At 47.0% G+C, this 57,510-nt stretch overlaps 2 protein-coding genes and 2 pseudogenes across 2 annotated transcripts; 1 reads left to right on the top strand and 3 right to left on the bottom strand.

Annotated features, from left to right (window-relative positions):
- Window positions 1-26,241: 26,241 nt before the first annotated feature.
- On the bottom strand, window positions 26,242-30,416 carry LOC8053450 (sulfotransferase ssu-1). Its single transcript, XM_002436153.5, has 2 exons — window positions 30,151-30,416; window positions 26,242-27,399 (listed from the first exon to the last, which is right to left on the bottom strand). Exon 2 carries the CDS (start codon window positions 27,386-27,388, stop codon window positions 26,462-26,464), a length of 927 nt encoding a protein of 308 aa, XP_002436198.3. The 5' UTR covers window positions 27,389-27,399; window positions 30,151-30,416; the 3' UTR covers window positions 26,242-26,461.
- Window positions 30,417-39,245: 8,829 nt separating this feature from the next.
- On the top strand, window positions 39,246-40,204 carry LOC115315090 (annotated as a pseudogene).
- A 7,815-nt stretch (window positions 40,205-48,019) lies between these two features.
- Window positions 48,020-53,867, bottom strand: LOC8027247 (sulfotransferase ssu-1). The gene is made up of 3 exons (XM_029974326.3): window positions 53,746-53,867; window positions 50,957-51,147; window positions 48,020-48,950 (listed from the first exon to the last, which is right to left on the bottom strand). Exons 2-3 carry the CDS (start codon window positions 51,139-51,141, stop codon window positions 48,161-48,163), a joined length of 975 nt encoding a protein of 324 aa, XP_029830186.2. The 5' UTR covers window positions 51,142-51,147; window positions 53,746-53,867; the 3' UTR covers window positions 48,020-48,160.
- Window positions 53,868-55,650: 1,783 nt separating this feature from the next.
- The window catches only part of LOC121833787, a 2,637-nt pseudogene continuing 777 nt past the window's right edge, over window positions 55,651-57,510 (bottom strand).

Here is a 57,510-nt window from a genome sequence, read left to right as displayed (position 1 = left end):
CAAAGTATAGGATCAGTGGCCGAGTCTGGTTTACTCGGGGATGACTTTTCTTGGCAATGCAGTCAAAGGTACGGGCACGCGTGCCCTCTCCCATTCTGAGCGCTGATTAAAGCTTTGTGCACGCTCTCTTCCTCTCCCCGGAAAGGCCAAGAAAAGTTGTCCCCGAGTAGCGACTCCAGCGAACTATAGGAAGCGCGCTGGGGTGCTATTCTGGTCGCAAACGGGTACCTTTCGAGTTGTGACGTATCGAGAAAGAAGGGGCGGAGCCTCAAACTAGAATGATTCTTGTTTGAGGCTCCGCCCCAACGTTCGGGTTCACGCACGCGGTCAGCTAGAATCTGACGATGCCCTACGTCGCAGTGACGTGTCTACCCAGTTGGGGCGAAGAAATCCCTGCATTTCCCCCTGTTCTTTTTGATATCTTCTTCCTTTCCTCCGGGACTTAGAACGAGCGAATAACGGAGAAAAGGCTACCTTCCGGAAAATGGAAGGAAACAGAGAAAAATAATATTATCCTTTTATAAAATACGAATGATTATTTCAATAATTATGACGTAAAGTAAATTTAGCTAAGATATCTCAGCTTTTTTTTCTCGAAGTCTTTCGCTACGGTCTTTGAAAACAAACATGGCGAAAACCGCGGTAACGACCTTGTGGTGTTTGTGTCTCGCTGGCGTGGTTGCTTTCCCTGTTTCTGCACGATACGGATGGCATTACGATAAGAAAATATTATGTGAAGGTACGCTGCGACACCGACCATCCTTTGTGAAGCCGTCGTGAACATAAGCTGCAAATGAAATTTCCTGTTCGCCTGTGAAGGAGACTCCAAATGGATACAGAGCTGACGACGACTCTATGGTAGTATATGACAAGTCATGAGATCGACGCAGAGTGCAACGGTTGTGAGCATTCTCTGGATGATGCAGGAAAGTTTCTTCGGGCAGTTTTAATAATGCTTTGCTCCTTTGCTCACTGCAGTGATTATGCCGGTGTAGTCTCCATAAGCCATGCTCTTCTCTTTCGGCGCTGAAGAAATGCACGCGACGGCATAATCTCGGGCAGTCTTTTTTACTTATTTTTATTTGCAGAAGAGCTCGTGCAAAAAAATAAAAGGCTTTTACGTTTTTACACGTCCCTACATAGGTACCTCTAGAAGCCACCCTAGGTACCTCGCTTTCCCATTGGCTTCATTGCGCGTGACGATTCAACGTCATTTGCCATGGAAACGTTCGTGAAACTAGAAAGCCTCTGTTTGCCGCTAACAGTCATTTTTCGAGTTCGGGTTGTGACGACAAAATGACGTAAGAACAAGAATGCACGGGACTATTTGCATTGTTTTAACTCGACAACCGTACCCTTGGCGAGTTAAACTCGAAAGAACATGGTCGCGATGCTCGTCGGATCGACCGCGGCTGGGGTTTGACATGCGATCGGTCACTTGATCAACGCGCACACAAATACTTTCGTGCTGTTGGATGAGCCCATTCGGCGACAGGACCGGGTCGAAGAGCACAGTGAGCTGGCGTTTAACGTCTCCGATGTAACGCTTGAAGTGATGCAAGACTTGGCTTCTACTTGTGCCGGTGTTATGAAGCTTGAAAGTGGTGGTGTTGTTGTGGCTCGTACGGTACCGTTGCTGAGATTATGAATACGGTAATAGACCTTTATTCAGCGTTGCCGTGCATTAAAATTCAAAACCTCACCTTGGCACAAAGGGAACGACGTTTCCGCGAGCACGGAGGCAGCAGCCAACGGTCTGAGAAAGAATTGTGCCGCCGCCACGACCGCCAGCGATCGCCCCAACGGCAAGAAAACAAACGACAAGCTCATTGAGGTTTGTGTAGTGCTGACTACTGATTCATCGGACGACAAAGGTGAATGATGTAAAACGCAACGTAAGTTTGCCAGCGTTTTGCAAAACGAATTCGTTTCGTTGAAAATTTAATTTGTGCAATTCGTTAACGCTTTGAAAGTTTGACGGGGACCGCATAGTGAACGCAGGCTTCACACAAGTGTTTTCTACAGTGTGTGCTTTGGCTGCATGCATATAAAGACAAAAACACTGCCTATATGGCGCATAAAATAAAAGAAATTTCGTTTATCTTGATAATGTTGACTATCTATTGAGTGCTGTTGATAGTAGTGGCGTAGCCAGGAACTTCTAAGGGGGTGAGGATGGAGGGGGGGCTGAGGTGGCTGGGATGTTCATGACTTGGGGTGCGAGGGGGATGGTTTTGGAATTTGTGTGTATATTCTAGGGCCCGCCGATTTGGGGAGGGAAGGAGCGAAGACCTATAAACCCCCCCCCCCCCCCCCATCCCCGGCTTTGCCACATAAGGGGAGCATACTACATTCACAGGCTGCTATAAGCATGTGCATAGCCACTGAGCTCGTACCACAATGGCAAGATAGTTGCTGACATTCTTCACGTTACGTAGCAGTTCTTTCTTTTTTTGTACATATGCTCGCTTTTCCTTCACACATGTACTCTGCCTCCGCTTGTCGTTTATGCTTGATGGTGATAGGCCAACAGTGCGTATTTGCTCTGCATCACAGGCAAATTTCAAAAATCCAGCTCACACTACTCTTTAATTTCAATGAGTTACTGTCACTTTTGATACGACAATCTATTGAATTGCTATCATAACACGTATGTTGACTGTAGGACAATTCTATTTTTATTGTTTTTCTTGGTCACGAAGATGACAACCATCCACAAGACACTGGCTAAATGTCTCGTCTACAGTGGGTAACAATGTTACCATACTCTGTCAGACTAAACTGCTGCTGTATAGACAAGTAACGATTAATTTTAGGACAGACCTGTTCGTAGTTCATTGCAGGACATTGAAAAGTGTTCTTATAACTTTCCGATGACTGACTTGCAATTCCAGCAGCTTGGCGTGAAAAGGTAAAACATCTAATTGATACAACGAAATGCCATCAGCAACCCGTCCAGATTTTATTGCGTAATTGACAGTAGCTACAGACCGCAACAAATTGTCAACTAAAGACATAGGTACTAAGCGTGCACTAACTTCGAAGCGGTAGAAACCCTGAAGTTTAAACGTCAACTTACCACCATGTTGTTAATGGCAAAATGGTGATTGCGGCAAACTGTTGGAGTCCTTCAGAATGGTGACGTTCTCCTTCAGACCGATGATGACGGTGACAAAGGTTTAGTTAGAGTCTAAGTTTAGTCAACGCACCCGACGACGTCGGTGTGCTTGTCATGGTGGCGACGAAAGCCTTCTTTCGCACATGCCTCAGCTGCCTCGGTCCGGGGTTTTGTCGACCCAACCATCTCTTCCCAGCCGGTTGACAGCGACACTCACGACGGCCGTCAAGGCTCTGATCACCATCCACTGGGCATTAGCTATGTGATCATCGGGGGCAACCGCGCCCTTGTAGTTCCCCGTTGCGAAAAATCTCAGTGCGATTCAATTAGTAGCTGCTGCTCGACGGTCATCATCTCTCATCGTCGCCGTCTCTCGTTGTCACACTGCGATCACACGGTGCTTTTCGACAAGCGGTATTGTCGTCAGAAACAGTCGTCGTGCATCGCGAAGGCAACCGGGTGCTCGCGGAAAACCGGTCATTGTACGCGTAGCCATCGTTGAGCAGCAAGCATCGCCGCCATTTTCTACGCTCTAGAATCCTGCCCAAAGCTTGTTCCGCTTCGTGCAATAGAAAGAGAGGTTAAAAGCACGAGCGCATCACCCCGAACGATCTTGCACGAACGTTGGCTTGCACTGCGCAAGCGCGCCTGCTCGACAGGGACGTTGAAAGCCCGGAGCACGTTCTTGTAGCTTCTACACCCGCACTAGCTCGCACTCATAGTGAAACAGAGAGTAGGGTGTGTTGAGTAATACCGCAGTTAATCTAGTGACGCGACTTCCGCTATGTGCTACGTAGGTCGGACGTGGTTATACGTCACTTTGTCGTCACGGTCCGAACTCGAAGAGCGACAGTGAAGCCTAGTTCACATGCAGCGATTTTGGCCCTAAAGGGCCGCCCACACTAGCGAGAAAACGCGCGTGGCACGCCGATCGCGGCAAGTAACAAAATGTCGCCGAAGCACAGTCAGCGCCATGAGCGCGTGCAGAGACACGCTCTTTATCTTCCCGCTTAACCGATTTATCGGCGCGCCGGGCGCGTTTTCTCGCTAGTGTGGGCGGCCCTTAAAGGGCCACCCACACTAGCGAGAAAACGCGCCCGGCGCGCCGATAAATCGGTTAAGCGGCAAGATAAAGGGCGTGTCTCTGCACGTGCTCGTGGCGCTGACTGTGCTTCGGCGACATTTTGTTACTTGCCGCGATCGGCGTGCCACGCGCGTTTTCTCGCTAGTGTGGGCGGCCCTTAAGCCTAGTTCACATGCAGCGGTTTTGGCCCTAGAGCGGCGCGATTTCTGCCGTCGCGGCGCTCTGGCCAGCACCAGCAATTCAGCGGCACGAGCGCCGCGACGGCAGAAATCGCGCCGCTCTAGGCCCAAAACCGCTGCATGTGAACTATAGGCTTCAAAGCGGCGCGATTTCTGCCGTCGCGGCGCTCGAGCCGCAGAATTGCTGGTGCTGGCCAGAGCGCCGCGACGGCAGAAATCGCGCCGCTCTAGGGCCAAAACCGCTGCATGTGAACTAGGCTTTACGGCAAACGGTTGCTTTCGTGTTTCGCGAACGTTCCCATGGGAACCGCGTGGAATTATCACGCGGGCTGTGGCCAATAGGAACGCGCGGTTCGTAGGGGGGAGGAGTTTTCGAGAAACACGAACGTGACCGTTTGTGACCAGGATAGCACCCCTGGTCACGCAAAGTGGCGGACGAAAGGTGGTCGTTTTCGTCGTTCAGCACGCGGACCACATACATTTCTTTGCACTGCAGCGTAAAATCGGTGTTGCATATGAAAGCAAAGCGATTTTTCGACGGTAGAAACATTCTTTTAGTCAGTGCGTAGGAATGACACGGCGGAAGCGTAAAAATAATTACTGGAAACCATGTTTGTCTCTGTGCTGCCTGCGAGAACCAAGCAGCGACAGCAGACAGAGTCGAAACGGCCTCTTGTCTTGAGCTTCTCGGCGTTGCCGCTGCGCGGCGTCGATTTCGCTGGAGTCGCCAATAGACCTTTCTAAAAAAGGGCTCCTGGCCGGTTCCATTGTCTGGCGCGTTAATTGCTTTTCGAAGCGACGAACATGCGCCTGCTGGGTTGAGGACTCGAAAATATTGGAATGGTGTATTAGCGGCGAGATGTTTTGGTGGCGCCCTCCTATGGTTCCCCCTTGTTACGTCATTACCTTGCGAACAACAAGTTCGATGGTGTTTGTAAATAGCATGGTGGAAGCTTGAAATCATTGAGGTCTCAAAGCAACGCTGCCAACACCGTCAAAATTAAAGTTCTTTCATTCCTCTTATTTCCATCGATGATAAATCCCCTTTCCTACGTCATAGTCAGCGTTCGGCCAATCGTGGAAGGCCGACCACAGCGACGCTTTCGGTCGCGCACGGGGCTAATGGGGAGTATTCACTGGCGGGCCATATCTGTGTGCGCGGATGCTGAGCGCGTGCTGAAGGCGAGCTTCCGCAGTTCTTTTGCAACGTGCATGCCGCACCATCAAAGATTGCCGGTCCTAGCAGGCTATTAATGTGAGCTCGTTCTGAGCATGCGCTCTAAACATCGCCCTCAAATATGGCGTCCAGTGAATACCCCCTATACTGGGGGACAACCTTTTCTGGCATTTCCGAAGCAGTGAAGACCGCGCGAGCACATCTGTGATCGTCGCTCAATGTGCGCGAGCGCACGGATACCCACAGCTTTGGCCGTCATTGCCAAGGAAAATAGACTCCTTTCAAAAGTTCACCGAGCAACGGTGGCGGTCACCATTGATTGCTCACGAATAAGCGCGTGATTGGATCCGAGTCCTCGCCGAACGCTGACGCAACACTCGTGTCCAATACGAGCTGAACCGAGTTCAGGACGAGCGCTGACGCAGCCCTCGTGTCCAATACAAACTGAGAGTATGTGAACAAGCAATGGGGGAGAAGCGTTGGCACGGACTTTTGGAAAAGGTCAATGGCCCCTAAGTATTCGTGACTTCAGCAAAAAGGGACGGCACCTGGCGGGAAAACACTAAACTGGTCGTAACAGGTTCTTTTGCAATTTATGCTCGCTTCTTGTGGTTTCCGTGATTACATGTTGTCGGTGGGTTGCACGATGGAACAGTTGTTCCGGTGACTCTGTTGTTGCTCTGCACGCAACTTACGCAGCCGCGTGAACCATACATGTCGCGTTTATCGACGTTCATCAGCACCGTGGGAGGACAGCAATCCTTTGATCGCTTCCTCAGAAAAAAGTCAAGTCTTTGGAAGCTTGCTTTCGCCTACACATCGCCGCGGGTTCGAAACGTTGGGGAAATAAAGCGGGGTTGCCCATTTTGAGTCCACTGCTTGCTTGCTGATGCCCCAGCGTTCTGCGTGAGCTGGCACATGGCACGGCACGACCTGTATTCATATTTGTCCGATAGTGGCGTCTCCTATAGGTCGTTGGAGTCGCGAATAGTAAAGTACTTGGTGTTGCAGCTCGACTCCTTAACGCGCATTACAATTTCAAGGGGTGGCGTAATGAAAAGACTGAGAATTCCAGAACAGTGTTATAACAAGGAAATATAATAGAGAGTTGTAGTAGACCGTTTTCGGTTTCCCGCTCCGCTCTATGGAAAGCGGAGTCGCCATCGCGCATGCGCGACCCGCTCTGGGATTTGAGCGTGGAGCGTCAGCTCCGCTATCGTCGCCATTTTAAGAAGTACTTTCCACTCTCAGTAAAGGTTCAGTAGATGGTGCTTTTCTGGAAAGGTGGGTGCTCGCTATTTGAAATCATGCTTAGGAGCGCGCTTGACCCTTATGAACCTCGCTGCACTAAGAAGCTCCGCAGTCTTTCTTTGAAAAGGCGTCCCCAGAAAACGTTTCACGGTGGTCAAGAACCTCTGGCTGCTTCGAGAAATCGCTGGCCGCAATCCTTTCACGGCCCCTGAACGGTGAGAACAGGTGCTGCCTTGTCTAAGCCAGCGGGCTCGATTTTTTTATGCGAGATGACGACGACGACGTTGAGAGGATGACACACCGGGCGACGGCGGTGTCTCAATCTGAGCCCTGGGCCTCGGTTCCTCGGAGGCGGCAGCTTCTACTTCGGCTGGACTACCTCCTTGGAGCATGATTCTTTGACCCCAGTGGACCCCAGTGAGCAATAGCGCCATTATGTTCCTGGTGCTCCTTCATACACTGATCGAACGACGTGCAAGATCCTCATAGCTCGCTGCTCACCCGCCCAACCCGCCTCCACGAAGTCTGGACTTCTGCGAATCGGACTGCCACCCTCCCCAATACCAACAACCCATGTCGTCGTCATCTTGCACGTATATGCTCATCACATTACCATGTTCCCTAGACGCGGCACCGCGGGCCTCGGTGGTACGGGCTGCTGCTTTCCGCGGTGCCGCGGCTCTCCAGAGCCAAAAATTAAAGGTTAAAGACCAAAGACTAAAGCAGTCGGCAAACGGACAGATATTTTGTTTGGTTACTTCAGGCAGCAAGACAGTGAAAATTAGCGAAAGCGAGTGCTCCATTTATATCTCTACTTTTTTTCCCCAATGAAATGAGTCTTTTCTTCTTCGTATGCTTCGGTTTGTGATATGGTGCCTTGGTGTTTATGTACACTGCGCGACACTGTTAGCGGGAGCATTCAATATCCTGTTTTCATTTTTCACCTTAAATTCGAGGGGCTGACATTTGCCTATTGGTGTGGAATAAAGCGCTTGTTTGTGGCACTAATCTGAGCGACAAATTTTCAGCTTTTTCAATAGCTGTCAAAGAAATAAACTGCAAATAAAAACGATTTTTTTCGTGTTCGTATTAGCAGTGGAGCGCAGTATATCTATCTGCCTTGGGGGGTGACATGAAACCATTTTGCTTGACTATATACACTTCTTTTTATTTCTTTTGTGTGTTTATGAAAGTGCGTTTTTCAGCTTAAGCTCCTGCCCAGTTTCTGCCTCACTTGTGCTACGGTCTTTTCTTGCAATAGAAGGCCACGCAACATAGTCTACTTTTACAATGCTGAATTCAACAGTAACACAGTGATTTGGTTAGATGCAATATTCACACGCACATCTGAGAAGTAAAATGGGAGTCGTTAGTAAACGTTTTTTATTAAAATATATCTAGATGCCTTTCAGCCCAGTTGGACAGGTATTTCGCTCAGTACAAAAGCTTGAACATGATTTACTGTGATAATTTTATGCATTCTAATATTAAACAAACAAAAAAATGCCCATGGTCTTTGTAGGCTTCGTCCAGCCGTCAAATTATGCCGTCTGCGCACATCACTGCCTGGTGCTTCACGACGAGCACCCCTCTTGTGGTCTTCTTCTAATTTTTTTGATGGACGGCATAGGGGCATGCTGTGCGGTCAACAAAACCCCAACAGTTGTTCAGGGGTGTTCCCTTGTCCTTGACGGCCTAATAAAAAAGACAAAGAAAAACACTCTTACAACACGGCAGTATTTAAACACTACCAAAACATGTGATATGGGACTTGTTACTCCTCTAAGATAAAGCGTACTTCCATTGTAGGGTTGTAAAAAACTGGGTATCGTAAATTAAAATATATATATATATATAGTTGTTCCTTAATTCTGCTAAGGTTTGAGGCCGTCAAACTGTGCATGCGAGGCCCGCTACGCCGGAATTCAAAACGAAACTTCTGAAAACTGTTCTAATCTACCACTATTGCTTTGAAGTCCAGTGTTGTGTTTGCTAAATTTTGCATTGTTTATGCCTGTCTGGTTTTCACCAGACAAAAAATTGACGTGGAATATTCTTTCGAGCGTTATTGGTAACTCTTTTCAAAATACCACCGGGTAACATATTCGGCCGCCATATTTTGGGCATCGCTTTTAGTGCGAGACCTGTGACTAGAACCCATTTCATATTCAGTATTGACGCAGCATTCGTGTCTAATACATTTAGACTCGCATCCGCGACAAACAATGACGTAGCTCTCTTGCTCCCTAGACACTTGGCCAAAATAAGGCGGCCTCGAAGACTAGCGGCACTATGGGTTGCACTTTTATAAAGGCTGCATTCAAGTTTCTATTATTTTCTAAATCTGCCAAGGAAATCCAATGCAAGCATTTCTTGAGGAAAGTTAAACAATTCAAAAGTTGCGAGCGAGTGTGAATAAATAATGTTGAGAGGGACTGGTTTCTTTGGTGCAGCTTGCGAGCGCTATGCTCGTGGTCAGCTTTCAGTGGCATTTTCGACAGGAGGGCGCATGCACAGATATAATCGGCGTTCAAGCACGCGCACCCGTACATCTGACTGCATAGCCATAGGACGTCCACGAAACGCGACGACTTTACCGACGCCGTGCTGGTTGCAAAGTGATACTCGTTCACTTCCTTTGATTATGCTGTTTTGTGCTACATAGAACTCAAATCGAATGGTTTACTTTTTACGCGCGGGGCGTTCGCTTTACTTCTTGATTCGACCTCTTTCAAGCTGAGGTCACGGTCAAAAACATCGACGCGTATTGAGTAAGTGCAGCCATTTTGAGATCTAAGCGATCACGCTAAGGACGCTGAGGGCAGACCGCTCTACAACTTGTGAAGCGGAGCGCACGCTCACTCCGCTAACTATACGCTCCAACTCAGAGCGGGCCACGCATGCGCGGTGGGGACGATGCTTCTCGCAGAGCGTAAAGTAGAGCAAAGAGGGCTCATCAAAGCGGCCTACTAATACTCATTGATTACGAACGCGCTCGTCGTGACTTGTCCTGACACTGCCCATGTACACCTTTGGCGTATAGAAAAAAGTAACTTTTCACCAGACAGAGCAGCTGTGCTAGAAACAATGGAAACGCGAAATTTACACAAACCATGCAGGGTCTCACCTGTGAGCACAGCTCTAGTTTCGCCAGGGTCAACCACCTATGTTTGTTCATGTCAGCAAGCAGGTGGCCGAACCTCTCGTTGATGTGACCCACGATGAGGTTCACAGAACTGAAGAACACCGACAAGTTCCGTCCAAACGCTCATTCAAGTACGAACAGGCGGTTGGGATAGGCCAGTCGAGGAAGAACCATGCAAAGCGTCTCGCCAGATTGGCAACACCCTGCGCCGATCTGTCGGGTGCTGGTATTTGGAGGCCCGCATGCAGAGCAGCCTTCTTTAAGCAGGATAGCTTCCTAAAGGGTTTCTTTTCTACGTTGGAAATATCCAGCAAACCGCGTTCGGAAAGGAAGCTTCGGCGCTTGATGGCACGAGGGATACGAATCATAGATTCGATGTCTCGCCAGCTTAATCTCGCTAGTAGAAGCCTCCTTCCTTGAGAACAGCGGGGATTCATCGTGCAGATGCCTTGCTAGCCTTGAGCAACACTGTACTCGTACTACGCAAAAGGATGTACCCGCAATGCGCAAACTTCGTCCTTTTCTCTTATTTTTCTACTTCGAATACGTAAATCTGTTTCAGTTTTAATTCGAGTGGAGCAGAAGCTACAAGAGCGAGTGCCGGCCTTTCAGCGTCTTTGATAAGCACGCGCGCTCGTGCAGTGCAACTACCGTTTAGAGCAACATGCTGATGCTTATACCTTCGGCTTCACTCGCACACAAGGTGGAACGATTATATTTATATTTTATTGCTTAATATTTCTTCAGGTGTGTGCCTACTTTTTTGTGTTCATTATTGTCGCCTTCGTTTTTACTACCTCTACAATCACGCTCCCTTTTACTCTCTTGGTGTTAACGCTTAGGTTTTTTTGTCTTACTATAGTACTATAAACGTCCACTTGTGGGGCTACGCAAGCAAATTTTTCGAACCCGCTCAAAACGCTCTTACGCTGAAGAAAAACGCTCTACTAAAACGCGTTTTTGGACCTCCGCTTGCCATTCCGGCGAAGCGGGCCGCGCATGCGCAGTTTGGCACCCTCAGAGCGGAGCGGAAGATGAAAACGGTCTACTAAAACTCTCTAATATGAACAGCGACGCTGGTAAGCCTTCTTGGGAGCCTTGTAAAATGGCAACAGTTCTTCGGAAATCACCACAAAATATATCATAATTTGACCCGTGTGCGGGCAGCACCCCACAAATTTGTTCATCTCCTCCCATTAAGTTTCTAATTTCAGATCCTGTAAAGGGGTGTCCAAACAGGACACTACAAAACTCACGACTCCGACATATCGTGAAAATTGAAGCGGGCTTGAAGCGGGCGCGTCCGCTTCAATTTTCACGATTTGTCGGAGTCGTGCGTTTTGTAGTGTCCTGTTTGGACACCCCTTAAGCTGTGCGGACTGTGGTAATGTCAATATTTCGAAAAAAATATTGTGAAGTTACTTGTGTTTACACACATAGTAGAGTCTTAATTTATGTTGTAGATAGACACAGCGTGTTTATTGTACCATAAAATAATCGAGCTCACGCGCGACCCAGGCAGACGAAAATACCAGTGGTCGGCCCTTTGGGTTCTGGTACGGTTCGGTTGGAGAGGGTCACGTGATGCGCCGCTGGCGCGTTTTTTGTTGCCGATGCCGCCGGCAAGGGCTCGCCGGCGATTGACCACCTGAATTCGCCATTAGAGAAATGTCTCAGCCCCATCGGGCCGCTGCGAGACTCTGCCTCACTCACTTCGCCCCGCGTTGGCGTTACGGTGTCCCCCCGAATTCGAGGGAGCTCGAGCTCAAGCTCTAGTGTTTTTCGCAGTACTTCCTGTTTTTCGTTGCTCTTCCTCCGTTTTTCGTCACCTCCTCTGTTTTTCGTCGCTCTTCCGCTAGCCTAAGAGTGTATTCCACCCCTTTCCCTGAGAGACGCGAGTCCGACCCATTAGACTACCGTTCCCACCGTCCTTTCTGCTCTCGTCCTCCATAGTTTTGGGGCTTTTTATCGGGATTTAGGTGAGGGAATCTAGCTTGCATGGAAGTGGGCCAGCTCTAGCAACACAGGCGCATCGAAGGATGTGCACAAGGGGACTCACTTGGACGCTGCGGTGAGTCGATCGGGTAGCTCGTTGCTCGAAGCCGATGCTCGTGCTGTGACGTCTGATGATGATGGGCCTGCAGTCGGTGTTTTCTTTGGTGCTGCGCTGACGCTCAGTTTGTTTGGTGTCACGCAGTGCAGTCTGCCGGTCGGTTCTGGACGTTTCTTGTTCCGTTGTCGATGGTGCTCTGCCGTTCCCGGGGACGGTCGTCCTAAAAAGGATATCCGCGTTACCTCGCCCGGTGCTCGAGCGCTGCCTTTGGTGTCCTGCGAGCGCTTTCCCTGTCTTCTTGGACCCGCTTGCTGTTTATGCCGATCCCTCCGCGGTGCCTCATCGTCGTATCGACTGCGCCAGTAAATGTTAATGGTATTCCTTTTCTTGGTGAGGCGCCGCGGACTCCCGGTGACTTCGCTGATGATAGTGAGGTCGAGTCGGTTGATGACGGGGAGTAAATATCTTTGTACAAGGAACGGAAATATACAGCAAGTTTGTCGAGTCAGGATGGGAACTTTCTAAAAGCTCCACGGACCCTCTCCGCGGCTACTCAAGGTGAGGCCTGCGCACCTAGCTCCAGACAAGAACACTGCCCTGGGGGCGTTCGCCCGCCCCCAGCTCTCTCTTTAGAAAATAAAACGCCTAGAGAGCAACGCTTGAAGCTGGCATCATCTTTCTCTAACGCTACTCGTTAAATCTGACATCACCATCACCAAAAAGTTTTATATATAAAAGGCTAGTGACGTCACTCCCCACGTCGCAAGCTGCCGTCGCCTCGGGAGCTTGCGCAACAGTTATCTTTACCGAGAAACGTATGCGGTCAGCGCTGCGTGATTCGCATTGTTATCAGGATCGCCTTATCATCAATGGTCTGGCTTGGGTGCTTGTTTTGTGCTTGTTCTTTATTGAAACGAATGCTGTGCTCTATGTTGTATGCGTGATATGCATTTTTCGCCTCATCACTAAAGGTTCTTTTTTTTTTTTTTCTCCATGAGGACGCCGACACATGAATAAATCTGACCAACGAATCATATACAGCTTCGCTGTAGAACACTTTGTTCTAAGAAACACGCAGTGCAGTATACTGAATGTGTCACAAATGTCGTATACGAGATGCCGCTTGTTGCGGGAAAGTTTATATAGGGCAGCACGAGAACAAACGTTTTGTGGGTGGAAAAATGCTGGCGGCATCTTAGCGATTACCGTAAGCGATGTGGCCGTAATCCTGGCTTGGAATTAAAGAAGTTAAAAAAAGGCCAAAATATAAAACCCAGAAAGAGATTATTGAGGCGTTTTGTATTAAAAAGACAGATGACAATTACGTTAGCGCACCATTTAGTTATTTAATTCCAAAACAAGGGCCGTTTCTGGTTGGCTCTTTGTAGGAGTGGTGTTTGGTTGTGATTCGGGTCAGGCAGAGTAGTGTGAGGCGACACCGCCTTTTCCGTGGTCTTCGTGCCTTCTTTGTCCTCGTTTGGTTCGCTCTTTTTGAAGTATGGACCAACAGCCCGAACCCAAGTTTTAATGCATTCATTAATTGCAATCTGGTAATGCTGCAATTACGGGTTTGATGGTAGTCATTACTAAAGGCTAAACCAATTTTCAGAATTAAAAAGAAGAAAAGCAACGTGCTTTGCTATATTCAGCGATCGTGTTTCGCGTTTTTGTCGCCCGATTTCGAAACCTGGCACAGGAGAAAAGCCACTGCATGCAGCGCCAGTGACGCGCTGCCGATGGAACGACGAGATGTTCGTTACGAGTACGGCGAACATTTACGTATACTTTTGGACATGGCTCCCGGAGCTTCCGGCCGTACCCAGCTTCACGATCGGGGGAAATAAAACGTTAAACACGATCAATGGGTACCTTAAAACCCTACGAGCTTTTTTTTTTTTTTTTTTTTTTTTTACAGATTTTGTAAATTGTACATTCTGCAGTGGGCAGCTGCCACTGCAGAATGGCCCAGCTGACCTCATAAAAATTGCGAGCGTGTGAATATGGCCATCTATAAATCATTCTACGCACTTGTGCGGGATGAATTTCTTCGTGCCTTCTGCCGTTTCTGGCTCGGCGTTACAGACATCACATCCGGTCATCAGTTTGTAGTGAGGCCTGACCCTTCGAGTCGCCCACCACTCGGATGCCCAAGTTGTGGCTGCCCTTTGTTCGTGGGGGGAGTGGATCAGCGAGATGACAGAAGCTGCATTTCTGTAGCTCTTCTTTTGCCGCCATTGGGTGACGTTCAATAAGTGCAAGAAAGGTTTTTTAACGAGGTGTATTTTCCTGTGCTCGAGCTCTATCTGTGGATGCATATGTCTGTTTGGTGGAGACAAAGTCAATAACGATTATAGATCTGACACATTACCTCGTGTACTCCGACTCGAGTCAGTTTTAATTCTATGTCCTGTTGCTATTTTTTCTCTTCATAGATTGATTTGTAATAGTGCGCTGCTTTCGAAGCAGCCAACATTCTTGTGATTTCGTTCATCAATAAAAAAATACATATTCTCTCTCCCTCCAAATGTCTCTCTCTCTCTCTGTCTATTTTCTAGACATTTCTTTTTAACCGCAAAAACAAGTCAGATCTGAAACTAAAACGCAGGAACGGGGAAGGAGTTTTATAAGCAGTCCATCATCGACGACTCCGGGCATGCAAATGTACAGTAGTTGCTATATTCTTCCATTCCATTCGTTATACCGAATGTTTGTTGAAGAGGACATGATTGAATGCGTCATTATGCATTCGGCACTAATGGCACGTCGCTCACAATACATTTTGTGCGCGGTAACCTTCTATTTGCTGCCATTTCACATCGAGCCATCAATCGTGTGACGCACTCGTCTGATATGCATGAACGCATTTCAAATGCCGAGAACTCTTTGGGTCGAGAGTTTTTATTGTTATTATTTTTTTTTGCTGCACTTTTGTGGGTAAATGGAGACTCATTGCTCCAATCCTATATTATGTACACGCTTGTACATATACGGAAATTAATGAAATTGTTGGCGATGGCTTGCTGAATCAATGAGGCCTTTCGCGATTCATTCAGGCAAGCACAGCTTGTTTTCGATGTGATCGCCGAGGTTGAAGAATGAGACGCTGTCAGTCGATCTTACAATGAACGGGGAAGAAATCCGTCCAAACATGTCATATGCCTCTTATAATGGTTCGAGCAGTCACCTACTTTCTTCGTGTACGGGTAGTTTCTACGCCGCGCGGGTACACCAGACGCGCCAGTCGAAGTGATAGCCTGTAACATGCTCATTGAAAGAGCTCGGCAGCCATAAACTCCGGGGTTTCTCTTTGGCTAATACGAACTAAGGGCGAAACATTGCGCAGTCGAGATGTCAATTGAGCGTTTGGACACAAGGTTCAAATGTATACTCAAAATATTTTAGAACATATTTGGAACACATTCTGGAGAGTTTTTAAACGGGACCTTCGCTTTAGTATACGGAATATCGACCTAGCCAATCCATGAAGCGCCCTCCAGAAAATCACTTCCATCTTTTTTTTTTTTTTTTTTTTCCGTTTTAGATACTTAAGATAACGAAATTTTCTGAAAGTGTTGTATTGCCTTCTCGCGGGTGGCTCTTATTTTATTGAAGATCAGCTCAGTTACTTAAATACCGGTATATTTGTGCATGACTTCACGGTCCGAATCAGAATTTCGGGTTCAGTTACACGCTTCGTCCTCTTCGGGAAAATAATGAGTGACACTGCAGGCCTCATGACTGATGCGATGGCATGCACATTGCATAACACACAAAAAAAAAACAGGTAGCTTGAAAATGCAGGAACTCCTTGAACATGTTATTGTTTTATTACTCCTGGTCCTCGCTGAAAAAAAAGTATTATAATAATTTTTACGAGCCACTGACCAAGAAAGATTGGCGATGAGGACAGGTCCCTTTACTCGCCAAACCTGCAAACCAGCAGGACTGCGAGAGATCACAATACAATTCCTGGGCATATAGTTGCATCAGCCTTACAGGAATGTCTTGACTTCTGTTTCACAGCGTGTGACATGCCCATCAATAGTTTGCCAAATGTGTCTGAATATCATTTCTTAAACTCTTGAATCTGACAGCTATAGTGTATATTGCTATTTTTTTATTATTTATGCACTGACAGAACAGAATATTTGCTCTGTGAACGTTTATATATTCCCTACTGCGTGATGCACGTTGAAGAGGTTAGCAGTCACACCGCTTTGGTAAAATTGCTTCTCAGCTGCATTAAACCAACACCACGTAGATAAGCAGAAGGCCTCTTCACCGTCGTCACAGTCAGATCGATCGAGGCCTGAGATTGGAAGCGAGTGCTGCGTCAGTGTTCGACCGGAGCTCGTGTTCAATCAGCGCGTCGAAGGTCGGACTCGGGCCCAATAGCCGAGTTAGCGCGATCCGACTCTGATGACGTTTCACGAAGGGAGAGGAGGCGATGCAGAGGCTTTGATTATCCTAGGTGGTGTTGAATAAACCCCTGTCGGTGCATCTCAAGGACAGACTGGCTTCTCCCGCTGCGTTCACAACGTCCAATTTTAGTTTTCCTGAACGCAGCCGCGACGGGATTGAATCAGCCGGTGAATCATACTGTGCACTTACCTGGTCTGGCGAATTCATATAAGATAACTGCGCACGCGAATGAACTATCCAGTATATTTCACCTTCCAGTAAAACTGGGGTCGCATAAGATAAGCTGACGATAAAACAACACTGTTCAACTCCAGCCTTACCTTGTGAACAGCCCTTTCTTGCACATGTGAACTACATCTTTCTTGAGCTGAATACGGATCGTTGCAGTCGTGTTAAACGTAAGTCAACGCCGATTCATGTTATTCCTTTGCGAACTTCACACCTCGCCCAACAAATGTAATAGCTCAGAAATTTATTTTGTGTCAACCGTCAACCATAGATCTAAATAGACAGCGACTGTCTGAAAAACGTGGTATAAAGACAAAATAAAATGAATGTGCACTTACGTTTGCAAGGTAGTATACTTTTCTTTCTAACATGACGCGTTGCTTAAGGTCAATCAAAATGGTTCTTGTGTTGTCATCGGCTTGTGACATGTACCATCATAGCCTCCTCTACTCCAGAAAGCCTGTCGATTCAGTGACGGAGCCATTGAGGGCGCAGCCGCCGGAAAAAGGCGAGGAGCAGCGCCGAACGGTTACCCGTATGGTAGCACCGGCCGTGGTAGCGCAAAGCCACTTCTCGGATAAGCTAGGGTTCCTCGATAACGCGTGCCTCTGTCCAGAGTGGAGCCAACCCCGATGGCGCCGCCGTATTGGGTCGTTCGCGTGCAGCTGCGCCATTGCGGGTGGGCTATACCTCTTGCCCAGGATGCGCTTACGTCGCGCAACTTCCATCACGAGTTGTATCTTCGTACCCAGACGCGCATGTCAGAGGGCCTTTTTACCAAGATAAATAAGACATATAAATAAGCAGATACAAAAAAAAAAAAAAAAGAAACGACAAGCGAACGCGCGGGCTTTTGTCCGAAAAAGCGGCGGCGTTGTCCCCGAAAGATGGCCATAAAAATACGTCATCAAGCACGTGCGTCAGAAATAAAACACGAAGAAAAGCACAGCAACGCAGATGCCTCTCCACGGAAGCCGGCGAGTGCGCTCAAGGTCAAAGCGGGCACGTCAGAAATAAAACACAAAGAAAAACACAGCAACGCAGATGCTTCGTCATGGAAGCCGTCGTGAGGCCGGCGGGGTTCGCCGCTCCTGCGCAGTGGGGGAGCGAGATGTCACCGCCGCAGCGCCGTATGCGATGGGAAGAAGTGGCGCGCTGGTTGTAAGAATGCGCTGCCCTTGTACGGATGCTTTCACCTTCCTACACTTAAACAGTCTTTAATGTTTCTGTCAAAAAAATATATTTTTGCTACTTTTTTTTTATATACTAAAGTGAATGCAGCGCTTTAATTGGCAACCCCTATCATACTCTTCGAGATATGAGATAGCATATTGTCACGAATTAAGGCGACGAGAAGGCGAACGGAATACTCGGCGGGGAGACGACTCAGGAGTTGAAGAGCGGCGGAGGTAGTCCTCGATGTCCCGAGGTCGCTCTCCAAGACGTGGTCGAGGGTCGTTGGGCGCGAACCCTCGTAGGCCGAGCTGGCGGTAGGGGCATCGTCGGTAGATATGGTCGGCTTCCCCGCAGTGGTAGCACAACGGGCGTCGATCAGCCGTCCTCCACACGTCGGTCTTCCTTGGCGCAACTTGTTCTGGACGAACGTGTGCCCGATCTTCCTGGCGTCGGGAATGCTGCGGCTCTGGAAGCACACGTCGGGGAGGCGCCATGTACGGACGCGGTGCTGATGGTGCTCGGCGGAGCATTTCGGCGTAGCTTACGGCTGGCTCCTGCTGTGCTGCTGCGGTGACGGCAACCTCGGGATGGAAAGCTCGGTGAACTTCCTCTCGGACGACGTCGGCGAGTGAGAGTGAGGCTGGGCGTTCTGCAGCAGGTAGAATCTTCCGGAGCTCATCCCGGACGATATCCCGGACGATATCCCGAAGGCTGTCGACACCGGTGGTGCTCAGGTCCGGAAGTGTAGCTGCGACGGTTGGAGAAGTAGGCGCGCCGGCGAGTCGGTGGTAGTGGCTTGCTCGGGCCGTCAGTGCGCGCTCGATGTTCATGGCTTCACTCACAAATGCATCGACGGTCGTCGGGGGATTGCGAACCAGGCCTCCAAAAATTTCTGCCTTGACGCCACGCATGAGGATTCGAAGTTTCTTTTCCTCAGCGGCGTGCGGGTCTGCTCGGGCACTTAGACGCAGAACGTCCTCTACAAAGCTGGTCAGGCTTTCATTGGGGCCCTGCACCCTTGTTTGAAGCAGGTCCTCTGCTCGCTGGCGACGATGGTGGTTAATGAATGTTCGTTTGAGTTCGGCGACGCAGGACTCCCATGTGGGGAAGGAGGCTTCGTGGTTTTCAAACCAGTGCCTCGCAGTGCCTTCAAGCGAGAAGTAAAGGTTGTGGAGGCACTGCTCGGTCGTCCATCCGTTGTGGCGGGCTACACGTTCGTAGTGTCGCAGCCAGTCTTCGATGTCTTCGTGGATCTCCCCGTGGAAAGGCGTCGGAGTCCGGGGTGCGACGGGCAGGACGACGACGCTGGCGGTGGACGGGTTCTGCGACGACTGGCTGTCCATCGTTGGTCTCGTTGGCTGCTTAGTCTTGGGCGGCAGAGGTCCGAATTCCGGGTGTAGGCCTTGGGTGCGACGGCTGAACCGGATCTCGGAAGTGCTTTCGTTGGTTCTTCGTGGGCTAGGCGTCGGACTTGGACTGCGGGCCCTCGGAGGGGTACGCGGCAGGGGCATGCGGTACCCCGCACCTCCACCAAAATGTCACGGGTGGTGACCAAAAGAAACAATAAATACACAGAAAGAAATAGACGTTTAATGTGGCGAACTTGTGCCAAAAATAAAAGGAAATAGAAAAATAACAACAGAGCGTCGCGGGCGTCGAAGGCGGCGAAGCAGCAAGGTCGAACGCTGAGGAAAAACTGACTCGACAAGGTCGCGGGCGGCCTCTTATCTAGAGTGCGTCGCTATCTCGAAGATTCGGCGAAAGCGGCTCGAGCGTCGCGTGATCGGGTGAGAATGAACACGCACTTTCTAGAAAACAAAAGCAGGAATAAATGATAGAAGTTACATGCGGTACATGAATAAACGAGAACTTTCTGGAGGTCCGTGACTGAGCGTTGCTTTCTCAGCCCTGGGCGCGGCAATATAATGGCAAAATATTACAGATTTGAAGAGATTTTGCCATAGCTTCTCACGGTTGAGCAGATGTTCTACCATTCGATTACACCTGTTCCGGAGCTACATTTGTGCATTATGCAACTTGTGCAGTAAATTATTGTATTAAATAATGTTTGCAAACCCGAGCCATGTTACAGAAAATAATTACACCAATATCCCCCTTTAATATGCATTGGAGTTTATTTACACAAAAGCCAAATATCTGATTTCCATCATATGACGTGAAAAATCCATAATGCAGTATTGACATCCTTAGAAACAAGGCAATATCAATGGAGATTGGTACCGGCCACTGTATCGCTTTTGCTTGAGTGACTTGAGAAGTTGTCGCCAATCTTGCCGGTTCCCCTCAAACTGATATTTTTCAAAGTGGCGCTAAAATAAAAATAAGGAGTTCGTTATCTATGTGCAGATTAGAAGTTACAGAAATGAATGTAAAAGAAGAAAAAAATGAAGAAAATAGATTAATTATATTCCATGTCCAACTCTAGAGTACGGTGCTGCGGTCTGGCACCCACACCAGGCTTCACTCCAGACGAGCCTCGAAGCCGTGCAACGTTGGGCTGCGTACACCCTCCACCGACCTCTCCTACCGGTGTGCAGCCGATGTGCTGCCTCTGCTGCCCTCTACCAGGCTATAGGATGGCAAAGCCTCCGTTATAGGGGACAGCTTGCCAGTGGCGTAGTCAGGATTTTATTTCAGAGAAAGGAGGGGGGGTCCAATGTCACAATTCCTTCTCCCCTCCCCTTCCCCCAATGACGAAGCAGGGTGAGCTCGGCGGATGCTCACGCGAAGATTAGCGAGGTGCTGTTAAGATAAAACGGGTAAAGCTGCATTGTCATTTTTGGAAAACGGAGCAGGCTTCATTTACAGGAATACGGGCGTGGTGGCTCATTGTTCTACTGTCGTCGTAGTTGCGGCCCACCAGCTTTAAAAGCCTCCTCACTGCACACAACTCCCCTCGCTTTTTAAAAGAGCACTGGATTACCGAAGCGTGAAGGTCAGACAAAACACAAGGATAGCTATAGACCAGTGTCTGCTCTGTTCCATGGGCGCCGCCGTGTTTGTTTGTGCTGACACAATGACACAGTAAAAAAGAAAGGGGGGGGGGGCTGCGCTTTTTGCGGGACTCCGTTGTTTTTAAAAACCTTCACACATATCGTAGTAAAAGAACGTCGGAAAGGCATAGTCCCGAAGCTCCAAGAACGACACATATGACAAGAGTGCTGTAAAGAGCAAAAACCTTGTTTTATGCGCACCCCCTCACTTCACAAGAGCCTGCGCTTGAGATTATTATTTAGAACCTTTATCGTTGGGGGCTAGGATTTCGGACACTGGTCTATAGGCAACCTGCAATGCTGTTTGATTTGGCGCTATCTAGCGACTGAAGCAAGAAACATTGGGTATGCCTGTGAGTGGCAGCTGCATTGTTCAAACGTGAGCTAATGCTCTGATGGCGCCGCTAGAGCCTAGTGTCTGAAGCAAGAAATACCGGGTAAACAAGGAAGCTGTGATCGCATAACGTGCAAGTACGGCGGAAGCTACGGCCTGGTGGACCAGTTAGTAACATCTACAGTTCTTCCACTGGAAGTTATGCTACGCGACCGCTTCATATGTGGCCTTCGAGACGTTCACCTCCAGCAGCGATTACTCTCTGAAAGAGCCGTTACTTTCCAGAAAGTGTTTGATTTGGCTAAGGCAATGGAATCAACGACAACTCATCAAGTGAGTGAGTCGAGTGCTGACCATGATGCAGAACTTTACACCCTCTACAAAACGTATGAGGAATCACCAAGTCGACCCCATTTTCAGATTACCCTCACCATCGGCGGTAAAACCTTGCAAATGGAAGTTGACTCGGGAGCTGCAATCACGCTCATCAGTGAAGTAACCTTTCGCAGACTATAGTCAAAAGGAACAGCGAAACTTCAGTCTGAAGAGAAGCAACAGTACACCTGGTCAGGGCAAAGGCTGCCAGTTCTCGGGAAAATTCAGGTAAACGTCCTGAAAACAACCGCCGCAAGAACGCAGCCAGTCAAACTCACTCTGCGTGTTGTAAAAGGACAAGGAGCAAGTCTCCTCGGCAGGGACTGGTTTGCACCGTTGGGAATTTCCCTTTCTGGAGTGAACGCCGTGACCTCCACCTCACTGCAGAACGTCTTGGATAGATACCAAGATGTTTTCACTGAACTACAGAACGGTCACAAAGGGTCACCCATATCTATTCCAATGCAGCCGGACGCACCACCCAAGTTCCTGAAGTGCCGCCCAGTTCCATTCGCTATCCGGGATTTTGTGCTGAAGGAGCTGGATCGCTTGGAAGAACAAGGAATAATAGAACCTGTCCTATCTTCTCAGTGGGCAACTCCAGTAGTGGTAGTGAGGAAGAAGGATGGATCGCTAAGACTTTGCGGTGATTATCGTAGCACAGTCAACGCATCTGTCAAGCCTGGAACCTACCCACTGCCGACTGTACCAGAGCTCCTTACCACAATCAGAGGAGGAAAGCACTTTTCAAAGATTGACTTGGCGCAAGCCTACCAGCAGCTTCGACTCGATGAAGCTACGTCTGAGGTATTGTGCATCAATACGATCAAGGGACTGTACCGCGTCAAGCGTTAACCCTTCGGCGTATCTGTAGCCCCGGCTATCTTTCAAAAATTTATGGACGTATGTCTTGCTGGGCTACCGGGCGTCGCCACATACCTTGACGACATCCTCATCACTGGCTCCACCAAGGACCAGCACTTAGAGCGACTCGAAGCAGTTCTACGACGTTTGAGTCAAGCTAACCTCAAGGTCAAGAAAGAAAAGTGCCATTTCGACATGTCGGAGGTTGAATTCCTCGGATACCGAGTTGATGCTGCAGGCATCCGGCCGACACAAGAAAAAGTCAAGGCGATTGTAGAAGCGCCAGAGCCAAAAGACAAGTCGGAACTACAATCATTTCTTGGAATGATTGCCTTCTACAATCGGTTCCTCAGACATCGAGCAACTGTGGCCGAAAGCTTGCATCGCTTGCTCGACAAAAATGTGCCATGGAAATGGGAGTCCCGACATAAGAAGGACTACCAAGCGCTGAAGGACCTGCTCTCGTCAGCAGAGGTCCTGGCGCACTACAATACTGATAAGCCGCTCTTCTTGTCATGCGATGCCTCTCCCTACGGTGTAGGAGCCGTACTTGCCCAGCTAGACAACCAAGGCCGCGAAGCTCCCATTGCTTACGGGTCTAGAACGCTCGGTAAGAGTGAAAGGAACTATGCCCAGCTTGACAAAGAAGGGATGGCCATAGTGTTCGGAGTTAAACACTTTCATCAGTATATTGCTGGAAGGTCCGTCACAATATACACTGACCACAAGCCCCTGCTAGGCATCCTCAACTCAGACAGGCAGATGCCACTAGTACTGTCCCCGAGGATGCTACGCTGGTGCCTGCATTTCTAAAACTAGGACTATAACTTGGTTTACCGACCCGGTGCACTCCATCAAAGTGCGGATGCCCTGAGCCGTCTTCCACTGCCCAGCAACGTGGACGAACCACACGGTCCAGCAGACACCCTCATGATTAAGGCGCTCGAGACACCATCCCTCTCAGCAAAGGACATAGCCCGTCTTACGGCAAAGGACCCCCTCCTTGCGAAGGTCTACCAAGCCGTCCAGTCCGGAGCCTCCAAATGCAGGACCGGAAAACAGTTCGCAAGCTATATGAGGCAATTTACCGAGCTATCGACCCACCAAGAATGCGTCTTATGGGGATCACGTGTGGTTATTCCGAAGGAGGCACAGCCAGCAGCCATGAAACTCCTGCACGCAAACCATCCAGGAGTAACAGCCATGAAACGCTGTGCACGAAGTCATCTTTGGTGGCCTGAACTCGACAAAGAAATCGACAGGTGAGTCCAACTCTGCTCAAAGTGTCAGCAACAAGTACGCGCTCCTGTGCCAGCACCAAGTCCAACTTGGGAACGCCCCCAGGAGCCATGGAGTCTACTTCACATGGACTTCGCCGGTCCTTTTGAAGGAAAAATGCTTCTGATAGTTGTTGACGCATATTCCAAATGGTTGCACGTCCACATCTGCGCGTCAGCAACTGCTGCCACCGTCATTGACGCCCTCCGATCCATGTTTGCCACATTTGGCATCCCGAAAGTCGTCTGCAGCGACAATCGCACGCCATTTTTAGCCAAGGACACCAATCAATTCCTGCAAGCCAATAACATCCGGCACATCACAAGCGCCCCCTATCACCCAGCAACCAACGGCCAAGCCGAACGAATGGTTCGGGAAACAAAGGAGTCGCTCCGCAAACTTTCAGAAGGAAGTCTGAACTGCCGATTGGCACGGTTCTTGTATAAGCAACATACAATACCAGGCTCAACAACTGGGAAAACACCAGCAGAGTTGATGTTCGGACGACAATTGCTTTGCCCATTGGATTGTATTCATCCGCGGGGTAAGGAAGGTGAAGAAGGCTACAAAGACGCTAAGTTCAGCAATTCACAAGCCGTCTTTATTAAGGGATTCGCGGGACAACCGAAATGGATAGAAGCTAAGGTGCTCCATCAGGTTGGTTCCCGATCATTTGAAGTAACGACTTCAGATGGAAGAATACAAAGAAGACACATCGACGACATGCGAAGTCGGTTAGCCCAACATTCGGAACAATGCAGTTCAACATCGTCTCGAATTTCAAGTTATCCACTTTTCGACTCGGATCCCGATGAACAAAAAGATGTATGTGCCTCTGGCCAGGAATCTTCAGAGACGGAATTCTCAACAGCGAACACATCTGGTGCGTTTTCACTTCCAGAGCCTACACCGATCATCAAGGTACAGGGCTCTGCTATGCCGAATACTGAACCGACATCAGAAAGTTCTCCTGGACCATCCTCCTCGTCTGTTCCGGTTCCTCTACCCAGAACACGCCCCAAGCGCGTTACAAACAAAGCAGTGCGTTTTCGAGAAACTGATTAGTTTTATCGAGAAGGGGGAAGTGTTACGATGGGACTTCGTCGTCTTCATTTTGCAATAGGCAAGACGCGCGGCCTCAGCACGGGCCACGCCTCACGCACTGTTCCTGGTTAAGCTAGCGACATGTTCGCAGGGCTCGTAGCTCACCACCCGATCTCTGCAGTCTTCTCCTGTAAATAATATGTAAATAGATCACCACTGAATAGTATCACCGGAGTGCGCTTTTACTGCGAAAACGTACCAGGCTTTCCGCTGCCTCATGCTCTAATATGTGTGCGTTGCGCTCGTATGCGAGCGGCTATCGAAGCCGTCGGCACGCAATGGGGGGCTTATCGTTCACCCTTTACCAAGTTACACCGAGGCTTGGGCTCTCACTCTGCCGCATGGCCGTTACCGGCAGGCTATACTGTCACAAAAGTATTAAGCAGCAAAAAAAAAAAAAAAAAATCTTGACGCTAAAAAATTAGAGCAACCTTCCTCGCTCAAACACTAGGAACCCATATATAGGGCGAGGGTAATTCTGAACAAACACAAAACCAACAAATTCATGCTACAGAACAAGATGCCGAAGGAAAGAGAGTCTCATTTTTGCTAGGCCGCTTTATCTTGCAGTGTAGTCCAAAGGCAGCAGCGGCATATCCTCGGGGTGATGAGAAGTCGTCAGTCCTAACTCGTCGTTCCTTCACTCGGAGAAATGACATCATACACCACACACAAACACGCAAACCACACGCCGAACGTGGAAACAAACTTGAATACCCTTGCGCCTGTGCGGTAGTGAGAATATAAAGGCTCTTCGGAGTTTCTGATGTTCGTGCAACGAAAAGATTAATCTAATAACGAATTGCATCGGATGCCACCTCGACATGCAAAGCAGAAAGCAAGACAGACTCTTCGCATCCGTGAGCGACTATCGAGACGGACGTCTCGATGGAGGGAAATTCCAAGAAGCGAGGGAAACTTCTCCGAAAAGGGGGAAACTTCTCCGAAAAGACGCAAAATGCTGTCTTTTCCTCAAAAAAAAAAAAGAAAAAAAAAAGAGCGCGTTTGTGTTTCCAGATTTTACCGCTGGGGCATTGTTTGGCCCTACCTGAGAAAGCCCCTGAGTGCACCTTCTTCTGTGTTCCCCTTTCACCTCTGCAGCGACTACATTCTTTCACGATTTGGCAGGCTTTTTAGAATAAAGGAGGCTATGGTGCCACATACTAAATCGCTACGCATGAAGGACCACTTTACACCGTCTGCCATTACCATCTTTGCAAGGATCCTGTAATTTAACATGGAAATTATGTTATTGTGCGGCGGACAACAACGGACAATTTAACGTGAAACTATATTTTGTGTGGCGAACAATATTAGAATAGCTCAGTTTCTCTTAAGGATCTCATCTCAATTACCACAAGAGTCCACTGAAAATAAACGAGGCAGGGATATAGCGTGTACCCATGAAGGACGCTAATAGCATCCCGATTCAACAAAAATACCTTATTTTTTGTTTATTGGCACTTGCAACAAAACTATATATAAATTGAGGTAATCTCGCTCAACTTATTGTAGGGGGTCATCGCCTTGGATGTCGGCGCTCTGCGCACTAAGCAGCATGCTTCGTTTTTCGTCCCAGTTTGTTTCTGTCAGATAAGTTGTCAAGGAAAAAAAAAAACTACGTTTACGGAATGATATTGAATGGCGTAAAATGTGTCATCACCCTTCGGCCCAAAGGCTCATGACATCCGAACCCTTGGTCTTCTCCTCGATCCTGGCTTGCATTCGTTTAATCTGTTCTGGTGTGAAGTGTCCCTTCCAGTCTCCTACCACGCCCTTACGTATGAATTGCATGGACGAGGGGCTGCCGTCTTCTTCCAGGATCATGTTGAGTACACTTTGCGGAACGAGCTGCGGGTTCTCACTGACGAGCTTCTGCACCTGTTCGGGATGCATGTCCACCGCCTGCTTCATGTACGCCATGCTGCTCTTGTCCAGAACCTGCTTCAGAATGTTCGGGTCATCCTCCAGCATCTTCGCGTACTCTTCGCCGAGGAAGCGCGCCATCTTCAGTACTATGCCGCGGGTGTCCTTCTTCAGGTCTTCGAAGGTGGTGAAGAAGACGTTCGGGTCGTTTCGGTGAGCGTACCAGGAAAGAAGGTGGTCGAAGTAGTCTCCGAAATCTGTCTCGCCCTTGACGAAAAGATCAAAGTAGTCGTCGAAAGAGCCGTTTTTGAAACGGTATCCCGGAAGACCGCGGGTGTGGTGATAAAAGGAAACGCAACAGTCCTTGACGTTACGGGCGACATACACATATTTAGCTTCCTTGTGGTACGGCTGTCTCTCGAAGCTCAGATGGGTCTTAAAGAGCCTGGGAGGCGGCAGGGCGTCCAATGTCTTGGTGCCAGTAAACTCCAGAAACGGGGTTTGCATCTGGAACTGGAAGCAATTGGTCGCGGATTCGCCGCGGTGAACCAAGAGTTGTAGGATCTGCTGGACCCAGTGGGTTCCACATTTAGGAAAAGTGACCACAAAGATGTCGCCAGCTCTAGGTTTGAAGTTGAGCGCCTCTCGCACGCATTCAGGATCGAAGCCTTGGGGTACTCGAAGTCCGTCCACTTCGATATAGGATGGAAGCACAGGCATTTTGGTTCGTCCTGTGCCAGAGAGAGAACCGGGTCACAGCGCGGACAGGGACGGCACGATTTGTGCTGCTCTATCAATTCAGGTATAATGACTGTCCATGGGATTGCATGAGTCCTACTCGCGTTTAACGTTTAGAGCTTCGTCTTTCCTACTCTGGAGTCTTAAGCTATACGGCAGAGAGCACCATTCATTGGCACTGAAGGAAGCAACTTAACGGGTGACGAAATCAAGGTGTCTAACGGTGGTATGCGAAAATGAGCCTGCCATTTAATATGCTTACTCCAGATGGCAGACTTCATTTTTAGGTCGAGATGTTGTTAGACAACATCATTCGCCGGGCTCCCTCTTGAGATCGGAGTAGTTAGGTTCGTGCTCTTCGGGCCATTGGAATGTGATTTCTTTTTTAACGAATGAAACTTTTTAGAGGTAGCCATTTACATTCATGCCACACGAAAGAAAGACAGCTGGCAAATTCCAGCGAAAGTCTGATTCAATTTAGACCAACTAGATATCCTTTAATATGCAACCGAAATCGGTCGTTAGTCCGCGCCTAGTGTGCGATAAGCCTGAATTGATAACTGGTACTTTGACCTGAATTTTAACCGCCAATTAGAGCATGCGTAGTTCCGCACTTTGTCTGGAAGCCACAGAGACTAAACTGCTTGGAAGTGCAGATAACGGTGATACTGTCTAAACTTGTTTAATGGGGGCGCGACTGCCAGAGCCGTTCAGGGCCGCTGACGAGCAGGGTTGCTGCGCAAGGATCCCAGTGATAAATGCTGAGCGCCAACCAGCTTGGGTAGGGTCACGTGATCTGCACTTCGAATGCACTGCCCGAACTTGTTGCAAATACACGTAAAATTGAAGCAACACAAAACATAAAATTGTATTTAATTAAAGCCTTTTTTCCGCATTTCCCAGTTACGTTCCTTTCTCCGAGAAGGGAATGATTTCGCTTACGGTGCTAGAGGTAGTGGCATTTAGACTGTTATCCAGATAAAATGAAAACGGTGTAATAAGTTTGAACACGCTACTTGACTACAAGCACGTTATTTAACTTATGAATGAATTTTGCAAGGTGGCAGGATATATGGCAGCGCCAAGCTACCAACACTTACCTGAGAACTCGTAGAGTCAAAACAGTTAGTAGTTTGCCTGTAATGCTCGATACCCTTGGGTCTACCGTGAACTCTGAGGATGATTCGAGTTCGTGCACGCGTCTTAAGTCTCGGTTCTTACTTTTTTTTTTACGTGAATTGTCATTATTACATTACATAATGATTATAGTCAGTTCACGTGCAAACTGAAGCTAAATGACATTGCACTAAACGAGTACATGCGCAAGCGCGCGAGTCCGACAAGGGAACAATTCTTACAATCCATCAGGAAATTGCAGTAAGTTGTTGGATTGCTCATGTGCCAGTATTATACAGTGTTTCATTCCAAGAAAAAGGCGATTAATTACGACAACATAGTTATACAATTGGATAATACGGAATTACAACATGTTACTTGTTATAAATATTTAGGTGTTCTGTTTGATTCTGATATGCACTGGAAAAGCCAAATTAAGCACATTTGTTCGAAAATTGCATATGGTTGTTATACATTATTAAAAGCACGCGAATGTTTTGATTTATTTATTTTGCGCATACTCTATTTTGCATTCGTCCACAGTCAGCTGGTTTATTGTATTGAATCCTGGGGTAATACTTACGCTACATACTTAGATCCGGTAACTCGCATGCAAAAACGGGCGATACGATTTATAACATTTTCAAGGAACACTAACCCTAGTAGACCTCTTTTCCAATCGCTAAACGTGTTGCCATTCAGTTGCATTTACAATTAAAAATAGCTCAAACAGTTCGTAAAATCACAGAGTCTAATGAACCCCTTTCTTTGAATTTATTTCGATCTCCCAGGAGACAAACAAGGGCTGCAGCGAATTTTATGTTTAATTTACCGCCATGGCCATAATGCATATGGACAAAGGCTGATTTAATTTTATGGTGCTCTAGTTTCGAATGAAATACCTATTAACATAAAGTTGGAAAACAACTTTCTGGCCTCCTTAAAAAGATTCTTTCGTGATTATGAAATGCAGATACTCTAAGTACTTTCTAGAACGTGATTTCTTTTTTTTTTTTTTTCGCTTCTTTTCCGCATTGTACGAGTCTGCTGTATTCTGCCGCTTTTTGAACCTATATTCCGATTGTACCCCGGACTAGCCTTAACGGCTATGGGTCCAAACAATTTTTGTGTATTTTGAGAACAAATTTGGAAATAAAGCATTGAATGGATGAATGAAAGGGGATGCGCAGTAACACGGAGCGGCGGCATTTTAAGACGCACGCACGCTTTTGCACAACAACTGGACGTACCCAATGTTCAAAGAAGCGCAGATAATTATAACCTGCCCATATCTCCCCCCCCCCCCCCCCTTTCAAAAAAAAAAAAAAAATGCGGAGATGAGCAACACGCAGAATACGGGCAATACAACACCGCGTTGTTCCTTTCTGTGTGACCCTCGTCGCCGTTTTTTTCTCTTTCCTCACTGTAATCATACATCACCAGCTGGCCTCCCCAGTTGACTCTTATTTCGATCTATGTCCACTTTTTCCTATCGGTTTGTTTGGTGTCAGTGGCTGTGGCTAGTTTGAAACTTGCTGATCAAACAAAATACACACACACATTCATAAACACACGCACACACGCACTAACACATATACACTCAAACGCACAAAACGTATCTGACTCACCTTTCAGCTCTGCTTGTATCCAGACTTCTTTCCACTGCCACTGTGCGCCGCCGACTGGGAGGTTGATACGAAGACACCTTCCCGGCGAAGGTCAGTCGGCAGGAAAAGCGACCGCTGCGCTTGCCTGGCTCAAGGACTTAGGGTGGCGAAAGCCCAACGCGCTCGACTGCTCTGTGTTCCCTCTGAAGCACGTGACACGCGTAGTCAGTCTGCGAGCGACGTCAATGGCTCTGGCCGCCTCCGCCCAAGCCACGGTGTAAGATAATACTCTTCAGGTGAGGACAGCGCGCTCCTCGCGACGTGCCGATAAAGTTCGCTTTTCACTCGCTCTCGTTCTCACTCTCACTATGGTTTCAAGGGGCGCCGGCAGATGACTAGTCGACCCGTGGGCACGGTGTAAGACGCAGGAGGCAGGCAGCAGTCATACATGGGTAAATTTCTTCCAAAATGAAAGTTAATTACAATTACAATTACTTCGCTTCAGAAGTAGTTTAACTACAATTACAATTAGTACTACGTGAAAAGTAATTAATTACAATTACAAATTACTTTTAAAAATTAATGCAATTACTTTAAAATTACTTTCTTCTGAGAGCGACCCGACTTGGGCCATATAACTTTAAACGAGTTGTATAGAATGCAACATATTTATTTGTTTATTCCTTGCCCCAATGTTTCAGGAGCTTAATTAAGCATCGCTGCATAAATGACACATATAGTACTTCCCTTTAATGAATTTTGATGATGGAACTTGACAGTTTGGGGAAATGAAGTACTAGGTTCTTATGTTTTTAATAAATAAATAATAATAAATTAGTTCATATACTGCAAGACGCCAGATCGCTAAAGAAAAAAATGGGTTGACAGACAGACTTCTGTTAGCTAGGCAAATAAAAATGCGACAATTAGTCATCTATGAATATTTACAAGTGTTAATATCAAACTAAAATTCACACACGCTAATACGACCGCATTCACATACGAACATCATGGTATTGTAAATTATTTACACTAAGTAGAAATTATAATGGCTCAAAAATATATAAAACGAATCGGGGCTCCCGAATCATTGGTGACAATGTTCGCAGATGCAAGGTCAGTCTCCAAAATGATTATGCAAGTAACATCCGAAGTAAAACCAACTGGAAATCAATCAATCAATCAATCAATCAATGTTTATTAAAGAGTCCAGGAACAACCAATCGGTCTTAGTGCTGGCACACTAATAAAATGAGCAAAAACACACACATACAAACACGCATACACACGAGTGCAGAAGGAGAACGTAGTTCTCCAGTCTGAGAATAAAAATGTTAACAAGTATGAAAGACACTCAAATCAACAAGGGAAATCAAAAGCACAAAACAGAGACATCACCAGGTGTGAGAGCAAAAAGAAAATACTACATCAACGCTTCAACTGATCAGCCCTTTTCCTGCAAGAGGAAGATTCGAACAGCATTTCCGAACTTGCTCCCACATGAGTTAAAAATATCAATTGTGTCAGAGTAGCGATTATAACACTCAGCCGATCTTTGGATCGGGTTTAATTGGCTAAAATGTCGAGCTATATAAAAGATGATTGTAGCCGTGTAGGCACACGTGGAACTCTGAGGCTCACTTCGGACAGAAGGCTGGGAGAGTTAATCGAGCCGTTCAGGGTCTTAAACAAAAACAACAAATCTCCCTTCACCCGATGCTGCTGCAGGCTCAACAAGTTGACAAGTTGCGAGTTACACTCATTGTTCAGACAAGGATCACCTTTCTCAAGGTAACGATATTTAAAGATAGAAATAAATTTGTTTTGGACTCGCTCGACCGATAAACTGTTAGTTTTGGAAATGCCGTTCCAAACAACCGAGACGTACTCTAGCTGCAGGATCAAACTAAGGAACAATACAGCGTAAAAAAAGCGGACGGGCTTTTGAATTCCTTCGTTATGCGAGACAGGGCACCTAACGTGCGCAAGGCCGATTGAACTACTCTGATAACGTGAGTGTCAAATCTCAGGGTTGAATCAAAGACAACTCCAAGGTCCCTCAGTTCACTTACACGTGACAGCAGTTCGCCATGATAACTATATGGAAAAAATATATCATGGGTCTTGCGAGAATATGTCATTACTTTTGTTTTAGAATGATTCAAACGGAGGTCATTGTCTAAACACCAACGACCGAAGGAATATGCGTCATTCTGAAGCGCGATCCAATCCTCTAAGATCGATATTTTTTTTGTAAAGTTTTATATCATCAGCGTACTGCAGAAATGAAGAATTTAATATAACTCGAGAGACATCATTTACAAAAATATTAAAAAGGAGGGGGCCCAAGACAGATCCCTGAGACACTCCAGAGCTTGCCTTGTACAAGGACGAGGTAGTATTGTTGACGCGGACGTAGGCTTGTCTATCAGACAAATAGCTTTTTAACAAATTGTATACCGAACCACATACTCCGTAAGAGGAAAGCTTGTATAGGAGGATGTTGTGGTTGACTACGTCGAATGCCTTACTCAGGTCGAAATAAAAAAACGTCAAGCTGACCTCTATTACAAACTACTTCAGAGGCAGTAGACGTAAAAGATACGAGATTGGTGGATGTCGATCTGCCGGACATGAAACCATGCTGATTAGGAATGACTATACTACGAAACTTGAAGGAGAGGAATTGATAGATTACCATTTCAAAGAGTTTGGAAAAAGACGAGAGAAGAGAAATCGGTCTGTAATTAAGAACATCACCACTATTTCCAGATTTCAGGACCGGAACAACCACTGCCAGTTTCCAGTCGTCAGGGAATATCCCTGACGTCAAAGAGTTATTGAAAATTGTGCACAGTATAGGCGTAAGTAATTCATGATAACCCTTAACAATTGCAGCGGGTATCCCGTCATGACCTGCAGACACTGTGGGTTTCATTTTCTTAATACATAGCCTAACACAATCCTCATCGACAACCACAGAACCTAATGAGTCACCAAGTACGTCCGAGTGAGGCAAAAGAGTTGAGGAGCAGTTATTATTATTATTGTAAACTGACGAAAAGTGATCCGCAAACAACTCAGACATGCCCTTCGCACAGCCGCTATGCTGATTCAAGATGATATCGGACTCAATATTCTTCCCTAAGCGCGATTTAGCGTACCTCCAAAATTTCTTGGGATTTTTAACAAGATCTGATTCTACCAAGCCAGAATGCGCCTGGCGATCACGGTTTAAAATTTTCTTACATCGCTTTCCGCAAATTTTAAATTCAACTTCCCACTTTGGAAGGCCACTTTTCTTAAACCTCCTGTACAAAATTTCTTTCCGTTTCAAAAGCGTTCTGAGTCCACGAGAGAACCAGATAGGGAAGCGAGATTTTTTAGACGTTTTGAGAGGGATATATATGTCCATAGCCTCCTGAACAACAGTTGTGAGCAGATATACTCGGTCGTTAATATCAGACGACTCCAAGATAGAAGCCCAGTCAACACCCGAAAGATGGTGATACATTCCAGTGTAGTCCCCCGCTAAATACTTATACGATGTGTGTGGGGAAGGAGCATTAGAGGGACTGAGGACCGGAGGATCAAAAACAGAAAGAACTACATCAACAGCAGGGTGATAGCTATCCTCAGGAACCATAGAAAGTTCACTTCGAGCCACATGTATACCGTCCGTGTTTGAAAAGCATAAATCTAAAGCATTACCTTGATCGTTTAGAATGTTATTGTGCTGTCTAAGATCTAAAAAGGAAGTAAAGTGGAGGAGATAGTTGCACTTTTGTTTACAATAAATGTTGCCAGTAAGGACATTGAACTGTGTCCAGTTAATACCTGGAGCGTTAAAATCCCCCAAGATTAAGATATTGCTCTCCTGTGAATCATTAATTGTACTTTCAATGTCAGCGAGACACCTTTGGAAATCATCTGGTGTCGTCTGAGGAGGAAGGTAGAACAGACCTATTAAAATACGTTCTCTCCTAGAACACTCAATTTCCACCCACAGAGACTCGGGAAATCTCTCCAGATCCTTCCGTCTTCGTGAACTATATTGTTTGTTAACCGCGACCAATACACCGCCTCCTACTCGGCCCCGGGAAGAGAAATCACGATCATGACGGTAGACATCAAAACAAGGCGGAAAGTAGTCGGAGGAACTAACACTAGGACATAACCAAGTTTCCGTTAAGCAAACAATTGAGTAATTAGAGAGAGTTATAATAAACTTACAAATAATACAAAGATACAAATATGCGACAGTACTGCAAGGGTGACGTAAAAAACTGGCAAAAAGGAAAGAAAAATAACTTCATAGACAAATAAAATTCCCGATTTCGGCAAAAAAACTGACGCTCAATTTTTTTTTTCTTTGAACATTTTGACATGTTTACGCTACTGTTTGCTGCTCGCACCGCAGACGGCGCTACACGGCGCCGTCGAGGTAGGCTCCAAAGCGAGTTGTCTCTCAGCCCACAGGTGTAAGCAACAAAAGAACAAACAATGCGACGCTATTTATGTTGTGCGTGTCTGTGAGTGCGTGTCTGTGTGCGAGTGTTTCGCCGAGAGCTAGGCCGCTTGCGCTGGCTTTCAGAGAGGTTCCGTCGGCGCCGCGAAGTTTTGCAAAAGTAATTGTAGTTGTGCCTGAAATTTTGCAATTACTGAAGCTAGAAAGTAATTAAATTACATTACCATTTCTTTTAACCAAAAATAATTAATTACAATTACAAATTACCAAGAAGAGTAATTCAATTACAGTAGTTCAATTACTGTAATTGAATTACTACCCAAGTATGGCAGCAGTGCACAAGACGGCTCGTGCCGCCTCATGCTCCAGAAGCGCAGAGCTCCAGCGAGGTTGTCGCTCGTGCAGAAAGAGTACGGTGTACCCGGGGTGTCATGGCAACGAGATAATGTTTTTCGCTCTCACACAGTTTCGCCGTTTGGCCGCCGGTGACACTGTTAGCCGCGGGCACGGTGGCCGCGGAATGATGCAGCCTTTCGGATGCCCGTCCAACGAACGCTATCTGAATCCTCGCGCCGCGCATTCAGCCCCGCCGTGTCCTCACCTAAAGAGTGTATCTTACACCGAAGCCCAAGCACACAGGTGTCTACGGGGCGCACCGCAAGCGGCACAACGAACGGGAGTCGTGTTCGCACGTCGCAGGGAGAGGGCTGTCGCTACTGGGTCGGCGGCGTCATTAAGGCCGCTGAAAAGAAAACTGGGACACACGAGGGGATTCCAAGGCCAAATACGCATCCAGGAGCTCTTCAAGACATCCAAAGTTACATCTAGCGAGGACGAGAAAGTGTGTGTCGGGGGAGATCTCTATGGACGAAACAGATTCCACTTAGCTTCGTTCGTGGAAAGTTGAAACTATACCTGAGAGCGTAAAATTTACAGATAAAACGAAAACAAATGATTTCAGTTGACGTGCCGGCAGTCGAAAGGGGAATTATTACGGCGAAAGTGTCGTGTGAGATTTTATTAGCACGTCAAAAGCACGCCAGAAGATAAAAAAATAATCATCCTCAGTTCTTTGCTGGGGTGTGCCAGATGTGTTTCGTTAATTTGGCTCGTAAAACTCCAAAACATTATTTTGCAACTCAGAAATGACAATTCGAGGGAAGCAGCACGAATATAATATACAGGGTGTTTGATTTTATTTCAAACATTTTTTTAAGGGGCTGAGAGTTAGACGAGTGCCGTCTTCACAACAGTGTTGGGTAAAGTACATCTAGAAGGTACTTCAAGTGAAGTACAAAGTAAATGAGACGTGATGTACTTCAAGTAAAGTAAAAAGTACACTGGGTGCAATGTACTTGAAGTAAAGTACTATAAATACAATATACTTTAAAAGCAAAGTTCAAGTATTTTAACACAATCTTTGATTATGTCCTTTAATTACAGTGACTTTGAACTGGTATGCATTGCCCAAAGGCAATCAGGGGTGCACGACCTATTTTCAAAAACAGCGGCGAATATTTGATAAAGTCAAGTGGCCACAGTGTAGTTATTTTCATGAATGGAGCCAAATTCAGAAGTCCCTCTTCTGAATTTGGCGCTGCTTGCACTGGATTGTTGCGCCTTGACGTCAGCCCCGTAGCTCCAGCAAGCAATCCTCTCAAAAAGAAGTGTCCTCTCTTTAATGAGAAAAAAAAAAAAAAAGAGTGAGTGTGAAAGTAAGCTGGGGATAATTAACCATAATGTGACACCTGAGATTGGGGTGCAAAAAATTTAAGGAACTTTCAAGTCAAAAGAAAAGAAAAAAGAGAATGTCTCAAAACATTGTGACATTCTCCTCTGTTGTCTTTTTCTTCGACTTGAAAGTTTTATTGTTCAGCACCATATGTTTCAGTTGCTAGATTATGATTCATTTTGCTCTCCTAATAATTTAAACCTCCTCGCTTGCGTTCGAAAAGCTACGGGGAAGCCTCCCCCAGAACAACCGGAGCGATGCATCGTCTGCTCACGTCTCTGGTGAGAGTAGAATATCCCACCTAATATTTTTTCGGAGTTCACAAAGCATCATTTCGTGATACAAATTTAACAAAACCAAATTTGGGGAATGTACTTTGAAGTAAAAAATTGTACTTTCATCGGAAAGTACTAGAAAAAAATACTTTAAGTAAAGTACAAGTACATACTCAAAGAATGTACTTCAAGTAAAGTACAAGTTGCCTAAACCTACTTGAAGTAGTACTTTAAGTGCAATGTACTTAAAGTACTTACCAACACTGCTTCACAATGCATTTATCAGGCTCGGCGGACATAATATGTGACAGTCATTATGATAAGTGGTTAATTAACTAAACTCGTTAATTAACTTTTACATTATTACTCTTAGGACTCATATTGCGTTTGCTCTATTGACGGCAATTACTTGTAGAGGCCAGACCAATTAAAAGAATTAGCGAAAATGTTATAGATTTATTTTAGATATCGATCGATATTCGCGTGTTTTAGCCAGATTTAAAAATGGCGCGCAAAAAAAGCGCCGCAAGTCCTGCCCACAATCAAGCTTGGAAGAGTGACGTAGGCGTTTCAATCTCGACAGGGCGTCCCTTGCGGGTTACGTATTTACGTTACTATTTCAAGTAACGGGTAACGTAGTTACGCTACTCGTTGAATTTCTGAGTTTTTTGCGTTTTGTTTTGCGTTTTTTTCTCGTGAGTATTTAGGTGAAACTGTAAAAATAGATAAAGTAATTATGTTAAGTTTCTGCATGAACATAATGTTTCTTGAAATATGATTTTACGCGTACCTGTACCGTCAAAATAGTAAAAGCAGTTAAGTCATAATTAAAAAAGTAACGCAAGACTAACCTGCGTTACTTCTTATAGATAGCGGTAACGCGTTCCTTTTCGCGTTCCTTTTATTCGCAAGTAACGAGTAACGTATCTCGTTACTTTTTTTCGGTAATGCCTACAACACTGACGTTCTGTCGCCGATCTTCTTCCGCCTGATAGCGCGGGCGTAGCGAGCCACCGACGAGCGCTTGGCCGGTGTTTTGTGCTCGAACACCGTGGGAACAAAATCCCGGTGGTTTCGATCAGACGACGGTTTTCCTGCACATAAGCAAACCTCAGGACGGAGATTGAAATGGAAGCCACACTTGCCTTCAAAAAAGGGCTTGCCGCACGAACGGTCGTCCGCGCGAGGCGACCATTCTTTTCGATCCACGGATATTACCCACCTTCTATGCCTTTCGGAGTCAGCCTGGAACTCGTGGAAAGTCACCCCGTTACTTTTGCTGTACCTTTCGGTGCAATTAACGGCTACACAGCTTTGCGGCATGCTGAAATACTATGACGGCCATGCAAAACGTGCGCCCTTTTGCCCACACCACGCGGCTCCGGCACGATCGCAGCGCCGCCGCAGCTCCGTGACGTGAAGCCCGGGCTTCGGGTGAGCCCGCACTGCCCGCACTTCAGCGGTGCTTTCAGGTGGCATACCGGAAGGGATTTAATCGTCTCCAAAGAGAATTTTAGCGCTTCTATATATTTGCGTATTAGCTTTATACTATAATAAGGTGTCCCAAACGAGCCCCTATCATCGGGAGCGTCAACTGGTAAGAAAATGAGCAGCTTACGAGATCAACAATACCGGTACGAATCGCTTTGAAGTTCGCTTGTTGTCTGTCCGAAAACCCGGGCACCAGGTAGACTGGCGGGTAACACCTACCTCTGCCTACGTCTTGTCCGTGTTTTTCCGTGTAAAACGATATGATGAACAATAACCGACTAGCCCAATTACCCATCTTGACTAGTGTGTTATAGTTCGGCTAAAAATTATCGAACCGTATTTGTACTAATTCATTCTGTGCGCACTACCCCAAATAGTGACTATACCAGACGTCCTCACCTCATTCCTTTATAGGACTCGAAGTAATCTAACCCAGTCAATTTTTATCATTTGACTTTTAACGTAGAAGTACGTCTTTGTCCGCGCTTGGCGGGGGGTGTAAAGTTGGAAGGTCGATGTCACGAAAACTTGTTCGCAGAAGTGACGTCACACAGATACCACCGGCGCCGCCTGCTGCCGAGACCTGCGCAGTGCGCACGCGCGTCCTTTCTTATCTGCTGGCTTGCTCGTCTGCTCGCTTCAACGCGACGCGCTCCTGTCTGAGTGAAGCGGCGATAGACGCCGCTCCGGCAGCCATGATTCCGCAATCTTCGCTCATTGCTCTGGACAGCGGCCGAGCCAACGTCCCTCTCGCGCGACTCGGCGAAGCGTTAAAAAGAGACGCACGCAATTCCGCATATGCGCCTCGGAGATGGCGGCGTGCTGTACTGCACATTTGCCTCCGAATTCTGTATATATATATTATTGTGAGCAGGGGTTTTCATCAAGAACGCCCTTCTCGTTCCAACATAGCATTCGCAAATCGGAGCTTGCAAAGCCGACAGGGTCCCACTCCACGACATCAATAATTATTATCCGAAGACAAACACGCCAAATCCGAGTCCAAGTTCCGAGCTGCTCCCGGAACTCAAACTCCCTAAATAAAAACGACAAATACAAACTATAAACGAATTCGTATTACAAAATAAAGTCTCGTTTATGCGTTGCTGGACATAACGTTTTTTTATTATTTTTTTTTTCATGTGGAGACATGCAGCACCAACGTCGTCCCAGATACATCGAGCTGGAAGGATTAAGACTGACGAACGAGTTCAACCTGGAAAACGTTCGACAGGCCCTTCAGTTCGTGCCAGAGAAAGATGACATCATCCTCGTCACTTATCCCAAATGCGGGACACACTGGGTGCAACATATACTTCAGCTCATCGTCAGCGGTGGCCAGTCTGCGTCTAATTTCTCGAATTCCTGAAGAGGACTCCTTTCATCGAACTCTTAGGAACCCAAATCTTGGAGGCAGTGCCGCCACCGAGGCTCATGAAGACCCATCTGCCACTTGCGAGGCTGCACTACAGCGATCGTGCCAAATACGTGTACGTCGCAAGGAATCCCTGGGACTGCTGCGTCTCTTTCTTCTATCAGACGAAGATGCTGCCCGTGCTCGAATACCAGGACGGCACTTTCGAGACGTTCTTCGATTTGTTCATCAGCGGACAAACGGATCACGGGGATTTCTTCGAGCACGTAATGCCCTGGTACCAGCGAAGAGCAGAGCCCAATTTTCTCTTTCTGACGTACGAAGAACTAAAGGAGGATCCTGGAGGAACTGTTCTGAAGTTGGCCGGGTTCTTGGTAGAGAGGACAGCTCAGTTGTTTAGTCAACGCACGGACGCCATTGAAAATCTGCTCAGGATGAGCAGTGTTTCCTTTATGAAGGAACGGTTCGCCTTTAGCCCACAGAAGTTTCAGGCAGTTCTGCGCGACGACCCAGACTCTGTACCAGACGCCATGAAGAGGCTTTTCGAAAGAGTGTTCTCGTCAGGCTGCGAAGAGGTGAACAACCTCAACTCTATTCGAAAGGGAATAGTTGGGGATTGGAGAGGTCATTTCTCGCGTGAACAGTTGAACCGATTGAAAGTTTGGATTGAGGAGAAAACGAAAGAGGATCCCGATATTATGGCGTTATGGGAAGGTAGTCGACCGAGCTGCTAAGGAGTGTCCTATACTGTACAGGGCGCAAAGTCTGGGGGGTCTCAGGGGGTCTCGGACCCCCCACTGATTTTGAAGGATGGCCTAAGACCCTCCTCCACAGCCCCAGCATTAGTGAAATCAAAATCATATCTTGCAATAAAATAGCTTGTTTTCAGGGATGTGAGATTTGGGGATTAGCAATTTGAGGGTTGCAGGTACAGCGTGGGTAGAGCCAGCAGTGGGGTTTACTTTATGTGCATTTAGTACATCTCGTCAGAACCCCCCCCCCCCTCCCCCCTTACCTTCTTGTAGGGACCCCCCACAACTTACGGAAGACTTTAAGCACTGCCTATACACGAGCAGCGTGAATAGCGCATATAGCGCTTTCACCCCGAAAATAACAAAAAAAGAGATAGGGTCCGATAAGTCTTCTTCGGATCTTGTAGTCATATACTATTGTATTTGGGAGTACCCCAATATACGAGTGCAATGTTGATTTCGAAGTCATGCCAAGTTGGCTTGTTTTGTATAAGCACACTGCACTCGGTATCTTGTTATAAGGTTAATATATTTTCTTGCATATTGCCATGAATGGCAATTGATTAAACGGTAAATAACGAAAGAAACTAAACGTTTAATGTGGCGAACTTGTTCGCAAACAAAAACAAAACAGAAGATAACAACAGAGCGTCGCGGACGTCGAAGTGCCGAATCGTGGGACATTTTTCACAAACAAAGCTCCAGGGGACAACGTGGAACTAAATTCGAACGCATGTAAACTAAGAGATATTTTTATATTTAAAAATTCATATTTCAAGTGCGTTCAATTTAAGTTTATTTTTACCCCTTTGCTTAGGCTTTCCACACAAGGTTGAAAATTGTATAATTTGTTATGCTGAATGTAGAGCTGAAACTGTGTCGGGTCTTATATGCAGCACGCATTTGCATCTCTGTCCCCACGCAGAAAAGATCAACAGAAAAAAGGTTAATGAGTAGAAAACGTGCCTCTATGTGCCTGCCCCCCCCCCCCCCCTCTTTCCCAGACCCATGGAAATTCAGACCCCCCCCCCCCCCTTCCCCACCCCTAAATTTAATTTTTGGGGAATACCTTGAGCGTAGCTACAAGCTACCATAGTGCTGCGGCCCCTCTCTGCTGGCTCTGCTGGGAGGGCACGCGACTTCGTGTTTCGTTTCATTCGCTGTTGGAGTACTGGGAGAGCTACAGTGACAACGTAGCATAAAATAGTTGATGCCAATAGACCTTTCCAATATTTATCCGAGTCCTCAGCCCAGCGTGCGATCTCCTCAGCCCAGCACGCGCATGTTCGTCGGTTCGGAAAGCGAGCAAATCACGCGCCATACTCACAAACACTGAAAATGAAACCGGCCATGAGCCCTTCTTCGGAAAGGTCTATGGACAGATCTCACTAAGCGATCCACGCATGCGTGACGCCGCCATAACTGTAGTTCGTAGGAGCCATGCCACAAGGCGCCATGCCACAAGACAGTTCAGACCTTCAGCTGGGTTGTCGCGTGTGCAGAGAGACTACAGATCCCACGATGCACGGCGGCAGCGGTGGCGTGATGAGACTGCCTGTGAGCTCGGTCTGTTATAGACGCTTTACACACGCGCCAGATTACAGACGCCATTGCCGACCTTCTATTGTCTTACCGAGATAACAAACCACTGAAGCGGGCTTTGGCGAGCCTCCACAAAGGCAAATGCTGGGGAAAAAGACACCGTCGTATCTAAAATGCCAGTAACCTGTCCTCCTGTGGTAATGATGGAGCAGAGTGAAAAATATAAGCGAAAACAAAAACTGAAGGGTGGTTATAGCGGCGCCCATGCACAGCTGCTGTAAAGCGTCTATACAAACCGGTTCTACGGTGCCTCAATGTCCTTCCATTTAGGGCGATGTCATCCTCTCTAGTACCTGTATATAGTGCCCGCTAGTGCCACTAAATAAGCTACGCTTCAGAGTAACGCCACTTGGCCATATTGTGGCTTAAAATCATGGTTGCCAGTTATCTGAAGCTTCATCTGAAGTCACAGGAAACACTTTTCCGCGCTCCACAAATGTTTAAACTGTTCGCGACAGAGCAAAGCAATAATACATGACCTTCCTAACACCGAGTCTAAGGCTGATTAAGTCACACTTTTGAATCATGACGATCGGCAGTTGCGTCTGCTCTGCATACGAGCCAAAATGACCGCGCCCACAACAATGTTGGGGAACGGAGTGCCGATACTCTAAGCGCAGCTCATTTAGTGGCTCTAGTGCCCGCGATGCCGACAGCAGCCAGGAGCGCGTGCAGGGAGACGCTCTTTCACGCGCTTCAGAAGAGAAAAGAAAATAAGGGTTCGGAACAAAATGGCTAGATATCATCACCCTAAGCAAAGCTCACGTGGAGGCACGAGAGCCGGTTCACACAGCCCCATTTTCTTAAGGCCCGTTCACACACTTGCGTTCAGAGCGACCGCTACAACTATTGGGGGTATTCACTGGACGCCATATTTGAGGGCGATGTGCATGCTCAGAACGAGCTCACATTAAAAGCCTGCTAAGACCGGCAATCTTAATGGTGCGGAATGCACGTTACAGAAGAACTGCGGAAGCTTGCCGTCAGCACGCACTCAACAGCCGCACACTGAGTCATGGCCCGGCAGAGAATACTCCCTATCCTATACGAACAAGTGCAACCGTTGGAACGAGGAGTCGCCGTGGCAACGAAGCGCCAAACCACCGTGTCGTTCGTGTTTGTTCCGAACGCAAGAAGTTGAGCCTTGCTGAACTTTTTTTTTTTTACTACGTTTGGGTAAAAACGGAGCGACCACACCGACAGCCCAATCATATGTCGAGGAGAACGCGCGTTGCATGCCGATCGTGGTTCCTGCTGCCTGCTGAAAAACATGGCGTCGGTGGTGATGGTCGACCATAGTCGGCGTGGTGGAAGCTCATCGTTCCGCGTAGAGCGCTGTCCTTGCCTGTGAATTCTTGTCGTGTGTCGCAATGATAAACCAGCACGTCCTAGACGAGAAGATCCATGTACTCGTGCGGCGATGAACGCTGGTGCCGTCGTGTTTGTTTACCTCGACTCCAGTGGTCCCTTTTTTAGCATTTGTGTGCTCGAACATTGCCCGGATTTCTTATTTTGCGTAGTCCATGCGTGTGCCCAAGTTCAAGGTACTACTGCAGCGTACTGCTTTTGAAAATCTGTGTGAAGGAGGCATATTTTCACACGTTTTCATCGTGCGTCAGCCTTTCTGAACGCTTGCAACGTCTGTGTGATTACGAAATCATTACTCTAGGTCTATATTGATGCTAAATTTGCAGCGTCTCCTATAATCGTAAAATAAGCGTGTGGGAAGATTTGTACTACCTATTGGTAAAGTTGCTTGTTAAAATCGTGATATTCTAAGACGGTGTACGGCATGTGTTTTCTTTTTTCATCTACTCAGCCCGGCGAGCCCTATCCTGAAAAAAAAAAAAGAAAATAAATGAAACTTGAGGCTATTCAAAATTGCCTGTCCATTTTCTGTTACACCAGTAAGTGGCAGTGCGTTCCCTTCTTTTCAGAGGCGCCGCGAAAACAGCCGATGGCGGCGGAGAAGCGGCCGCCGTGCTGAACCCCCTCCGCCAGAGTTGCTGCGTTTGTTCCAGTGGTTACAAGCGTGCACATGCGGCGCAGAGCGGTCGTTCCAGTCGCTCCGGTCACAACGGACGCGGTAGTACTAGCTACAGATGCCTGAACCGGTCTGTTACAAAGCTTACGTACGCTTACGTCGGCGCATTCACGTAGCACGTGAATGTGCTTTCTTCGGGACGGCGCTTCCCATCGAAGGTCACAAGAACCTCACACGGCCTTCGGTTGGCTCCGATGGCTCGTAGCATGCGCTGCGGCCTGACGTAAAGTGAAACGGAGTATAAGCGTTGCAACCAGTTAGAGCAGTAGCTTGGTACGCGGTATACGAAGCACGGATATGCCGGTACGGTCGTATACCTTGAGGCAAGCGTACGTAATATTCGTTCAGTAAAAAAGAAATGATGTTTTTTTCAATAAAATAAATAATATTTATATTATTTAAATCAGATTAATTAGATTTAAATCACTGTAGATAGAAAAAAATTATCTTTATCATATGCATTTTTTAAACTTTAAAGACTGGTCAAAGCGTCCGATCATTGAAAATAATGCGGAAGAAACGATTACTGTAAATTTAAGATCTTAAAGTACAATTTATTTACCTACCCTATTGAAAAAAAAACAGCGTAAGCTGGTGCCAGTGTACCAGCTTCAAGGTTGTTTATTGCTCCAGCATGCCCAGTTTGGCATGCTGCTTAAAGTGGTCACGCTGTTTGAACTGGTCACGCTGGTTAAGTTGGTGAACTTGCCCACCAGTTTGACCAGTTTAAATTAATACACAGAATGAATAAGCCAACCTCTCCAGGAGAGCGCAGTAGGCATCTAATTTGTTATTTTTGTTTCGCGCGGCCTGCTCATATGAGCTCAGATGCTACACATCCTCGGCGTTGGCACAGTACTAACCGACGCACATACAGTAGTTCTCGGTGCAAAAAAATGTTATTCAAACTAGATTGCTTATCTCGATCAACACAAAAAAATACTAGAAACACACCAAAAACAAGCAATAACAATAAGAAACGCTTCACGGATGAGAGAAGCGAACCTGGGTCCCGCAAGTAATGGGGGCGAAGTGGCCTCTTGCGTGCTCGGCAGAAGCGAATAAATCCGTGTAGCTGGGATGGCATGGGCGATACTCCTCGCCACCACCGTCATCCACGAGCACACACACGTTCGAAGACACAAAGCGACGCCTCAGTTGGGACGTCCGACTTCCTCCCGCTTTGAATGGACTGCCGCTCGCTGCCCCCTCAAAACCCTGTTCGCTCGCACCGCCGTCCAAATAGTCTCCAAACAACGCGCACACAGCCGTCCCTTTTAAAATCTGCCCAAGCTAGCCAAATGTGTCTCAGATTTTCCGTTCCTACCACAATCTTTCTCTTTTCTCGTTCACAAAGGCAGCTCGCAGCGCGCCTGAAGCGTCCGGTAGTCTACCAAAAACGAGAGGACAAGGAACAGGAAGTAACCTCGTCCTAGCCCAAGCCGACATTAGCGCACGAGTTCACAGCAAGGTCAGTTCGACCAGCTCTAGCCGACCTTGGCGTGCGCGTTCCCAGCAAGACCGGCTTGACCAGCACGATTAGGAATTTGACCAGCTTCACCAGCTTGTCTCCGAGCTTGACCACATTGGCTCCATGGAAGACCAGTTTGACCGGTTAGGAGCACACTGGCTCCCAGCTACACCAGATTAAACCTAAATAAGATTCTAGTTAGACCATGCTGGTTTTTACTTAAACCAGACTGACCAGCTGAAATTCTAGCTTGCCCAGCTTAAACCAGCTTGATTGCCAGTTGAACCAGTTTGATTACCACATTGACCAGTTTGACCAGCTTAGTTACCGGCTTGACCAGTTAGATTTTCTTGCAGGTGTTTTGAGTAGGGTATTTATTTACTGATGTAAACTCCGCCATATCAGAACAAAGGCAGGATAACTTTTTAACTAGAGAAAACGCTTTATTCGCTTTTTATGTTTTGATTTGCTTGTAATAGTACATTACGTTTTCGTGTTTTTTTTTTCCGCATTCTGACTTGATTGCAATAGGACATGACGTTCCTGACGAATGAAGTCGAAGTTAGAAAAAAAAAGCTCGATGCTCTGATATACTTAGAGGAGCACCATTTTCTTTGTTCGTATTCAGCCTACAGTGAATCTTTCTTGCCTTGTGATTCTTCGATTTAAATACGAAAAAAAAAATGCACAAAGAAACCATCAAAGAATAAGAAAGCGATAAATAAGTATCTCGGGGATTATTTGTGCGGAGAAGGTTTGATTTAAATTATCACAGTAAACACGGTGGGATTTAAAGCACGATTTAAACCCACCTTGATTTTTTTATTCTCCAACCTGTTCGTAACGCAATAAAACGGCGCTTTGTGAACCAGCCTTAAGCGACATAAACCACCGCTCGGTTCAGTGAATTTATCTGATTTGATTCAACCATCTTCATTCATCCATCCTTTCTGCTGCCCGGATAGCAAGTTGCGACTAGCATAGAAAATGCAACCCATATTCCGAATTCGTCCCAATTTGTATGATTGCCGAAGCTAGAACTACTCGAGAATTTATGAAAATAACTCTGGAGGACATTCAATTATATTTTAATAGAATTTCGACGTCTTGGCCAGATCAAACAAAATTATGAACAAACATTAAACGAATCGCTTTATACAAATTTTGGTTTTACAAATAGCGGCAGTCTAATACACATATATTACATGGTAGAAGATGCAACAGCCCTGCGGGGATAACAGTTTGATCATCGACATCCGATCTGCACCCGCAGACTTTGTATCCGCATCGGAACCGCATCCGCAAAATTCGGAAGCGCATCTCACCCGCACTCCGCGCATTATATTTTACATCATGAAATCATGCATGAATATTAAAAGAAAAACTTTGAGGACGCTTAAGCTTCGCCTTTAAGAGTGGAACGCGATAGCGTTATCGGGCCCCGTTCGCACCGCCTCCTCATTCGCTTCTCACGCTCTTCCTGCCAGTGAGCAGGAACAGCGGACATGGCCTAGTCGGTAGCTTGTCTGGCTCGCAGCAGAAGGGTCATGGATTCGAATACCGCCTAAATTAATTGTTTTTTTTAAGGAAAATAAATTACTTAATAAAGTGAAATCATTTCAGACATGCGGCTGTCTTTAATTCGCATTATATGTCATGTTTTCAATAATTTTCATCCCACACGTGACGTCACGTTTCACGTGAGCGTTGTGGGATGTTTCGTGTCAGAATCCGGTAAAAGTTATTTTATCTGGATTTTATCATCTGTTTTGTCGTATTTATATTATAAGCGATCATCCTTCTAGGGAAACTTCGCATCGCTGGGAAGATGATCGTCTTGGGGGGCCTTGAAATTGTGTCCAAAAGATGTGCCCAAAAGGAAATCAATTTTAATGTTTTTCCTATTTGCTTTGTAGAACCCACTTCAAGCAGGCGTATATTTTCTAAACATAAAAATCAATCAAGGACATTGCGTCATTTTATGTAAGCCAAACAATAAAATAGTGAGAGAGGAAAGGAGGTAACTCGCCGCAGCAAAGTCTCGTATATAAGGCGCGAGTACACCATTAAGAAAATATTACAATATTCAATAGTGTTAACACTTCCTATCGGTTTCGGCTTTAAACACGAACCGTCAACTGCATACTCGGATTCACATACTTTTAAACTTGCCAACTGTCAAAAGAATAATAATTAAAGAAAGAACGAACACACACACAACGTTTTAAAACTTGTCGAAATTGCTGTGTAAAAGGAACATGATATCGTCGGCATGGGCGTATTCGGACTAGTTCGCCTCTCTTAAATTAAGAACCGCCCGCTAATGAGAAGTCTCTTTCCAATGGTGCATCTGATGTTGGGATGGCATGTACGATCGGTGCTACAAGAGTGAGGTACAGAAACTCATGTTGGCGGAAGCTTCTGCATCCCTCACCTATTCACTCTACACTGTATGGTCACACGTTTATGGGCCGCCTCGGCAAAAAATGTAGATCCGGACCCGAGGATATCGGCATCCGATCCGCATCCACAGTCCCTGGCATCCGCATCCAATCCGAAATCCACCAAATCTTATTCATTTTTATCCGCATCCGCCAGTTTACTGCGTACATCCGCGGCTATATCACAGATATGCAGGGCTCTAAAGACGCAAATACACATACACGAAAAAGGGAAAGTGTAGGTTGATATAAACATTTTATTTATACAGTTGAAAGACGCGTTTGCATAATCACATCGGGAGTCACTGAAAATCCGCTCCTTGTAAGCGCTCTCGTGAGAAGCAGTAAGACTGTGGGGGAGCAAAAGGCAAGAGGTCAGATTACCTTGCCTTTTGCCGTTCATTCTCGGAGGCACGGGGTTGGCCGCATACGGCCCACAGGCTCATAACGTCGGAACCCTTCGTTTTTTCATTTATCCTTTCTTGGAGTCTCCTGGAGTGATCGGCAGAGAATAGCGTCTTCCAGTTACCAACCTCGCCCTTGCGTACCAGGTTGCTGGCCGCGAATTTACCAGAGTCGTCGAGCAAAAACTTCTTCATTCCTTCTGGAATAACGCTAGAGTCTTTCGCGAATGCTCGCTCTAACTTTTGGTTCCACGAATCAAAAGCATCCTTCATAAACTGGACGCTGCTCTTCTCCAGCACTTGGTTGAGGACGTCCTCGTTCTCTTCAAGCAACTTGCCGTACTCCTGACCGAGGAAGTGAGCCAGCTTGAGAACCACGTCGCGGGTGTGTTTCTTGAGGTCTTCGTAGGTGCAGAAAAAGACGTTCGGATCGTCCTTGTGCGCGTACCAGGACATCACGTGATCGAAGTAGTCTCCGTGGTCTGTCTCGCCCTTGAGGAAAAGTTTGAAGAAGTCATCGAAGCTTCCGTCTTGGAACTGGTACTCCGGGAGCATGCGGGTGTGGTGGAAGAAAGAGACGCAGCAGTCCTTGGGGTTTCGTACCAGGTACACGTACTTTGTGGCTGGGTTGTAATGGAGGCGATGTAGGGGAATGTGCGTCTGCATCACTCGGGGTGCAGGTATCTTCTCCAGAGTCTTGGCCCAGCCCATTTCGAGCACTGGTGCTCCGTTCCAGAATTCAGACCAGTCATTAGCTGATTGACCTCTGAAAAAGAAGAACATACGAAAGGAAATTTTAGTTATATGGTATGCGCATTCTAGAATATCGTTATACGTACACGTCCTAGAATTTATTATTGATGTGCTGCTACCCTTTATATCAGAGTAAGCGGAAGTGATTGTAATTAAACTCACAAAATTGAAGAATCTAAATAACAAAGTACTTGAATTCTACAGATTGTAGGATACCTTCATAAGCCGGCAGAAATCTTCACATTGCATCTAAGATTCCGTGTTTCCGTAGTTTATTTTTCATGAAATACGGAGTGTGTTTTTCGTAGTGGAGGAGAGGTGGATCGGCTTCGCCTTCACGACCGAGATGGCAATTCTGGAATGACCCGTGACGTCATGGACTTCACGCTAAGAACTTCAAATTAATCTCTCGACGTCAACATTTCTCTAAAAAATGTTTTTCACGTAAAATGTATTACTCGACACGCGTGTCCCAACCATGCTGTTTACAAAAATGTTTATTCTTTTTAATTTCAGGGGTTCTTTAAAATAAATAAACTCCTGGAGGTATTAACGAACAAAAAGTTAGGGCGCAAACAAGCTGGTGAAGGTTTAACATCTTCACAACACCTCGAGATTGGGGGGAAGGAAGTTCCCGCGAGTCTCGGGGTTTTGTCTAAAATCCTGGAGGTAGTCGCTGGGAAGCTCGTATTCATACCATCCTATTCCATCAACCTAACCCGCGGGGCAGCGCGAGGTAGAGTGGTAAAGAATGTAATAAAGAGGTTTGACTTGCCCCTCTTCCCCATTTTATGCAATCTTTATGATTCGTAGCTTTCCCTGTTGCAAAAACACAACCTCTCTTTCCTCTAGAGCACAAACAGTATGGCCCAAATCGGAAACCAAAACAGTAGCTTTTGTCGTGACCCAAAAGTACAATGACCTGTTGACCTGAATGAACCTTGACGAGATAAGCCCTAAGACCCCTTTTTAAAATGGTCCGTGATTTGAAAGATGACTCTATTGGTATTTTCCCAGGACCATTGACCCTGTGCGCTGATCAAATTTAATTGTAAAATGCCGTCTTAATTGACTTTTTTTTGGTGGGGGGGGGGGGGGGGGGGGCGGGGGGGGGGGAGATTTTATCGGATAAATCCGAATCGACCAAAATTTTACCGGCGGATGTTTTTCGGAGTTCTTTGGATTTATCCGAAAACACGGAACTTTCATTATAGCATATAATATAAGTAGGATTCCATGTTTTCGGAGTTTTTTTTCTCCTGAAATTCGGAGGGTGTTTTTCCGAGTTTATACTTCTGAAAAATTTCGGGGTTTATTTATTTTTTTTTTTAGATTCTCAATCTCTAAAATTTTGAGTTTATTTTATTTTATTCCCATGTTTTAAAATCCAAAAACAAAATTAATAAAATTTAAGTACCATGACTCCTTGTCCTGAAGGAACCTGAACGAGCTAAAAGGCAAACGCCCTTTGCCAGTACTTCGATATTTAAAAGAAAAACTGAAGTGTAATTTCCTCAGGACCACTGGCCCCGTGCTCTTCACACAGTTTATCTGAAAAACACCATCTTTTTTTTTTTCTTTTTTTCTCGTTGGGACCTCGAATTTCGGAATTTTTCGGGTAACCACAGTTGATAAAAACTTCACCGGTGAGCGTTTTTCGGATTCGTCTCGGATTTATCCCAAAACATGGAACTTTGAAATATAAGGGTTGAGTACATGGGTCAGAAACACACGGGCTCATCCCGCCAAAAGTGCTAGATTTAACCGATACAGTGCAGCCATTATATCACATACTATGCCTTTATTTCTTTGCTCTTTTTTTTTTTTGACAGAACGGATTGGCGGGTATAGTCAGTCAGCGATACAAAAGACTTCAAAGCCCTAAAACCGAGCAATAATATAAGAACAGTGTTGCGGGTTAGAACGGAAAGTTCACATTACGGATTCCTGCTATCTATCCAAACGTAAACAAATGGAGGTGCAGAATGAAAATCTGGGTTGAAACATCACCGGTCTTACTTGTTCATGATGAGCTGTACGACCTGTTGCAACCAATGAGTGCCGCACTTGGGAAACGTCGCTAGCACCACGTCGCCGGGGCCTGTCTTAAAGTTAAGAGCATCGCGAATCATTTCCTCGGTGAAGACGGTGGACACCCTGAGACCATCTATGACCTGGTACGCCGGCAACTTCTTGGGGGACATGCTGTGCTGAAAGTTGACAGGGAGTTGGAATAACAGTGAGTTTTCCAAGGAGGTATACCTGAGAACACGATTGCCTAGATATACATCTGACGTTTAACTATAGACTTCTCAGGTGCTCAGCGGGACACACAATTTAATAGGTATCGGTGTAACGGGAATTACGGGAGCGTATACTGAGCAGTGTGGTCACTGAAAAGAGAAAACTAAACTTCATTAACGGCGTAGCAGGTGCTCGCATGTCGCACTCTTTTTTCTTTTAAGTATAGATTTTTTATAATGTATTTGTATGTGTGTGCCAACCGAACATGCTATTTTTAATTTTTTCTAATTTCTAAACACAAGAGTTATCAGCTTAAAGAAGCTATGCAGATAAAAAAGCATCGAAACGTGCAAAGTTTCCTATGCGGAGCGCAAGTTCGTCTGCTCCATGCGCAGGAGTTGCGGTGACGTCAGAACGACGCCGAGCTCTGATTGGCTGCGATTAGAAAAATAGTGGGTAGACCTCAAGGCAAGTAGCATTGAGGTCTACCCACTATCCTTCCAGACGCAGCCAATCAGAGCTCGGCGTCGTTCTGACGTCACCGCAACTCCTGCGCATGGAGCAGACGAACTTGCGCTCCGTATAGTCACTGGCAGCTTAATTAAGAAACTTCAGAAGCATCTTCTTATCGCCCCGCAGCCAATGAGGATGCGGCATTAGCCAATAAGGACGCCGGAGAACCAATCACGAAGCAAGAAGCCTGATGACGCTAATAGGCCACACTTACGCGTTGTTTCTTAAGGTGTCAGTAGCTTCGTTCGATTTTTCTTGCACCTCCTGCACCGGTGCAGAAAAGTGTAGTGCAGTGTACTTCCGGTATGCGTATGGACATACGACCGGAAGCACACCGCCCTACGCGTTTCTGCACCGGTGCAGGAGGTGCAGGTAAATATAAACGAAGCTATAGTGTCTATAGACCAGTGTCCGAAATCCTAGCCCCCACCAGGGATAAAAATGGGAAATAATAATCACAAACGCAGGCGCTTGTAAAAAGGGGGGCTGAGCATAAAACAAAGATTGTTGCTTTTTGCAACACTCTTGGCATCAGTGTTGTTCTTGGAGTTTCGTGACTATGCATTTCTGACGTTCTTGCAGTACGATATGTGCGAAGGCTTCTGAAAATAACGAAGTCTCGCAAAAAGTGCAGCCCCCCCCCCCCCCCTGCTCTGTCATAGCGTCAGCATAAACGAACGTGGCGGGACCCATGGAACACTGCAGACACTGGTCTATACAGAGCAATAACTCCAGTAATCGACGTTCTGTTTAAACGAAGCCTGCTCGTCCGCTTTCCGGCGGAGCTCGCGGTTACCCAATCATTGCGATCGTCAGAAGCAGCCCAGCGAACGACGGGGCAGAGATAACGTCGTCACGCGAAAATGCTCTCTGCGCAGATCGCTCTTTCGGGGAGAATCTTTTACACTCTAAAAAAAGCCCGTGCGTCTACTTTCCCGCAAACCACTTGGAGAGTCAATCACCGCAACTTACGGAGGCAGCTAAGCGAATGACGGTGCCGAAACATATGCTTAGACCAAAAAACGCAGTCTGAGTTGTGACATTAAGCAATGCAAAACGTCACGCTTGCATTGCTTAATATCACAACTCAGACTGCGTTTTTTGGTCTAAACATATGTTTCGGCAGGGTCATTCGCTGAGCTGCCTCCGTAAGTTGCGGTGATTGGCTCCCCGGGTGTTGTGCGGGAAAGTAGACGCACGGACTTTTTTTAGAGTGATAGGGGCGAAGCTCCTTAGGGTCTAGCCTTGTCCGTCCGTCCGGCGTCCGTGCTCACATCGATTGCACTGCCTCCAAAATCGGCCCACTTAAAAAACAAGAAAAAAACGGGGGTTTGAACTCAGGAATTTTGCTTACGAGGCAGAGGTCTTAACCACTACGCTACACTCCACTTTTTTTTCTTTATTGCACTACGTACGCTACACTCCACGTTGCATGCAGGCGCTCAACGTCTATGCAGGAGAGGGCGCTACGGTCAAATGCGTATATAATCGCGTTAAACTTTGCATGCATTGGCTCAACGTTTATAGACGAGAGGGCGCTGCGGTCAAATGCTCAAATGCATATATAACCACGATCCATACCACACATTTTCTTTCTGACATGGACCGTTGACTTAAGCGGTGGAGATGCATTCCCACGGCTTCTAGCGGATCCAAGCTGATCCGCTAGAAGAACCACTGGCTCTGCATTTCACCGACCAGAAAGCAGTAATAATGAAGTCGAAACGCAACCCGGAACTCAGCACTACCTATGAGCAATAAAAAAACATCAGCACCATCAGCACTACCTATGAACAATAAAATCAGTATCATCAGCACCACCAGAGCTTCGCCCCAATTCAACATCATTCACCACGTGGAGATGCGGCCTCTTTTTTTCTGGACACCGGGACACCGTTATTTGCTAACTCTGAGTAGAACGGCATGACTGGCCCCTGAAAACGTAGTCGAGTGGGCTTTGTTCATAAACGGCGCATCGCGATTAAGCGAGTAACCAGGGTAAACGAGAACCACAGACCGGTGATGACACGGAAAGAAATCATAGCGCTTACTTGTTTGCCAGCTGAAGTAGGTTTCAGCACGGTGAAGGCGAAGCAAATTTGCGTCGACTCCCGACGAATGGTCAGCTCAGCTGCTGCTGCTATTAGACCTAGATTGCCGAAATGAAGCGAGCACTCCCTGATCCCCTTTCTGAGTCGCTTATAAGTGCTTCATTAGGAAAGAGGGAAAGTTGTACAGAGGTCATAAAGATTATAACGCTGGTCACGCATCCAGACCTGTCATTATTCCCGGCAAAGCTTCGCGACGGAGGAGAATATGTTTATTGTTTGCTTACGCGACGCCTAAATGGGCGACCGTGTAGCTTAAGTCGGTTCCGTTAGTACGAGCCGTAACCTCGTAAAGTTTTATCTTGGCATCATGCGACCGGATGTGAATTGAGAGGTACAAGACAGCCGCGGTTGAGATAATTATTACACGTTCACATGGACATCTTTCTTCTTTTAAAGGTTTCGTGTTTATTTTATTCGGGATCGGAACGAATCTGGTTAGATTAGACTCAATTGACGAGCTAGAAAACTAACTTTAAATATTGCCCTGAAAGGGGTAAGTGTAACCACGTTTGCGAATGGAAACTGCGCACAATGACATATACCGTTGATCACCGTTTGCATGCTATTTCGCACTCCGAGAGTTAGTAATGGACGAGATAGTCGATTAAAGCGAATGCGGACGTCATGAAAATCGAACCCGAAATCGGCCTCTGCTTTCTTGTTTTGTCCTGTAAGTCTGGTGGCAATCAGGTCGACGGCTATACTGTCGAACATGGGGCTTTTACCTTGAGTATTTACAGTTTACACATTTGGCTCCTTGGTAGAACTATGAAGACCTCACTGGTCTTCGTAGTTGCGCTAACACTCCCTTCTCCTCCCATCCCTCCGCTGCGTAGAAACGGGGGCTGCGTAGTAGGGTAGGAACGGCATGCTAGTAGAAATAATCTGGTACGCGCGGAGGCATTCCACGACCAGATTGTATGCGCAGAAGCATTTAAGAGAAAACGCCGCCCTCAAAGAAGAGGTGCATGAATGATGAAAAAGTCAAGGTCTTTATGCATTCGAAATTTCTTCTCCACGTGTCCCATTACATATCATTCTGATAGCGAGTGCTGCTCGTTAAGCGAGAGAAAGACCAAGTGCTGTTGCAACTTTATTACGTTTGACGCAATGTCTAAACCAGGCGACTTTGTTTTGCTTTTTTTACTTTGAAGAGGTAGGCGATACGCGAATCAGCTTGTCGCTCCACTTATTCAAAGTCGGTTAAACAGTATTTTTTTTTTTTCATGTTCAGGTTTTAACCAGAACCAAGCTGTCACAAGATAGAGATATATATTGTATATCGGGTGTTTCATCAAATGTCGGCCAACATTTTCTTGTGAATACTACGCAGCGTACAAAAAGCAACAGCAAGAATGAGTTGGCCCGTCACTGCTGACGGGCCAACTTTATGAGGTACATGAGTTTCGGATAGTGAAGTTTGTAATTATCTTTTTATACTTATTACCTTTCGATTGGTCAGAAAAACGTATGGTTTCAATTTGAAATTTCCTGAGTGTCATCGAACAGCCATAAACGATTAAGCTTTAAAAAAACTTTTAGCGCGTGAGAAGTGTCCAAGTTGGATGCATTTTCGGGACCCCGAAAACCGAAGCACGCGCTTCAAATTTATCTAATAGCGACTGATATAGAAGTTTTCAACAATGGCCAGAAAATTTCTAAATAAAGCTATATGTTTATTTTTTTCTAATTAAAAAGTTAACTGAAAAAAAAACAAAAAAAAAACTAGTGAAAGGCTTATTTATACCAAGCGCTGTTTTCTTCAATGAAATATAGGCCCCTTGAGCGTGACAAATCTTATTTATGTTGGTTACGTAGCTTTTAAAAATCTTCCCCGATGGTTGGTTAGTTGGTAAAAACTTTATGGAATGCCTGCAGAGCTTTCGCTGACCGGGCCATAGTCACCCGCTTGGGGGCGTTGCCGCTGGTCCTCTTCGCCCGTCTAGGGGCGTCGAAGTCCTGCCGCTTCACCGCCTCACAGGCCTGCTGGACGGCCCAGAGTTGATCGTCGAGGCTGGGGCTGCACACGGCAGCGTACAGCCGCGGCGGGAGGGTTCCGGAGTTTGCACCCTGCGGGTCTTTGGTGCAGTCCCAGAGCATGTGGGTTAACGTGGCTACCTCTTTGCGGCAGACCTTACACGTGTTCGTCGTGTATATTTCGGGAAACATTCTGTGATACTGTGCCAGGTTAGGGTACGTGCGCGTCTGCAGTTGTCTGAATGCGACCGCCTGTGCCCTGTCCAGCTTGTCGCTGGGCGGAGGGAGTGTCCGTCGGGCCAGGCGGAAGGCCTTGGTGATTTCGTTGTAGCCCGTCATACGGTCCTTGCTGCTGCACCACGGACGACCGCCGTCGGTGCGGTTTGTTAGCTCGCGCGCCCTGGCGTGTGCCGTCTCGTTGCCGTTACGATGCTCCTCGGAGACTTCCCCCACGTGTGCGGGGAACCACAAGAGTCGGGTTGGGGGTTCTGGTTCTCGGTGGACTTGGCGTTGGCTTACGATTCGGGCTGCTCGTGGCGATATCCGTTCTTTGGCGAAGTTTCTGATTACTTGTCTCGAGTCACAGAGGACTGTGTTGGACGCCGGGTCCGTAAGGGCGAGGGCGACTGCTATTTCCTCCGCTTCTTCGGCGCGTTCGCATGTCACGCTTGCTGATATCTTCGTTTCCCCGTCTGAATCGACGACCGTCACGGCAAATCGGGAGCCTCTCTCGTACTCGGCGGCGTCCACGAATCGCGTACCCACATTGTTGCTGTGGGCATTGAGGAGAGCCTTGGCTCGGGCCTCTCTTCTGCCTCGGTTGTACTCCGGGTGATCGTTTCTGGGGATCGGATCAACTCTTATTGTCTCCCGGATCGCGACTGGGATGGTGACTTTGTGGCCCTGCTGTGTGTGGTATCCGATGCCGAGGTTCTCGAGGATGCGGCGGCCAGCGTTCGTGCCGGACAACCTCTCCAGTTGCGAGGTGCGCTGTGCCTCTGCGATTTCGTTCAGCGTGTTGTGGATGCCCAGCTGGAGCGGGCGGTCTGTGCTTGTGGATTCCGGCAGGCCCAAGGCGATCTTGTATGCCCTGCGTATGAGGACGTTCATCTTGTCTTCTTCTTTCCTGTACCAGTTGTGAAAGGCCGCAACGTAAGCGATATGGCACTCGACGAACGAGTGGACGAGTCGCGAGGTTCTCCTCCCTCATTCCGCTCCTTCTGTTGGTGATTCTCTTGAGGAGTCTCGTGGTGTTGGACGTCTTGTGTACTAGTCTGGTGATGGTTCCGCCGTTGTGACCCGTGGCTTCGATTATCATGCCGAGGACTCTGATTTTGGGGACTGTCGGGATGGTCGTGCCATCGCTCGTGCGTAGACTGATTTCCTCATAGTTTCTTCGGGCTTTAAGTTTGCCCCGTTGTGCGGGGCGGTAGAGCAGGAGTTCTGACTTCTTGGGCGAGCACCGCAGGCCCATGCCTTGAAGATGGGCCTCTATTGCGTCAGCTGCTGACTGCAGCGTCGACTCGATATGACCGTCGCTGCCTCTGTGCACCCAGAGAGTGATGTCGTCAGCGTATATGGTGTGCCGGACGTCTTAGATGTCTTGCAGCTTCTCTGCCACCCCGATCATGACCAGGTTGAAGAGTGTGGGCGAGATGACCGAGCCCTGCGGTGTGCCGGCGCTGCCCAACGTTTGCTCTTCCAGTTGGAGATCTTTTGCCATTAGTG

The sequence above is a fragment of the Ixodes scapularis genome, unplaced genomic scaffold (assembly GCF_016920785.2).
Source record: "Ixodes scapularis isolate PalLabHiFi unplaced genomic scaffold, ASM1692078v2 PGA_scaffold9__187_contigs__length_104089568, whole genome shotgun sequence".
Lineage (NCBI taxonomy): Eukaryota > Metazoa > Arthropoda > Arachnida > Ixodida > Ixodidae > Ixodes > Ixodes scapularis.
This window is presented reverse-complemented; position numbering and strand designations above follow the sequence as displayed.

Bases quoted from the DNA above. Each gene is read 5' to 3' on its own strand.
- LOC8053450 (XM_002436153.5), bottom strand. From the start codon at position 27,388: ATGCCTGTGCTTCCATCCTATATCGAAGTGGACGGACTTCGAGTACCC.
- LOC8027247 (XM_029974326.3), bottom strand. From the start codon at position 51,141: ATGTCCCCCAAGAAGTTGCCGGCGTACCAGGTCATAGATGGTCTCAGG. The intron at 48,951-50,956 runs GTAAGACCGGTG...CTTCTTTTTCAG, and splicing joins GTACAGCTCATCATGAACAA to AGGTCAATCAGCTAATGACT.